Genomic DNA, 72089 nt, shown 5'->3' with positions numbered 1-72089 from the left:
ACCGAAGGCGGCAAGCAACGTGAGCGCTCCCCCCGGCTCCTGTAACTTGGCGCTTTCGGGATAACGCTAGGTCAGTGAGCGCAGGACAGGTTGTATTTTCGGGGAAACACGGTACCCAGGCATTTTTTGCATTGGGCGAGCCCGGGATCCTTGCAAGGGGAATGGGACCACGTGTGCAGGCGGCTCCTCAGCGCACAGCCTCAGATTAGCAGAGCCGCAATCCCCTTCCCCTGCACACGTGGTCCCATTCCCCTCCTTCCTGAGGCAAGATGAAGGGGACCGCGGCTGCGCTGATTGAGGCTGGAGCTGAAGAAATTTCTCCGTTTGGGCTGCACCCCTGTGATCGGAGCAACCACGTGGTTTGATGATGTCACCAGCCTCACCAGTCATAAACATCACCGCACGTCACTGGTATAAAGATAGATCTGCTAAATGCTGGAAGTATAATCAATCATCGGGTTCATACTATCATATGTGGTGGACATGCCCAAAAGCTAAAAAATACTGGACAAAAATACATATTTGGCTGAAAAATATGATAAAGCAACACATAGACTTGAAACCAGAGATATTCTTGTTGGGCATTATACCGGAAAAATATGATAAAATGACTATATATATGATTTTACATATACTAACCGCAACCAGAATTGTATTTGCACAGCAATGGAAAAATGATGAGATTCCGTCAGATCAGAGGTGGGATTCAGCAGGTTCTGATCAGTTCTGGAGAACCGGTAGTGGAAATTTTGAGTACTTCGGGGAACTGGTAACACCACCTCTGGCTGGCCCCGCCCCCATCTATTCTCTGCCTCCTGAGTCTCAGCTGATCGGGAGGGAAAGGGGATTTTGCAGTATCCCACTATGCCACGCCCACCAAGTCACACCACACCCACCAAGCCACGCCCACAGAACCGGTAGTAAAAAAAAAAATTGAATCCCACCACTGCATCAGATGAATATTAGAATGCGCAGAAATGGATAGATTAACACTCACTATTAAGGATAAAGAAGAAACTGAATATATTTTTTATATGGGATGCATTTTATCAATGGCTAGACAACAGAAACAGAAGTCAGAAAGGAGCAGATATAAAAAGAGGAAATATTAATGGGAGTTGTTAAAGAAGATGTCAAGTATTATTGTTATTATATTATTATATTTTTAATATAATTATGAAGAATTCAACAACAAATATGTGGATTATGATTGTTTAAAAAAACTGTACCCAGATCACACACAGTTCAATGGAATTTGGATGTTACATAGATAAAATAAATAAAACATGGGGAAAACAAAAACAAAATCTAGAAGTCTTTGTGGACCATCAGCTAAAATGAACAAGATTTGTTGTGCAGCAGCTGTTAAGGTCAATGAGATGTTGGGCTGCATTAACATCCAGATCATAGAAAGTAATATTTCCACTGTACCAGGGTGAAATTCAGCAGGTTCTGACAGGTTCTGGAGAACTGGTAGCGGAAATTTTGAGTAGTTCAGACATCCGGCAAATATCACCTCTGGCTGGCCCCAGAGTGGGGTGGGAATGGAGATTTTGCAATATCCTTCCCCTGAAGTGGGGTAGGAATGGGGATTTTGCAGTATCCTTCCCCTGGAGAGGGTGGGAATGGAGATTTTGCAGTATCCTTCCCCTGGAGTGGGGTGGGAATGGAGATTTTGCAGTATCCTTCCCCTGCCATGCCCACCAAGCCACGCCCACAGAACCAATAGTAAAAAAAATTGCATTTCACCACTGCACTGTACACTACATGTGGAGTACCTACATTTATTTCTAAGCACCGCCCTTTAAAAGGGCCATGGAGAAGATTACAGGCAAGTTATCAGAATTATGAGTTTTCTGGATATTAATCCCCATTAAGTTGTTTCAGGAGCTGGCTATTTTAGGACATACTATGGTTCTCCCCTCACTGGGTTTTTCCCCAAAACATTTTTGAGCTGTATGAAAACCATTCTGATTCACACATTTTACGATTCTATGGAAGGAAAAGTAGCAGCATTACAGAGTTGTAGATTGAAGAGATAGTTCATTTGTCTTAACAAACCGTTGCTGTTTTCTGACTGTCATTTATTTTTTGTCCAAATAAAATTTATTTCAATTAAAACGGCCATCTAGAAATCTTTCAAACCAGGCAATTAATAGTGTAAAATAGCTCAGACTTCAAGTACTGTAACAAGTTCTCTTTAAATATTTCTAATAATAATATCCAGTTGAAACGATGGAGTAAAATGCACGGTGATGTTTTGTTAAAACACATTCCGTTAAAAAAAAATGTTGGAATTGTTTCTAATTCCAGTAAGAGTTTATGGGCATCTGAAGTGAGGATTGAAAATTGGAAATGCATTTGGCTTTGAGCCCAGCCTAAATGTAACCTCTTCCAAACTATTTTCTTACCAGCTATATTTAAGGAGGGGACGAATGCTGATGAAAGTAAAGCACTATTCTACAGTACCAACCATCAAACATTCAATTGGATAAACATTCAGGACCATGTCTCTTAGAACCAGACAAAACAAGGGAGAGAAAGAACACCATGTGCCTTGCATTTTAATGCTCTGCAAAGATAGAATGAGAAGGAAAGAGCTTTGAGCAATTTATTCCATGTAGTGAGATAGCTTCCTCGAAAAACAACAACAACAATGAAGTACAGTGGTACTGTTCTGACCTGGGCTTCCCCAAAAAGCACGAGGCAGAGTCCTGGTCCCGAGAAAACCCGTTTATTAAACGAATGTGAATTCCTCTTATTCACATTCAACAAGGCCTGGCAAACAGTCTTTCAAAGGAATATTTATGACTACAGACCTTATCTATCTTGGAAAGCTGCCATGTAAATATTTTCCAAATGAGGCGCTGTGCAAGGAAAGGCTGGGCACAGAGTCTCTGAGATTCACAGACAGATCTTCACATTCCTGAAATGAATCTAATGATTGACCAAACAAATTGTTTCTTGCAAAAGCCCTGTCACTACGTTAATTTGTTTGTCAATTGAGCTTATATTCTGAGTTATACTGTAGAAAAGTTTTTCTTATCTGACAATGATTTACTGCGCATGCCTCCTAACACGTTTCATAATACGTCACACATTCTTGTACTTTCCTTCTGATCTTCGTTAGCCTGCCGGAGGAGGTGGGCGACAATTACTCTTGCCAGAATTTAACAAGTTTAGATAGTAAGGTTTTGTTTTATTTTCATATTAAAGTTGTTTTCATTAGAACATGTTCTCGAGTTTTATTTATTTTATTTCTTATTAAGAGATATGCTTCTTGGAAGGGTTGCAATCCGCACCTCGTTAATTGAAGGTGGGAGGGAAACTTCCCATTCCTTCACAAGCCCACTCTCCTTTCGCTCCTCTTTTATTTTCTATGGGAGGGGCCAATCACCTTCCACCTGTGACTTTATTCCCAAATCTACCCTGATTTCTGAGTTGTTCTTTTCTTCTGGCAGCTCTGTGCATGCGCACACTGGGAACAGGCTCTGGCTGTTCTTCTGCCTCACTGCTGCCTAGATCCGTAGGCACCTGATCACTGCTAGACGGCCTCTGCCTCGTCTCTGCCTCCGACACAGAGCCCTCGTCCACGCCTTCCCCAGCCTCCAGCACTGGCCCATGCTCCTCCCCAACCTCCTCACTGTCTGACTCTTCTGCCAGCTCAGCTGGTCACTGGCGGACCACAACAGGTATCTTGATACTCAACTTCTTTGAAACTCATAGAATGTTCAACATATTTGCACAAGAAAACTTTGTCCCACACTTGTCATTTGTTTGATACTCAACACAGGTTCGAACTTCTCAGTGTCGGTTGCCTCATGACTTGCTACCCTTTTCACCAGAAACAAAGGATGACAGATTAGTTATGCAGTAGCTCTGTCTACATCCCCTTGCAGTCTTACCTTAGCTTCTGTGGTCATTTTGTGTATTTTTGCGCTTTTTAAAAAAACCGCTACAGTTAAAAGTGAAGTTTTTATTTTAGTTAATCTAAGTATTCATTAATTTTTAAGTTTATTTCTCACATAAAGTAATGATATACAACCCTATTTTTTCACATGTTGCCTTAAAATGTGCATTGTCTTTGGTTGGGAATGCATTACACCCGTGATGGCGAACCTATGGCAGGCATGGTCAAAGTGGCACATGAAGCCATGTCGCCTGGCACATGCAGTCTTGCCTGTTTGTCTTCCAGGTTTCTGGGGTCCATGCATGTGTAATGATCAGCTGTCCTTTGTGTGCGCAACAGTGTTGAAAACCGGCATGCGCATGAGTGCCAGCCAGCTGATTGTCAGGCATGCATGCGTCCCAGAACTTAGAAGTTTGGCTTTTCCGGAACACAGTCCCTTCGCAAGCATGCCAGTGCCGAAAACCGGCAAGCGCATGCACACCGGCCAGTTGATTGTTGGGCGCGCATGCATGCTAGAACCTGGAAGTTTGGCTTTTCCGGATCGTGGCTGCGATGTGTGTGTATGATGTTTCCGTGCACCCTCTCCGGCATTCGGTGCCGTAAAGGTTCGCCATCACTGCATTACACCACTGCAGCATGCCTGTAGTCATGTGATCAAAATTCAGATGCTTGGCAACTAGTTCGTATTTATGGCCGTTGCTGTGTCCCCTAAGGTCATGTGATCCCCTTTTGCAAGTTTCTGACAAGCAAAGTCAATTGGGGGGGGGGGGGGAACCAGATCCATTTAACAGTTATTCCATTATTATTGGAATAATGGAAACATCAAAAACACAAACTCTTTGGGATGTATGGATCAGTGTATCTGAAAATACCACCCAGGATAAGCTTTGTGTAAAAGCAGAGTGTTTTCCTCCTTCAAGGGCAGTGGAAGTCTTGCAAAACCCTGTTATCAAACACCCCTATTTCCAGCAGAGAAGAAATGGAAGACAACCATGAATTTCCCGCCTGCTGAATGTCTTCTCATCGCTCTAGGCCAAATTCGACTCATCAGAAGCTACGAGGGAGGAAATGTTGCAGAGCCCGTTCTACACCTTTAAAGACGAGCCTCCTGGCATGAGTTATAATGCTGTGCAGTCAGTACATCTGAATCAATACTGTTCAGAAAAAGCAGAACGTTTTTAGAAAAAAAAAGTTTATAAAAGTGGTCTGAAAAACCCCAAAGCAAAAATAGCCTGGAGGTAAAAAAACAAAAAAACAAAACCCAGTAACGACACACTGCTTCATGCAATGCACAGCTGAGCCCAGGTGCGGCAATGAGAGTGAAATCCCTGTTGTGGAACTTATTTTGTGACCTTGACAAGTAACGCTATTTCAGCCAAACTTACCATGCTGTAGTGCCGTGATGGCGAACCTATGGCACGCGTGCCACAAGTGGCACACGGAGCCATTTGTCAGGGCACGTGAGGCGCTGCCCTGTCAGCTGGCCAGCTGAATTCACCTTTTTAAAAGCCATTTTTCGCCCTCCCCAGGCTCCATAGGAAAGAGCCCCCTGCCCCCCCGGAAGCCCTCCAGAGACTTCAGGGACTGTCCGGAGGCTTCCCTGAAACCTTCGGAACGCTTAAAACCACCCTCCGAGCAAACCGGAAGTGACTTCCCGGTTGCTCGGAGGGTCGTTTTAAGCGTTCTGAAGGCTTCAGGGACCGTCCGGAGGCTTCCCTGACACCTTTGGCGCGCTTAAAATGACCCTCTGAGCAACCCGGAAGTCACTTCCGGTTTGCTCAGAGGGTGGTTTTAAGCGTTCCGAAGGCTTCAAGGAAGCCTCCGGACAGTCCCTGAAGCCTCCGGAGGGCCTCCGGGGAGGCGGGGGAGGCTCTTTTCGCTCTCCCCAGGCTCCTATAAAGCCTCTGGACCCTGGGGAGGGCAAAAACAGCATGTAAAAATGGGGGGGGGTCACGCGTTGTGCGGGCATGCGCATGGGGGGGCTCGCACATTGCATTATGGGTGCGGCACACCCGCACACGACCCCCTGCGCTCCCCCCACTTGTGGCACGTGAGCCAAAAAATGTTCGCCATCGCTGCTGTAGTGAGATAAAATGAAAAGGGAAGGAGCATGCATGCAGCTCCTAAAAATGGGTGGCAAATATACATGTAATAAACAAATATAGAGCTATGGTCCGATGGTGGGATTCAATTTTTTTTACTACCGGTTCTGTGGGCGTGGCTTGGTGGGCGTGACATGGCTTGGTGGGCATGGCAGGGAAAGGTTACTGCAAAATCTTCATTCCCTCCTGATCTGCTGGGAATTGGGTGGCAGAGAATAGATGGGTGTGGGGCCAGTCAAAGGTGGCATTTACCGGTTCTCCAGAACTGGTCAGAACCTGCTAAATTGCTTTTGTACGTCGCCCCGAGTCCCTGTGGGGAGAGGGGGCAACTAACAAGTTCAAATAAATAATAAATAAATAAATAAATAAATCCCACCTCTGCTATGTTCCACATTTTCACTCGTAAGAGGTCATTTCACAGTGGGAACTGTGCATATTTCCAGCCATTTAAATCATGTTAGTGATAGTCATCTACTTACAACCTTTTGTTTAGGGGCCATTTGACGTTACAATGTCACTGAAAAAAGGTTACCCCCAACTGTTACAACATCCCCACGGTCACCTGATCAACAATTGGGTGCTTGGCAATTTGCATGTAATTATGATTGCAACCTCCCGGGGTCACGTGAATTTTCGACCTTCCTAGCCAGCTTCTGACAAGCAAAGTCAATGTGGGAAATGAATTTGCTTAACAATGACATGATTCTGTTAGTATCCGCCATGATTCACTTACCGTATTTTTCAAAGTATAAGACACACCATTCTCCCCCTAAAAAGAGGGTGAAAATCTGGGTGTCTTATACACTGAATACAGCATTTTTGGCTGCCCGAACCCCCTCCCCCTTTGCAAAAATGGACGTGCAGTTGGCTTGGGAGGCCTGCAAAGTGGTCCTGGGGACCCGTGAGGGCAGAAATGAGCAAAAAACGGGCTGTTTCGGCTTGTTTCCCCCCCCCCCAGCCCCCAGGAATACTTACAAGCCTCCTAAAGCCTCTGCATGCCCCCCCCCTTTGCAAAAAACTAGGCATGCAGAGGGTTTGGGAGGCCTGCAGAGTGCAAACACTTTTAAAAAAAATTTACTTCTTCAAAATCATGGTGCGTCTTATACTCCGGTGCGTATTAGTCTGAAAAATATGGTAATAACCAGGGCAAAAAAAGGTCATAAAATCAGGTGTGACTCCCTTAGCAATTCTGGTCCCAATTGTGGTTGTACATTGAGAATTATTGTATAGCAATTAAGTTTCTTTTCCCAATTGTGTGCACTTACAGCAGACTACGCTCACTCGGCTTTTCTTCCATTATAGCCTGCTCTCTGACCTTGTCTGCTACAGGATGTGCCACACTGATTCTACCATAAAGGGTGCTTCATAGATTGCAAGGAAAATAATGTTCTTGGGTTAAAACTAGTTGGAGAAATAAAACCGTCTGCAGTAAGTTTTCCAAAATATCACCAGCTGCTACATGGCATTGCAGTACAGGTAGTCCTCGCCTTAGGACCACAATTGGGCCCAAAATTTATCTTGCTACGTGAAACAATTGTTAAGTGGGTTTTGCCCCGTTTTACGACCTTTCTGGCCACAGTTGTTAAGTGAACCATTGCAGCTGTTAATTTAGTAACAAGCTTGTTAATTGAATCTGGTTTCCCCATTGACTTTTCTGGTCACAAACTTGCAAAGGGAAATCACATGACCCTAGGGGACACAGCAACGGCCATAAATATGAACCAGTTGCCAAGCATCTAAATTTTCATCATGTGACTACAGGGATGCTGTAATGTTGTAAGGGTGAAAAACAGTCATAAGTCCCTTTTTTCAGCATGACTGTTACTTTGAATGGTCACTAAATGAACTCTTGTAAGTTGAGGGCTACCTGTATACATACAAATATGTTTTAGATCACAGGTGTCCAACTCACCACCTCAGGTTACCATCACTTGATGTATAGCGGTGTTTTTTTCCCTTCAAGGACCTGGTGTGGGTGTGGCCTGCACGTGACGCATCCAGTCCACAGGCCGCCAGTTTGATATCACTATATTAGACTATTTGATTTGATACTTTTCTGTTTGCCATGGCTGTGTGGCCCAGGACAGCACTACGCCTGCCTCTGGTCCCTGTCACCCATTTAGCACTCAGGGAGCATGTGTAGCTTTTGGGATGCTACGGACACGAGCGACGTTTGCTCCCCAATGACTGCACATGACATGCGACTTTGGGTTCATCAGATGATCTTTATGGGTTAAAACAGCATCTCAAATGTGATCCAGAAGACCACAGGTAGTTCTCGACTTAAGACACCACGGAGCCCAAAATTTCTATTGCTAAGTAAGACTGTTGTTAAACGAATCGTGCCCCATTTAACGACCTTTTTGCCATCATTGTTAAGCAAATCACTGAAGATCTATAGAATAGAATAGAATAGATTTCTTTATTGGCCAAGTGTGATTGGACACACAAGGAATTTGTCTTTGGTGCATAAGCTCTCAGTGTACATAAAATATATAAGTGATAAATCATGTTCATAGTCATCATAAATACATTCATCATGAATCATAAGATACAACCCTTAGCGATAGTCATAGGATACTAAATAAGCAATCAAAATCATACTAGGAAACTAAATAAAATAATATAAATGGTAAGGATACAAGCAACAAGGTTATAGTCATAAGCAGAAAAGGAGATAGGTAATAGGAAGGATGAGAAGAAGAATAGTAATACAGTCTTAGTCAATATTTTGACTGTGTTGTGGAAATTAATTGTTTAGCAGAGTGATGGTATGTAAGCTTGTTAAATGAATCCACTGACTTTGTCAGAAACTCCCTAAGAAGGTCTCAAACAACAATCCCGGGATCACAGAGAGGCTGAAACCATCGTAACCATGCACCCAAAATTTGATTCCATGAAGTGGGACTAGAACTCAGAGACTCCTAGTTTCTAGGCTAGCACCTTAACTATCAGATTGGCTCTGTTTAAATTTTATCAAAAAACGGTCCAGTAATCAAGAATCATTTCACCAAATGAAAACTGTCCACAAGCTTGAACAGTTTATGTGAAAACAGTATATATACACTACTGGAAAAAGACTTGAGTGTCTAACTTTAAAACTTGGCTTAATGAAAGTTGTAAACCTCCAGACTTTGAGTTTGGCTTATGCTGGAGAAGAGGCAATGGAAGAATGAAGAAATTCTTGGAAAAAAGGTAAGAAATATAAAGCAGAACACAGCAGATGGCACCAGCTAGCCAACTTTGGCTGATGTTAGAAGAAACAAGCAAAGCTCAGACCTGTCTAGTATTTGCATTGACATTCACCCAGCTAGCTTGGAAAGTGAAAGGAATATTTTGTTTGATTTCCAAGAAAACCACATGTGGAGTCACCAGGAATCAATCTGAACTCCAAGTAGGCTTTATCTTTAAAATACAATGCATAGAATAATAAATAAGGCTTCCTAAATGTAGCTACCTAATTGTTGAAAAACTGCAGCCAGGTTTGGGGGCTCTGTTGCTTCTCCTCTATCCTTGTTCTGCCTTGAGGCAGAATTTTGGACAGCTGGAAAACTAGCATCTTCTTTCCTGCTATTTTACAAGCCTCTAGTAAAAATTCCCATGTAGGAATAACGATGATGGTTGACGAGCCAGCAAAGCTGCGATTGCTATTTTGTAGAAACAGAAGGAATGTGCATAATAATAACAGCAATAACAATAATAATAGACTGAGTTTCATGTTTAATGAATAAAGTATAATAATGATAATAAAAACCAAAGCTTTGCATGGACAGCACTTGAAAAACATGGAAGGGAAATGTGATAACAACTTGACATGGACATGGCTTAAAATGGGAACCATCAAGAAAGAAACCTCATTGCTCAAGAACAAGCACTACAAACAAAGCAAAGATATAAAAATCCAAACTGCCAACTTTGCATTAACAAAGTCGAAACTGTTTCACATTTAATATGTGAATGCAGCAAAATTGCACAAACTGATTACAAAGCTAGACACGACCAAATTGCTAAATTAATCCACTGGTTATTATGTAAAAAATACGACTTACCTATATCCAAAAAGTCATGGAAGCACAAAATTGAAAAGGTTACCGAAAATGAGAAGGTGAAGATCTTGTGGGACTTTCGAATACAGATGGACCGTCATTTGGAACACAACACCCCAGGTATTACGATTGTAGAGGGCCGAAACGTACAATTTATTGACATCGCAGTACCAGGAGATACCAGAGTTGAAGGAAAAGAACTGGAAAAAATTATGAAATACCGTGACTTGGCCATCGAAACTACCCGATTATGGATGAAACATGTAACAGTGATACCCATTGTCATTGGGGCACTTGGCACCCTGTCCAAGAATTTTATAAGATACATCAACAAATGATAGCTTCCTGTAATAACGCCAGCGGAACTGCAAAAAACTGCGCTACTCGGAACATCGTACATCTTCAGAAGGTACTTGGTTGATACCTAGGACGCTGGCAGAAAACAGTATCAACCATTAGCACCAGTCAATGGTATTGATGATGCATTTTTGAATGTTCAGTTGACTGAGTTTCATGTTTAATGAATAAAGTATATAATAAATAGGTTGATAATTAGGATGCTGGCAGCAATCAGTATCAACCATCAGTGCCAGTCAATAATATTTGTGATACATTTTTGAATGTTCAGTTGACTGAGTTTCATGTATAATGAATTATCATTATTATTAGGTTAATCTTTGATGTGATATTATTATTATACGATTGTATCACAGTGGCCAGTTGTTTCACTGGATTTGGCATTGATTACTAGTCGGGCTCCACCCAGGGGCCTAGGACGTCGTAACGTATTTTCGTAATATACGTGCAGATCCAAGCAGTGCAGCTTTTTGCATTTGACTGGTGGTGATTTTGTCAAGTTTTAACTGTTTTAAATGTAATTCCAGTGCTTTTGGAATAGCACCCAGTGTGCCGATTACCACTGGAATTACCACTGCTGGTTTGTGCCATAATCGTTGAATTTCAATTTTTAAGTCCTGGTATTTCGCGATTTTTTCATGTTCCTTCTCGTTGACCCTGCTATCACCTGGTATTGCGATGTCTATGATTGTAACCTTCTTTTTCTCAACCAGTGTGATGTCTGGTGTGTTATGCGCCAATATTTTGTCCGTTTGTATACGAAAATCCCATAGGATCTTGACCATCTGATTTTCGGTGACTTCTTCAGGCTTATGTTCCCACCAGTTTGTTGTTGTTTTAATATTATAATTTTTGCACAAATTCCAGTGGATCATTTGTGCTACTGAATTGTTCCGCAATTTATAATCAGTCTGCGTGATTTTTTTCCAGCAGCTGAGTATGTGGTCAACAGTTTCATCAACTTCTTTGCAGAGTCTGCATTTGGCATCATCAGAGGATTTTTCGATTTTGGCCTTAATTGCATTTGTTCGGATAGCTTGTTCTTGCACAGCCAGGATTAGTGACTCTGTTTCTTTCTTTAATGTACCTGTTGTTAACCATAACCAAGTTTTTTCACTGTCCACTTTATCTTTTATTTTTTCCAGAAATTGACCATGTAATGCTTTGTTCTGCCAACTCTCCATTCTTGATATCATCATCATCATCATCATCATCATCATCATCATCTACTTTATTCATTAAACATGAAACTCAGCCAACTGAACATTCAAAAATGCATTACAAATACCAGTGACTGGTGCTAATGGTTGATACGGTTTTCTGCCAGCGTCCTAGGTATCAACCAAGTAGCTTCTTAAAATATAAGATGTTCTGAGTCGCGCAGTTTTTTGCAGTTCTGCTGGTGTTATTCAGGAAGCTGCAATTTGTTGATGTATCTTGTAAAATTCTTGGACATGGTGCCAAGTGCCCCGATGACAATGGGTATCATTGTTACGTGCTTCATCCATAGCCGTGTAGTTTTGATGGCCAGGTCGTGATATTTCATTATTTTTTCTAGTTCTTTTTCTTTGACTCTGGCATCTCCAAGAACAGCAATATCAATAAACAGTACACTTCGGCCCTCTACAACCGTGATATCTTGCGTGTTGTGCTCCAAATGACAATCCATTTGTATTCGAAAGTCCCACAAGATTTATTATTATTATTATTATCATTATCATTATTATTATTATTATTGGGATAGAGGCGAGCCAGCTCCGCTAACCCAGGATAAAATCAAAGGATTTTTAAAGCCTGGATAAAAAAGATGCCCCGTTTTTATTCCCATGTTATTCTTGTTCTGCGAATTGGCCCGCAATAACCCGCGCAAACAAAGCACAGCAGACGGATTCGAAATACAGCCAGGCTGCCGATCGCTCGCCGGGACGCTCCCGCCAGCTTCCCCTCGGGCCTGCCTTGTGGGCGGGAGCCAGCCCGAAGCGGGCGCCAGGTTGTAGAACCGGAGCGGGCGGTGCGACAGTGGCCCCGCCCTTTCCCCCCCTCCTCCGGTGCGGCCCTTTCTGCGAGCATCCCGGAGCCGGGCTGGAAGTGAGAGCTCCTCGCAAGCTCGTCATGGAGAGCGTGCGCTGCGCTTCGGTGCTGGAAAACGGCCAGCCGGCCGCTCCGCCGCCGCCGCCAGCAGCAGCGGAGGCTTCCCTGCTGCGCTCCTCCTGCACCTCCAACCTCTGGGTCCGCCTGAAGGAGAAACTCTGTACGTGGTGAGTAGCCGAAAAGGCGCAAAGGGCGCTTCGCAAAGAACCGGGGAGGGCAACCCGCTTGCAAGCTGCGTGGGGAAGGGAGGGGGAGGAGAACCCCGCGGCTTTGAACCCCCCCCCCCCCCACGAGGCGATGGACATCCTCAACCCCCCCCCCCCATCCCACCCCAAGCCGCCTTCGGGTTAGCCCGGTTCTTCCAAGCGGAGGGCGAGGGCGCCTTGCGCAGCCGGCGGGACCAGGAGGTTCGTTTCCGAGTCGCTCGCACGTGTTTCTTCTGCCCCGGTTTCCTGCTGCCGCCGCCGCCGTGAACTTCAAGATTGGCAGCTGATTCGCGCTCCGGGCTAGAAATGTTTATTTATTGTTTTAAAAAAAGCGAAGCTGGAAACGGGAAGCGGGAAAGAGAGGGAGGTTCACACGAGCTGGATGGGTTTAAGGGAGAAGGAGCCTGGCTGGAGAAGGAGCCCGGGGAAGGGAGAAGGAGCCTCGCTGCCACCCTTCCTTGCACGTGGCTCAACTGGCTTTCCCTTATCCCAAAAGGTGATTTTGTTTGAATTCCACCCCACCGTCCAGTCAGAGCTGAAGAAGCTTCTTGGATGGGGAGCAAAAGGTCTTCAAAGAAAAACAAAAACAAGTCCAGTTGCATCTTGGGGGGGGGGGGGGGAAGCACCTTTGGGACAAGAATCTCTAAAGACATCCTGTTCCATTATTTGATAGATGCCCTGCGCTGAGTTTCAGTACAGGACATGTGTTTTTACTGTGAGGCTATGCCTGCCAGAGGACTCATTACAGATCATTGTCAAAAGCATTACAGTTAGTCCTCGACTTATAACAGTTTGTTTATAGTGACCGTTTGAAGTTGCAAGGCGCTGAAAAGAGTGACTTAGGATCATCTTTCTCACTTAATGACCGATGTAGCATTCCCGAGGTCCCATGTGATTTACATTTGGGTGCTTGACAACTGACTCATATTTATGACAGTTGCAGTGTCCCAGACTCATCTGATCCCTCTTTGCGAACTTCTGATAAGCAAAGTCAATGGGGAAGACAGATTTACCGAACCAGAACCACCATGTGGTTCTATTTTAACGATTGCAATTATTTACTTAACAAACACCGCAAGAAAAGTCGTAAAATGAGGCAAAACTCACGTAACAAATTCCTCCCTTAACAATGTAAATTTTGGGCTCAGTTGTGGCCGTAAGTTGAGCATTACCTGCACAGTATTTATTTATTTTTTTTGGAGGGAGAAGGACCCGCAGAATAGAGTACCCTCTAGGTTCACCTCTTCCTTTTTGCGTTAAAAAGTTCCCGGACCAGGTGAGAAATCTCTGGTGTTCCTAAGTGCAGAGATGCAGATATAAGTCTCCTTCACATACTTAACTTCTGTTGACTTTGAAGACACAACAATGTAGTGTTCTTGACAATAGTGTGGAAGTGGCTCAGTGTTGCCACTTATGTTGTTTTTAATAAACTTTTCCTATCTGGCATTGTAACCTTGGTCTTTGCTGATAGGATAAGCCTGGTCTGTGCTTTACCATTCAAGGCTACTCAATACCGACCACATGCAAGGGTGGGCTGCTACAGGTTCACCTGGGTTTGGGAGAACCCATAGCTATTGTTATGGCCGTTAACTCCCACCTCTGGCTGGCCCTCCCACCCCTCCCCTCCTAGGAGTCTCCTCACGGCCATTTTGGATGCAAGGTAAGTGCAGGGCCCGCCTGGTGGCTAGGGGAGGGGGGGAAATGGGCCTCTCGGAAGGCCTCCGGAGCCCGGGGGAGGCAGTTTTTGCCTTCCCAGAGGCTTGAGGAAAGCCTCCGGAGCTTGGGGAAGGCAAAAACGCTGCGGTGCAGGAGGCCAACTAGGCCACGCCCACTATGGCCACACCCACCCAACAACCTGGCAGAGAACCCATTGCTGAAATTTTTGAGCTAACCCCTGACCACATGCTATTGAATGTAGGAGATATGAGAGCTTTGGAAGAAAAGGCTGAGTAAACAGCTGCAGATAGATAGCTGTTGTGTGTCAGAATATCTGAAGGTGCCCCAAATGATTTGTGGGATGTTGTATGCCTTGTACTTTAGAAGAAAGGTGGGGAACCTGTGGCTGGATTTTTCAGATGTCTTTAACTACAATTCCCAGTAGCCCCAGTTAAGCAGCCAAATGGAAGAATATCCAGAGTTATAATTCAGTATTATCTGGAGGCTCACAAGTTTCCCATTCCTGTTTTGAAAGATGGTCTAAATATGATAATTCAGAGGCTCCAGAAAGCTTGTGAAAGAAGTTACCAATTTTTTATTTCGAGTTATTGCTATAAGGGAGACAGGTGGTTAAGAACTGCGAAATATAAATAAAACATGAATAATTGCTCCAATTGCTTAGCCATATCTGAACTGAGCCAGAGGGTTTCTATTTGGAAAACCGATATCCCTCCCTTTAAAATTACATTCCTCTCCACAAAGCAAAACTACTTTTCCAGGAAGCAATGGACTAATATTATTCCCTGGTAGAGAATAAAAAAGCAGACCGAACCTTCACTTATCTCTTCTTTTCTAACCCTGTAGCTGTAGTTGCATAGCATGTTTTGCTGGGTACTAAATCCATTAGAGGGAATTATACAATATGTAAGTAATATTGAAATAGTTTATTATTGAGTTTGCATATCAGTCTTCCCCTCCGTTGACTTGAGCTGTGGTGGCTCAGTGGTTAGAATGCAGCATTACAGGCTAACTCTATCCATAATCAGGAGTTCAATTGTGACATGCTCGAGGCTTATTCATCCTTCCATCCTTCCAAGATTGGTAAATGAGGACCTATATTGCTAGGGCAATATGCTGATGTGGAAAACTGCTCAGAGAATATGGTAAAGCAGAGGTCCTTAACCCTCGGTCCATGGACTGGCACTGATCTGCGACATGCCAGAAACCACTCCGCGCAAACAAGCAAAGCTCCATCCACAGGGTGCAGGCAGCACACGAAACCACGCCCCTTCCGGTCCATGTAAAAACATCTTTGCAAGTAACCGGTCCCTGATGCCCAAATGATTGAGGGCTGCTGCTGTAAAGCATTGTGGAGAGGTATATAAGTCTAAGTGCTTCGTGATGTTGAAAAAACTAGGATTATCATATTGATTTGTAACCGACCAGCTTAAGGTAATTTAATATAGCTACTATGTGTGGGTCCAGGAGGTAATCAACATACCTATCAGCTCTGCCTGAAATCTATACTAACATTACAGAAAGTACATAGATCAGGGGTGTCAAACTCAATTTCATTGATGGATGTATTAGGGCTGTGGTTGACCTCAGGCATGGCCGAATAGTGTGACCAACTGGGTGGGCCTGGCCAACTGGGTGAGTGTGGCCAGCTTGACCCCACTCCCCATTTGCTCCTTACATTTTCCGGAACGGTCCCACTGGCTGAATCCAATCACATCGCGGGCCACATCTGAGCTGCGGGTCTTGTGTTTGGCAGCCCTGGCATAGATTGATTCACAACAGAGATACACACAGGCAGGGTCTTTTGGACTCCTCGAATAATGTTCAAAAAGCATTAATGTCACTCTTTTTATGCTAGAGCTGTAATAAGTTTGAAGGGACTTGGGTATTTGTCTTACCAGCTTGTTCACTTGTAAATCCTAAGTGGGTAAATATTATTACAATGATTAACCAGGTTCTTCAAGACAGCATAGGTTACAGATTATTATATCCCAAGAATCTGGAATTCTTCCATCTCTGTAGAGCTTTGGATGTATCAAGTTTGTAGAAGTGGTAAAAATAGTGTTTATGCACTTCTATATGCCCAGTGATAAAAAGTGCCTTGCTAATAATAGTCAACTTTAAAAGTTTGAATTTGGTCTTTATCCACTTTTTTTAATGGACTTTTTTTAATGGACTCCTTAAAATGGACTTTTAATGGACTCTTCCATTCTTTTCTCTTTTTTGGGTCTTTTTTTTTGTATAATATAGGATTGTTCCTCCCCTTTTCTCTCTTAGTATATAGATTTTTATACAATGGGTTAGGTTCTCCTTTGAAATATGCACAGTCTTTTAGTTGTATCTCCGGTAGATTATGTATAATATTTGACATTAATAACTAATATTTTTAAACAAATGCTAATTGCAATGCTTTTAAAGTAGAATTAAATGGTCAGGGAGTTAGAAAAGGAAGGAGAAGAGGTTCTTGGAAAAAAGGCTAACATAAAATAAAATAAAAGAATCGCAGCAGATGGCATCATTAGAATGGCTGATGCCAAAAGAGTGAAGCAACATTTTTTTAATTTTCCTATGGATCCTACTATGATTTTTAAAAGACCACAGGAATTCATAGAAAAATCTCTCCCTTGAAGGTTTCAGCACAAATACTCAGGGACAGTTTGCTGGCTGGGGAATTCTCGGAGCTGAAGCCCACATATCTTAAAAGTTACCAAGGTTAAGGAACATTGCTGTTACTTAAGGCCTTGATTAATCTATCTCTTCTTGCCAGGCTAATAGTCTAAAATACCCTGTTCCCCTGAAAATAAGACCTAGCCTGAAAATAATTCATAGCATGTTTTTACATGTGCACCTCATATAAGCCCTACTCCCAAAATAAGCCCTACTTAAGACCCTCCGCATCCTGTCAGCTGCCCATTCCGTCTTGTTGCTTGTGGCGCCACGGCCATGAGGTGAGGCAGGATGGTGATGGAGTTGCCCCCCATGCGCCTCCAGCGGTTTACCTAAGGGCCCCCACAGCCAGATCATCTACACTCCGACTCCTGCCTCGTGGCAGCAGCACCAATATCCATGTACAGCAGGAATCCATGTGGCCACCGGCCACTTCTTCTGCTTGTTCACAGCCACAATGGAGCAGGAGGCTGGTGTTGGTGCCACAGTCCTGAGGTGAGGCATGTGTTGGGATGAAGATGGCCTGGTGGCAGGGGCCTTGAGGTAAGCCGCTGTGAGGCGCATTGGGAAGCTCCATCCTCCATGCCTCATGGCCGCGGCATCGGTCCATTGCTTGGCCTCCTGCTCTGTTGTGGCCTTGAGCAAGCAGAAGAAGTGGGCCGGAGGCCATACGGGGTCCTGCTAAGTAGGGCAGCTAGTGCCATGGCCATGAGGCAGGTATCGGGGCATGGGTGGCCTGGCTGCGAGGGCCCTGAGGTAAGCCGATATGGGGCACATGGGGCAGCTCCGTCCCCTCCTGCCTCATGGTGGCGCCGCTGACATGCCGCTTGGCCTCCTGCCCTGCCATGAGCAAGCAGAAGAAGTGGTCCTCCTGTACCAGGGAAGAGGGGGGGGGGAGACACCCGAAAATAATCCCTAGTGCTTGCTTTGGGACCCAAAAGAAAATAAGACCTGGTCTTATTTTGAGGAAAACATGGGCAGCTGGAGACTTCTTTGGCCTAAAGGGCATTGCGTCTGCAGTATAATTTTATTATTGTTGCATGATTGCCCTAAACAGTTTTTAAAATTGAAAGTAAATAAAATGCAAACTTTTTTTCAGAAGATAATTGCTGGCAATTCATCTCTCTCTCTTTTTTTTTTTGCATTCATGGGTTAAAGTGGCAAAATGGATTGTAAAGGAAAATCTTTTTCCCCTCTGGCAGCCAAGATCTTCCTGCTCCTTTTCTCCTTATGAAACTTGTTTTGAGACCTGAAAGACCAGATGGCATTACTGGGATTGATATAAGGGCAGAGTAAATGGTTTTAAAGGCCGGGGCTATTATTATGATTAAAGCGAGGCTCAAAAATGCAGAAGAGTTTGACACAATCCAGTGGTCATTGCCCAGATTCCCACAAAGAGTTTCAAATCACAAGGATTTGGTCACAATATAATCCTTTTGGTTCCCTGGTATAAAATCTCTCTATGTAATCCACTAGGCGTCAAAAATAACTTGATGGGACATAAGAAAAAAAAACATGTTTTTTTTTCAAATAAAAAAAGTTGGTATTTTACCCAAGTTATGTCATGGTGTTTAACATTAGCAGCTCACATGTTTTCTCTTAAAGGCTACATAGCAATTTTAAAAAAGCTTGTTTATATTCATTATGTTTGAATCCACCCAATTATGGCTTTTCAACAGATAATCAATACATAGTACACTATGCGAAATCAAGCTTTGCTATCCTGCTTTGGCTTCTTCTGGGACAATGCTAGATTCACACACCATGCAAAGCTATATTTTACTCAATAAGGGTTTTGTGAAGATATTAGAGTGCTGGATTTACATATAATATAAATCATCGGAAGCTTTTTTCCACTTTTTAAAGCATTTTTTCTCTGCCGGTTCGGGCGAACTGGCAGGGGAAAAATGCTTTAAAAAGCTTTTTAAAAAGCTTCCGACGATTGCACGGCGCACATATAAGCCGCACAATCGTTGGAAGGTTTTTTAAAATAGATTTTTAAAGCATTTTTTTCTTGCCAGTTCACCCAAATTGGCAGGGAAAAAATGCTTTAAAAAGCTAAAAAAAAAAAATAGCTGAAAGTAAAAAAAAAAGTTGGCCATGCCCACCCAGCCCCATGACCCCCCACGCCACGCTCACAGAAGTGGTGGTGGTGGTGAATTAGATTTCACCACTGGTAAACATGATTTACAAATCCATGAGTGAATTTACTCATCTGACAAATTCAAAACTAAATGGATTTTCTTCTTCTTACGATGCTTGACCCCAACTTAAAATAGCTTCTTGGCCTAATTCTCTTCTTTGTTTACCAGCTTGCTTAATGAAGAGTTATACAAAGGCAGTAAAGTGTTCCAGTAATATGGATTTTGGATTCTTTTTCTTTATAGACAAAATGGTTACTTTTTAAAGTCTGAAAAGGGAAGACCAAATTAAATTTCAATATTAGACAAAACTAATAGAGTTTGAATTATAGTGTAGGCACCAGCAAATTCAATGGAAGTTCATTCTGCCTGGTATTCCATCCAAAATTCGTATTTTCTTGATTGCAACAATATTATTTTTATATAATATACTTCTGGACATAAATCACTTTTGAGTTAATTTAGCCGCCTTGTCTTAATTTATAGGATAATCTATGATTTACAAGTAACCTAACTGTTAAAAATTTACCTCCAATCACACCTTTGTGTTTCACTTTGTCAGTTAAAAACTCATTTATGAACTCTTGTCAGTTATAAATGGGAACGGAATGCAATTTTGGAATGTTGTCAAAATGTTGAAAGTTATCCATTGTCACTTATTTCTACTTAAAAATGGTCAGATTAAGGAACCAGACATCAAAAGTCTTTAAAACAAAAGATGACTTCAGTCTTTCATTTAAAAATCAAAGCTCTTTCAAAATAGAAAATGTCTATAATCTTTCTAAAAGGGACGCGGTGGCTCAGTGGCTAAGACGCTGAGCTTGTCCATCAGAAAGGTTGGCAGTTCAAATCCCTAGCACCTCATAACGGAGTGAGCTCCCGTTACTTGTCCCAGCTTCTGCCAACCTAGCAGTTTGAAAGCATGTAAAAATGCAAGTAGAAAAATAGGAACTATCTTTGGTAGGAAGGTAACAGTGTTCCCTGCGCCTTCGGTGTTTAGTCATGCTGGCCACATGACCACAGAGATGTCTTCAGACAGCGCTGGCTCTTTGGCTTTGAAACAGATATGAGCACCGCTCCCTAGAGTCAGAAATAACTAGCACATATGTGCGAGGGGAACCTTTATCTTTACCTTATAATCTTTTTCCTTATAAACTTAAAGCCCAACTGGGATCAGTTTGATTCTTTTTTGTGTCTGGTCCCCTTGGAAGGGCACAGCCATGTGATTATGTCAAAATACTCTCTCCTTTTTTGTTGAAAATAAGTACTAGAATAAGTATGTTAAGCACCCGCTATAATTTAAATAAACTGGATTATCCACCCAAAAGACAACAAAGGTGGTGCAATCCTTGAAGAATAAAAGAATAGCTTGTCTCTTTCTGTTGCATGTTGTTATAAGTGCAGTGGCCAGATCTGGATATAGTGCAACAGATGAGTTGGATGACTGATTTTTGGAATAATGGTATTAGACTGAGTACATGGAGCTTGACCCATCATTATAAGCCAACTGCCTTTGAACCATCTACGTATAGATTCTGACTGCAGCCAAGAAATTAGAAGACGCATGCTCCTGGGGAGGAAAGCTATGGCAAATCTAGGCAGCATACTAAAAAGCAGAGACATCACCCTGTCAACAAAAGTGTGCATAGTCAAGGCCATAGTTTTTCCAGTTGCAATGTATGGCTGTGAAAGTTGGCCCCTAAGGAAGGCTGAGCGTCAAAGAATTGAAGCCTTTGAACTCTGGTGCTGGAGAAGACACCTGCAAGTTCCTTGGACTGCAAGGCGATCAAACTGGTCAGTCCTAAAGGAGATCACCCCTGACTGCTGTTTAGAAGGCCAGATCCTGAAGATGAAACTCAAATACTTTGGCTACCTAATGAGAAGGAAGGACTCACTGGAGAAGAGCCTCATGCTGGGAAAGATTGAGGGCAAAAGAAGAAGGGGATGACAGAGAATGAGGTGGCTGGATAGAGTCACTGAAGCAGTAGGTGTGAGCTTGAATGGACTCCAGAGGATGGAGAGGACAGGAAGGCCTGGAGGAACGTTGTCCATGGGGTCGCAATGGGTCAGACAGGACTTTACAACTAACAACAACAATAGATTCTGATGATCCTTGAGGGAAGTCCTACATAGAATTAATTAAACTAATTTAATTAAGAAATGACAATCGCAGGAATAGTCTTTGTTAAAATTTCTTGTTCAAGGAGAAATTTTCAAGGCTGCACCAGTCATCCAGACCCTGACAGCCTCCATGTACTGGAAAAAGACTTTGATTAGGTCTACTGTTCTGTTGGGAGTGGAGATATGCAACAAACTATCATCAACATACTGATGGTAATTGATTTATCCAGCAACTCCCAGATGGTCCAAAGATACTACAATCAATGGTATTGATTGTTGCTGAGAGATCCATCAGAACCAAGAGAATCTCCTGCTGTTGTGGTCATTTTGATCTCTGGCAGTAACATCCCCAACCACTTCTCCCTGGGTACCATCTTCCACCATTGCTTTCCCACAACATTTTAATTCCTCCCCCCGTGCCCCTTCCTTCTTCTCACTGCATTTGCTCATATTCATTATCCTCCCATATCTCACTAAGAAAAGACTCAGTTACATCAGGAAGAAAAAACAAAAAACATCAATCCACTTATCTCTCCTTGTCACATGAAATACTTTAGCTGTTTGTGTCTTCTTATAAAACAACAATAAAATATAAAACCATTTGCTATTCTTTTTGTATGTGTCCCCCTACACAATTACTTGGTGGTCAGATCATAGTTAATGCTAGTTCTGGTTTATTCTACACTGGCCAGGCCACATTTTGAATGAAGTTTAGTTCATAGAATGAACTAGAGCAGGGGTGTCAAACTCAAGGCCTGCGGGCCAGATTTGGCCTGCGGGGTGCTTAGATCTGGCTTGTGCGGCCACCCTAGAAACAGCGAAGGACAGGCCTGTGGTGTCTGCCAGCAAAAATTGTGCTCAGGAGGGCCACGTGTGGCTCTCCCAAGGGCCCTGGCAGAGGGCTGCAGGATGCCATCGTGGCCAAAATGGAGCCTGGGAGGACCGCATCCCTCCCGAGCTCCGTTTTTGCTGGCAGATGGTTGCAGGAGGCTGTCGCAGCCTAAAACAGAGCTCAGGAGCCTGTTTTCGCTGGCAGACCACTTGGGCCACCACAGGCACCCACGATACAAGTGACATCAAGCTGGCTATACCCAGCTCGCCCCCCCCGCCCCAAGATCAAATATAATCCTGATGCGGCCCTCAATGAAATCGAGTTTGACACCCCTGAATTATAGTATAATACCGAAATGGATGATCTAGAGGCTAGATATGTTTAGTCCTCTGATTAATTGTTGAAAATGTAGGTACGTTCAGGTGAAGGAAAAGATGATTAAAACAAATTATGAAGGCATTCGCTAACCATCTGGAAGATTGCTGTGCAGGTCCAGTTTTCTCTTGCTCCATACAGCAAAGTAGAATATGGTGGGTGGAAACCTCAGAAAAACACATTTTGGCTAAAATTAGTGGTGAAAATTCTTCAACAATGGAAAGGCTCACTTTGTGGGCAAAGTGAGGATTAGATTCTCCTTGTTTGGTGATACGTTTAAACAGAGATTGAATGGCTTCTAATTTAGGATGCTCTCTGCCATCCTTCAGTGCAGTCTACACTGACCAGGATATCAAGATAGATGATCTCCAAGCTCTTACAAGCTCTTTGAATCTCTGCAGGCATTGACCATTTAAACCTCTTACCTCCAGAATAAGTCAAAGAGTAGCAATCTCACTACAGAGTCTTATTTCCATCCATTGTGTGTGCACTATCTATTAAGTCCTTGTCCTTTGTAGGTTACTGATTAAAATGCTACATTTATTCAAGAACCTTTAGTGAGAAAGATCTTCAACAAGTCAATACTTTAAATTTGTTTTTAAAAATCCTAAGCAATCTGTATCTATTGCAGCCTTCCCAGATGGAAGGTTGGACTAAAACTCCTACTATTTCTAACTAGGAAGGAAATACTTTACTACTGTGTTTCCCCCCAAAATAAGACAGGGTCTTATTTTCTTTTGACCCCCGAAATAAGCACTTGACCTTATTTTCAGGGAGGTCTTATTATTTTTGAGGTGCAGGAGGCGGCAAGCGTGGTCAGCTCATGGCTGCTGCTGTGTTGCAATATTTTCAGGGAGTGCTTATTTTTTGGGGAGGGCTTATTTTAGTGCATGTGCTTAAAAGCCCACTTGGACTTATTATACAGGGAGATCTTAAACAGGGTATTGAGAGGTATAATTGATACATTTGGAAAGCTGAATATTTTTTTGGGGGGGGATCACTGCTATTCCCGTGCATATTGAGACTCTTAACACATCCTAACAGGTTAATGAGACAGGACTTAACCTTTGCAGATCCCCTTTGTAATAGTGTGTGGGAATGGCCCTGGAAGACAGAACGAGAGTTGCAGACTGGAGAATTGGCATGTAAAAGCTGTCTCAGCCCACAGAAAGGGCCCCCGCAGTAAGGAAATGTTTCAGAATGGATTGTATTGGTAGGTAGGAAAGACCTTGGGATATGGGGTGGAGAGCCTAGGCTCTGGAGGCAACCCATGGCTCTGGAGCCGCATGTGGCTCTTTCAGCCCTCTGCTGTGGCTCCCTGTCGCCGGTTGGCTCCACAATTGATAGGATTTTCAGTTAGGACAGGTAGAGGAAAAAGGACACAGTGCTAGGAGGAAACTCTATATGGGGGAACTGGACTTTTGGTTGGCAGAGGAAAAAGGAGGCTCTGCTCGGAGGAGACTCTATGACGGGGGAACTAGACTTCTGGTCGGCTCCAGAATTGAATAGGGGGCTTCCGGTTAGGACCTTTGTGGCTCTTTGGGTGTTTAAGGTTGCCGACCCCTGGCCTAGGGAATGGTCAGATATGTAATAGTAAATGGAAATGACAGTGGGAGATTTGTACTTTAAGGCTTGCAAGAGTCTGTTAGTGTAGGGTTACAATAGATTAGAATTAGTTTATCGGATTGTGATTCCTATCTGGCCTACCTGGTAAGGCCCACACCAGTCATGTAAGTCTGAAAGCATAATTTTCCTTTGCAGCCCAAGATCTTAGAGAGGATCCCTCCTGAATCTCTTCCTCCACCCACTCTGCAGCTGTGGGCTGCAATGTCTCTTATCTGACCATTCTTCAGTCAGCATCTCTTCATCCATCTCCCAAGGTCTTTCTCACACACCATTACAGAGACCTTCTTTAGTTTTCCAGAGAGTAAGGGGAGAAGAGAAATACTTTCAATTGTATAAGATTTCATTATTGTGTAATAAAGACAGAGCTAGTACTTCTGAGTGTGCTTTTCATCTAGATTAGCCCATAAGGCTGCTGCTGCTGCTGCTTCTTCTTCTTCTTCTTCTTCTTCTTCTTCTTCTTCTTCTTCTTCTTCTTCTTCTTCTTCTTCTTCTTCTTCTTCTTCTTCTTCTTCTTCTTCTTCTTCTCCTTCTCCTTCTCCTCCTCCTCCTCCTCCTCCTCCTCCTCCTCCCCCTTCCCCTTCCTCTTCCTCCTCCTTTTCCTCCTCTTCTATTTCTTCTTCCTCCTCCTCCTTCTATTTCTTTTTCTTCTTCCTCCTCCTCCATGTTCGGATCAAACTTTTTTTAAAAAATAATTTTATTTTCAAACAAACACAAACAAACAAAACATATAACATAAAAACCTCTTCAACTGCATACAGTGTGTCGATTGGTTACAAGGTCTTTCTGTGTCCTTTCCATAGTCATCACTTGAGCTTTATCAAAATTCACATATTGTCAATCAAATATCTTTGTATACATTATTATTATACTTCATTTGTTTGATTATCACTATTGTTTCTCCATTTTAAACAAGGTATTCTAAATATGTATCCATTTATATTATAATGATTCATTATATCATCTTCAATATATCCAATAGTAAAGATTTTTTTATATCCTATTCTAAATCATTCTATTATTTTAGCATTGATAACATTCTCTAATAATTTTTAATTCCATGTTTTTTTCATTATTAGCATCATCAATCTAATATACATGTATACAAATTGTTATAATTGTTAAACATCCATTAAGCATAGCTATTATTACATCCTTTTTATATGAAACATACTAAATTTAAAGTAAATTTATATTATGGCATTTCATTACATCATCCTGAAATCATCCAATGATATTACATTTTTATATTCTATTCTATATAGAATTGTTTATCTTTTATAAAAAGGTTTTTCAACATCATCTCCATCATCCTCACTTACAGTTTGTATAAAATTTCATATTATCAATCTAGTATATACAAATGCTATATTATCATTATTAATCATTTATTTGGCTATAGCTATTATTACTTTGTCTTATACGTAGTACTCAAAATTTAATTACGTTTAACTAAATTTTATAGTGACATTTCATTTCATCATCCTGTATCCTTCCAGAAACAGTGCAGTCCAATATGTCTTGCCATTTGTAGAATCTGTATTCTAAGTGTTTTCTTGATAAGTCTTATGTGGACTTCTCTTGACAACCTATTCATTGCATATCTTATAAAGATTCGAAACCCTCTATCTGTTCCTTTCATCAGCTTGACTTTTGTTATCGCTGGTGCTTCTGCCGAAATTACTCTCATGTTTCTGCCAAATTTTCTCCCCTTTCTTCATCTATATTTTGGCATCTGAGATAGAGTTCCAGTTCATCGATCTTTCCTTTCCGTATTTTGCACTTATCATTTCCCTCCACTCTCGATTTGCTGTCAGTGCCAACAATTTTCTTATCACTTTCATATGTGTCTGTGGTTTTTTGAACTGTCCTCAAATTTCATCGTTGTTTTATAAGTATTCTCAACTCTTCCCTCTGTATTTCTGTATTTTGATCTATAATTTCAAGTCTCTTTTCAATTCTCTCTGTGATTATTAAGGCTTTTTGAATTTCTAGCATAATTCTTTGCAATGTTAGTCACTTTTCTTCTTCATATTGGGCCATTTTTCCAGGTTATAAACACTGCCACTAAAACATCCAAGGCTTTTGCTAGGTTTCAAACAAATTCAGTAAAGTTTTTCAGGTGAAAGCTTTTTCTTTCCTTCAAAGAAACACCTGTATAAACAAGACGTTTTCCACTGACCCTTTCAGTAAACAAAGCCAATAGCTTTGTATTACCAGATGTTGCCAAGCCTCTAGATGGCAATGTTACATCCTTTCCCTCTGTTTTTGCCTCTCTTTCTAAGCTCTGAACTCCGGAAGAGAAGAAAAAAAAATGTTTAAAGATTACGATCCGGTCGAGCCTTTCGAGGAAAGAAACTTTTAATCCACAAATACAAAAAATGGAAAAAGTGTAGAGGAAGAAGGGGGGAAAAAGACCAGTCCAGTTTAAAAGTAAGAGGCATTTGTAAAAAGGCCATCCATAGAAAACAAACAAAATTAAAGTGGAAAAGATAACACGATAGTTTTAAACCAGGGTTAATTTGCCACTTATTTCCTTCTGTCTTCAATTTTATTTTAACTAAATCTTTTGTGTTTTCTCTTCTCTAATAATAAGGATTTTTCTCACCATTTTGACACACTGTCTCTCCTGTTCTGCTTCCATTTCAGGGGACTGTCCCAATCTTCTGCAGCCATTTTGACTGCTTCTCTTGTAGTCGGCAAAAAGAGCTTTCTCCTAGATCGATCAGGGACTTTGTGATGTCCCTGAGATCAGCAAGACATGCTCTTCTCTATCACCGTTACTTCAGAACGGTTTAGATCCAAAAAGGACCGTCCAGCAACAGAGATATCGACAGCAATCCTGGAGCCCCAAGATTGCATGTTGTGTCGTTGTGACGTCAAGCCTCGCCTCCGGATCAAACTTTAAAGTACCGGAATGAAGTCACCTCTTTGGCTTTGTCATTGGCTAAAAATAAGTCATCACTGGTACTTGTTTCTGGTAGTAGCCAACATGCCAACAGATGGGCCGAGTTCTGCATCTCTCTACATTCACACACTGTGTTGTTATCTGCTAAGAGCTTCCACTTGAGATATGGGGTTACACTTAGGCACTCTAACCCTCAACCATTCAGGGTCCTTCAAATAGAATCAGGAACATCAGTTCCTTCAGCCACGTCCTCCTTTAATGTTATTCCTTGCACAATGGTCTCCTTCCTCCATCTTTTAATTCGATTTTTTTAACCCATAGGGCTAACACCCTTGCAGCGAATGTGCAAATGGTCAAGGATACTGTATATTCACAGGCGAACAACCCTTATTGTGGTTTTGGGTCAGCAGAATAAATCAGGACCTTATTCTACATAACTAAAAGTCTGTCTGAGATCATTCCGATTACTTCATCCAAGAAGAAGCTATTAATCTTTTCTGTCATTGTAAAGTGGGGTAGGGAAAGGCAGCCAAAAGATAATTCTTCTTTTATTTATGGGATGATAAATAATTGATAAGAAGTGGTAATCAATAGCTATCCCAGTAGCACAATTAGGAAAATTAGCAGAGAAGAACATGCTTATTATGCAAGCATGCCTGCAGTCCTTTCTTTATGGAAAATAGATTTCCAGAGCTGACATTACTGGTATTTTCGCCCATTGTTCCAATATTATAATGTTAAACCCCTCTCCTTTGTCTTCCTTCGCTACTACAGCATTTGTGAACCCACTGCCTCTTTAATTTCCATCGTTCTGGCAGCACTTCTATTTGGCACATCTTTTTATGTACTATTAATCTCCAATATTGATTGTGTTCCATGGGGCAAAAGTTAGGTGTTATGACGCATTGAGCTGTTCATATAACAAAATGCCTCTAGGCAATTTAATGCTAGAACTTGTATGTAATATTGCACTGGGGAGAAGTATAGAAAAAAAATTGTTGTAAATAATAATACATTAAATTAATAGGTTTGCATTTGAAGGACAAGCCTCTGAGACCAATGAGGGAAAGTAAGATGTGGTAGGATTCTTAAAGTAAATAAGCAAAAGAAGTTATGAGCAATGTTTGAGGACAGTTAAAATTATAACAGCACATATGGGCATTGTTCCCGGCATAAAATTCATACAAAAATTGCTGTGGATGGATAGCACCAGGGGTGGGATTCAGCGGGTTTGGACCAGTTTGAGCGAACGGGTAGTTCCGGTGAGCATCCCCTCCCCCCCCCCCCCCGTGCTTTCCCTGTTTTTTAGCTCAGCTCAGGGGTGAAATTCAGCAGTTCTGATAGGTTCTGGAGAAGCAGTAGTGGAAATTTTGAGTAGTTTGGAGAACCGGCAAATACCTCCTCTGGCTGGCCAGAGAGTGGGGTGGGATTGGGGATTTTGCAGTATCCTTCCCCTGGAGTGAGGTGGGAATGGAGATTTTGCAGCATCCTTCCCCTGCCACGCCCACTAAGCCATGCCCACAGAACCGGTAGTAAAAAAAAATGAATCCCACTACTGGCTCAGCTAATTCGCGCAGCACAGCGGATTGCCGCGTGTTAGCTGTTTTACTCACAGGCGCTGACATCGAAGGTACGTTTTGAAGCTTAAAAAGGTATTGAAGCGCACACTCACCGAACTGGTTGTTAAACCGGTTGCATCCCACCACTGGATAGCACCATTCACCAGAAAACAAACTGGTGATCATCACTCGCTCTTAGTCTTCTAGGAATGTCTGTCAATTTACTTTATGGCTGATATGGTTCATCAAACCAACTGTGACTCCTGGGTAATTTCAAGAACAAGTCCATGCAGGATTCTTGCCAATGTTTCTGTTGCCATTACCTTCTTAGCAATAGCACTTAGATTTATATACCGCTTTATAATGCTTTATACCCCTAAGCAATTTACAGAGTCAGCATATTGTCCCCAACAATCTGGGTCCCCATTTTACTGACCTCAGAAGAATGGATGGTTTAGTCAGAAGTATGGATGGCCAGGATTGAACTCCTGGCTGTGGGCAGAGTTAGCCTGCAATACTGCATTCTAACCACTGCATCATCCTGACTTGTCACTTCCTTTTCCTAGGGCTGAGAGAGAAGGACTGGGACACCCAGTTGACTTTTATGCCTAGGCAGGACTAAAACATAACACTTTAGATTCTAATCTAGTGCCTTTAGTCATATCCCAAACATGGCTAGTTTAATTTTATTTTTTTTCTGGATAGAACAGGACTTTTCCAAACAAGGATGTGCAACAATTATTAGGTTCTAAGAACATTGGTGTTTAGTGATGCCGGCCACATGACCATGGAGACGTCTTCGGACAGTGCTGGCTCTTCGGCTTTGAAATGGAGATGAGCACTAGAGTCAGAAATGACTAGCACATAAGTGCGAGGACAGGGGTGAAATGCTACCAGTTCGGATTGGTTTGCTCGAACCGGTAGCAAAAATGCCAGCTGTTCGCCCGAACCGGTAGCAAAAAAAAATGCTACTAGTTCAGGTGTGCTCACATTGTTACCGAACCCGTATCAAAGGTAAGTGGATTTCACCCCTGTGCGAGGGGAACCTTTACTTTTACCTAAGAACAGGGGTGTCCAAACTTGGGAACTTTAAGACTTGTGGACTTCAACTCCTAGAATTCCCCAGCCAGCTGGCTGGGGAATTCTGGGAGTTGAAGTCCACAAGTCTTAAAGTTCCCAAGTTTGGACACCCCTGCCTAAGAACAACTAAAATCCTTATAGAGCCTGGAGGCATTCATGTGAATACAAGCTATGCTTTACTTTTCATATGGCACAATTTTTGAAATGAAAAAAATATATAATAGAAGTGCATATCCCACTGCAAAACATTTTCTCCTTCATCCTTAGAAATTGTTGTTGCTAGTCTAACTTCTGCAGTTTAAATATTCCCCGGTGAGAATGGTAGAAAATTTTCTCCACTTGAAATACTATTACCTAACAGTGAGAGCTGGATAGCAGTAGAAGTTGGTTCAGTAGGATCAGACCTTCTCTTCACCCAAGTAACCGAATGCCCCTTGATTGTTGCTTTTCCCCCAGCATCTGGGTCAACTGATAAATGCTTTGCTGATTAAATTCTTCTTACTAACAGAGATACAAGTGCATTTGCAAGGCCATTGCCATGTATTATGAATTGCCCTGTTCTGTAAATAGATAAATAAAGTCTTTTTCAGCCACTCTCCTTTTCCATTTACAGGCATATTGTGAAAACACTTCTCCTGGGTCAAATACTCTCCTTGCTGATTTGCGGGACTGCGGTCACAAGCCAGTTTCTTGCCGAGGAATACAGAGTCAACACTCCAATGTTGCAGAGTTTCATAAACTATTGTTTGCTTTTCCTAGTGTACACAACAACTCTTGCATTTAGGAAAGGTAAAATGGAACACATTTGAGTTCAAAGAGTTTCTGTATTACTCTCCAACCATGTCCTCCTTCAGAATAGTCCATTCCATCCCCTAACTTAATTCTTCTTAAATTTTACTCCTCCCTCCCTCCCTCCCTCCCTTCCTTCCTTCCTTCCTTCCTTCCTTCCTTCCTTCCTTCCTCCCTCCCTCCCTCGCTCCCTCCCTCCCTCCCTCCCTCCCTCGCTCCTATACGTCCATACATCAAATTTATATGGCTCACCAACTCATCAAGGCAGTTCTTGGTGACTAGCATAAAATTAAAATAATAAGAAATAGTTATAGCACTTAGATAGCACTTATGGGACATGGTGGCTCAGTGGCTAAGACACTGAGCTTGTCGATCAGAAAGCTCAGCAGTTCGGTGGTTCGAATCCCTAACGCCACATAACGGAGTGAGCTCCCATTACTTGTCCCAGCTTCTGTCAACCTAGCAGTTCGAAAGCATGTAAAAATGCAAGTAGAAAAATAGGAATCACCTTTGGTGGGAAGGTAACAGCGTTCTGTGCACCTTTGACATTTAGTCATGCCGGTCATATGACCACAGAGAAGTCTTTAGATAGCACTGGCTCTTCGGCTTTGAAACAGAGATGAGCACCCTCCCTAGAGTCGGGAATGACTAGCACATATGTGCGAGGGGAAGCTTTACCTATATAGCCCTCTGTAAGCAGTTTACAGAGTCAGCATATTGCTCCCAACAATTTGGGTCCTCATTGCCCCCAACAATTTGGGTTCTCATTTTACCCACCTCGGAAGGATGAGTCAACCTTGAGCCTGGTGAGATTTGAACTGCCAAACTGCTTGCAGTCGGCAGTCAGCAGAAATAGCCTGCAGTACTGCACTCTAACCACTGCACCGCTGCACTCATATAGATTCAGAGCCATCAAATCCAACATATACCTCTTATGATGTGGACATCCAACTATCTTAACCTCCGCTTCAAAGTGTGCCTTTTTCTTACGTTCCATTTAAGTTCCCATGTTGGTAGAACAGAAAAAGGGAGCATCTGTAGAATAGTAGACAGACTGACATGTTTGCTTTTTCTTCAGATGGTGATGGACTCTTGCAGATCCTAAAGAAGAAATGGTGGAAGTACATTTTGCTTGGATTGGCTGATGTTGAAGCTAACTACACCATTGTAAAAGCCTATCAATATACAACTATAACAAGTGTCCAGGTAAAAACAATAGTGAATATTTTGGCATGTGAAGCATTATTATTTCCACTGCGACAAGAGTTTGTCTAGGCAACTGCTATTTACAATCTAATATAGTAGGATGATCCAAATTAGATCCTAACTTCAGTCATGAGATTCATTGGTGATCTTGAGAGGATCTCTGTGTTTCATAGGGTTGGTGCGAGAATGCAGTAATGGTGGGAAAAATCAGTTATGCCAACTTGAGTTCATCAGTCACTCATGCGCTGGTGACGTCTCGCCTGGACTACTGCAATGCTCTCTACATGGGGCTCCCCTTGAGATGCACCCGAAGACTACAGCTAGTTCAGAATGCGGCCGCGCGGGTTATCATGGGAGGAACAAGATACTCTCACATAACACCATTCCTGCGCGAGCTGCACTGGCTGCCTGTGGTCTTTCGGGTGCGTTTCAAGGTGTTGGTTACTATCTTTAAAGCGCTCCATGGCATGGGACCTAGTTACCTGCGGGACCGCATCTCGCCTCACACATCTCTACGACCTATCCGCTCTCACAGGGAGGGACTCCTCCAGGTGCCATCCGCCAAGCAGTGCCAGCGGGTGACGCCTAGGAATAGAGCCTTCTCTGTGATGGGCCCGACCCTCTGGAATGACCTCCCCCCCGACATTAGAACTGCTAACGACCTCCGCTCCTTCCGACAGAAGCTCAAGACCCACCTGTTCCAATTAGCTGGCTTAGCCGATTGATAGCTCCATCTTCCACCTCCTGGCAAACATTTTATTGGGAATTTTTTAAGGGAATTTTAATTTTATTTGTATTTTACTAAATATTGTACAGTATATTCTCTACCTCCTCTGTCTACGTCTATGTCTATGTCCATGTATTTGTATATGGTTTTAATAATGACTGTACACCGCCCCGAGTCCTGCTTAGGAAAGGGTGCGGTCTAGAAATAAAAGCTTATTATTATTATTATTATTATTATTATTATTATTATTATTATTATTATTATTGAAATATACCCTATTTTTCGGAGTATAAGACGCACCTTTTCCCCTCAAAAATAGGCTGAAAATCTGGGTGCCTCTTATACACTGAATGCAGCATTTTTTTTGCCTCCTGAAACCACGCCCCTTCACCAAAATGGCCATGCATAACTTGTAGGAGGCTTTCAGAGAGCTCCTGGGGGCTGGGGAGGGAAGAAATGAGCAAAAAATGGCCCATTTTTTGCTCAATTTTGCTCTTCCCCACAGCAGCACTCTATAAGCTTCCTAATGCCCTTTTTTGACAAAAAATGGGCCCGTTTTTGCGAAAAACAGGCAGTTTTTGCTCATTTTGCCCCCCCTCCCCCGGAACACTCTACAAGCCTCCTAAGGGCTATTCATGCTTTTTTTTTAAAAAAAAAAACACCAGCCAGTTTTTGCGAAAAACGGGCTGTTTTGGGGAGATCTGCAGAGTGCAAAAACTTCTTTTTTAAAATTTGCCTCTTCAAAACCTTGGTGTGTCTTATACTCCGAAAAATACAATAATTTCAATATTGTACAATAAATTAGAATAGCATTAGCAATAGCATTTTTACTTATATACTGCTTCATATATACCACACTCTCTAAGGCAGGGGTGGAGAACTATGGCCCCTTTATGACTTGTGGACTTTAACTCCCAGAATTCCTGAGCCAGCTGGCTCAGGAATTCTGGGAGTTGAAGTCCACAAGTCATAAAGGGGCCATAGTATCCCACCTTTGTTTTAATTAGTTTACAGAGTTAGCATATTGCCCCCAGCAATCTGGGTCCTCATTTTTCTGACCTCGGAAGGATTGAAGGCAGAGTCAACCTTGAACTGGTCAGGATCGAACTGCTGGCAAGCGGCAGAGTTAACCTGCAGTACTGCATTCGAACCACTGCAACCACCACAGCTCTTATCAGAATGCCGATTCCATCTGTTTTAAGATAGAAATGGCTGTTAAAATACAGCACTGGTCCTCTCCGTCTAGCTCCTGAATTCAGATGGAAAAGTTATCCCACATTGCTGTACCGAAACTTACAATGACCTCATTTTATACACTCCCTAAAATGTGTTTTAATTATCACATTGACCCCTGATTTTTAAGCTGTTAAAAGCCTTCAGGCAAAGAAAAGCCATTAATGGAAGATCACAGCATGCACTCTGAGAGTTCCTTCACATAGCCTTGAATGATTATATCAGCTTCTTTGCAAAGTAAAAACATTGCACTTTTGTGCCCTTTGTTATGTCTGAGACCTGAGCATCCTTTGGCACGGCTGCTGAGATGGATTGTGCAATTGAACTCACAGTTTAACAGTGAATGGATTCTCAACTTTGTGAATAAATGCAAACAGGGTTTTAGTCTGCAGCCTACTAGATGCAATCATTTCCTTGCTGACAGGATACTGTTGATGTTTCATCAGTGGCTTTTTCTTTACGAGGAGATCTTTTTGATAATACATATATTTGTATTGATGCTACTGAAGCAGGGAAATTTCTATGGGTCTAAAATTAGGACTGAATTGAAAAAGAAGCATTATAGCAATAGCGCTTAGACTTATATGCCGCATCACAGTGCTTTTACAGCCCTCTATAAGCAGTTTACAGAATCAGCATATTGCCCCCAACAATCTAGGTCCTCATTTTACCCACCTTGGTAAGGATGGAAGACTGAGTCAACCTTGAGCCTGGTGAGATTCGATCTGCCAAATTGCAAGCAGGCAGCAGGCAGCAGAAGTAGCCTGCAGTACTGCACTCTAACCACTGTGCCACCACGGCTCAATTGTTGTTGTTGTGGTTGTTGTTATTATTATTATTATTAAATTATTTTTATTCAGTTGTGAATTCCTAGAAAAGTAGGGAAGTTTTGGTGGAAGGAACTCTCTTCCCTGCCTGACAATCCAACGTTGTGCTCTATAATGTTAAGAAATCAGAGATAGTTATTTGTAGTGGTTAAAGGTAATGGGCTAGAACAACGATGACGAATCTTTTTGACACCGAGTGCCCAAACTGTTACATGTGTGCTCACCAGAGCCCTGGAAACTGAAAGACTAGCTGGCTGGTGCGCATATGTGCACTGGTCACCTTATCTTCTGGTTTCCAGCGCGTGCATGCACACCAGCCAGCTGGTCTTTGTGTGCACCAGAGCCCTGGAAACTCAAAGACCAGGAGCTCTGGCACACACAAAGATGAGCTGGGTGACGTGCATGCGCACACCGGAAACCAGAAGAGCAGCTGGCGATCGCACTCGTGCCCACAGAGAGAGCTCCGCGTGCCACCTCTGGCACACATGCCATAGATTCGCCGTCATGGGACTAGAAGCTTGGAGATTGTTGTTTGAATTATGTCTCTCTTAGGCATAAAAGTTGGCTAGGTGACTTTGGATCAGTCTGTCTCAGCCCTAAACTGGGAAATCAAAGATATCTGTCTACCAACCTGCATTAGATCAAAGTGGAAGTTTACAGTCCATAATCTCATAGCAAAGAGGGCTTCATCCTGCAGTGCATTGATTCAGGATGTCGTTGTTGGGTAATAAACATTAAATATACCCCAATCTCAAATTTAGACTATTGATTAACATGCTTAACTATTCTTTTTCTAAGCACCTGGGGACATATCAATGTTATAATTCAGTTGGTGTTTGGGGAGCAATATTTCGATCCATAAATCAAGAGAAACTCTCAAGGTCTCCTTAACCTAGTGACCCATAGATACTTCTTTGGAAATCACTTTGGCAAAGTTGCAGGTTTTTTTTTTTTTTTAGAAAGTGAGAGTGATCCAGCTGCTTCTTTGCTTTCAGACTGATTTTAATTTGAAGAACTGTTTTGCAGATATATATTTTTCTTTTGAGGTTGCTAGCAGTAGGAGCCCAGTTGCTGTTTACCAGCTGCTAAGACACAAGTGTGATGATATTGGCACTGAGCTCCCTTGCATCAAGTGGGGCCTCCTTATGAGGAATTCTGGATAAAATCCTAGAATTCTAGTACGAAGTTCTTCTGTGGGCTTTATTTAAAGTTCAAAAGATTACCGTATTTTTAGGAGTATAAGATGCACCTTCCCCCCCCCCTAAAAGATTGTGGAAATGTTGGTGTGTCTTATAGACCGAATATAGCTATTTTTGGCATCCCGAAGCCCTGCCCCCGCATCCCATTTTTGTGAAAAATGGGGCATTTCTGCCTCCCCCCCCCCTGAATCACTCTGCATGTTTCAGCAGGGCTGGGGGAAGGGAAAAATGCCCCCGTTTTGGCAAAAAATGGGTGCATTTTTGCCTTCCCCGAGCTCTGCTTAAGCCTGCGAAGTGCTCCTGGGAGCCAGGGAAGACAAAACATTTTTTTCCTGACTTACCTCTTTGAAATCCTGGTGCGTCTTATACACCGGTGTGTTTTGTAGTCCAAAAAATAAGGTAGTTTAAAAAAAAATATCTTAGCCTTACCTTAACATTGGAGTAAATGATCTAGTGTTAGCTAGAAGGCAACTATAGCAAATTTAAGATATGTGAACTTTCAACTCCCAGAATTCTCCAACCAGAATGAAGTTTTCCAACCAGCATGAAGTCCAAATATCTTAAACTTGCTACAGTTGAGAAACAATGATCTACAATACTTATTTGTTAAATTTATATCTTGCTTGAGCTTCCCTCCAGAGCTCAGAATTTCCCTTTTTTAACTGTGCTGAATAGAGAGTTGTTGGTTCAAAGTTACCCAATGAATTTCCATGGCTGAAGATAATCTGGAATTTGGGATTTACTAGTCCTAATCTAACACTTGAACCACGACATCACACTATTTCTCATGGTATGGACATTTGGGGATAAATCAGGAGGAAATGGGTGCTAAATTACAAAGATCAGAGGAAGAATCTCTGATTCCTGCTGTGCGGTGGCCAAATTTTTATTTCAAAATATACTCAAGATCACCTCATGAATTAGCATACTTTGGTTGCTCTTATTCATATGTTGTTAAAGTTTTGTCAAAAAGTTTGACTAGGGCACTAAACCTTGGCCAGGACAAAGATATAGTTGGCATGAGGGGAAAAACCTCCCAAAACAAAGCATAACTTTGGTTTAATTTAAATTTAGAGTAAGGAAAATATATTTCATTAATTTAAAGCTAATAACATGACTATGTATAAAGTAACTGTCTTTAATTTTTCACCTTATCAGCAGCTTTGGAAGGACTTTTAGAATTAGTTTATGTAGCCCTGTGTTCCATTGAAGACAATTTAAAAAAAATCTCTTTGAGTTAAGTTCAGCCATTAAGCTTTCTCTGCAACAGTTTGGAAAGACTGCCTTCTAGAATTTTTTCCCTAGTGTAGACTTCAGTCCTTAGACTTCCTCATGGTCTCTCATTGATATATTTACTAGGTGTCATTCTGCTTGGCTGTGGTTGATCTACCCAAGATCAACCAGTTTCCGTGGTAGCGCTGTGGTTAGAGTGCAGTACTGCAGTCTACTTCTGCTGACTGCCAGGCTGACCACAATCTAGCAGTTCAAATCTCAACAGGCTGACTCAGCCTTCCATCCTTCCGAGGTGGGTAAAATGAGGACCAGATTGTTGGGGGCAGTATGCTGACTCTTTAAACCGCTTAGAGAGGGTTCTAAAGCGGTATATAAGTCTAAGTGCTATTGCTATTGCTGCTTGTAACTGTGTAAAAGCCATTTAGGCCAGGGTTTGTCAAACTTGATTTTATTGAGGGCCACATCAGGGTTGTATTTGACCGTGTGTGTGTGTGTGTGTGTGTGTGTGTGTATGGTCAGGGTCGGCATGGCCAGCTTGATGTCACTCATATCCGGGGGGGGGGGGGGGGCTCTCTAGTAGCCCAAGTGCTCTGCCAGCAAAAATGAGCTCCCGAGCTCTGTTTTCGGCTGCAACCCTCTGCCAGCGAAAATGGAGCCTCAGGAGGGCTACACTTGGTCTTTTTTCACTGGCAGAGGCACTGCGAGCTTGTCCTTTTCTGTTTCCAGGGTGGCTTGCAGATCTTGCAGGCCAGATCCAAGCCCTGGGCCTTGAGTTTGACACACCTGCAGGCCAGATCCAAGCCCTGGGCCTTGAGTTTGACACCTTCGATTTAGGCTGTTTACACGGTCAGATACCTGAACATCTCTTACCTGGATGCGAAAATACCACTTCCTGTTCTTTTTTATGATGGAGATCTCTTTCTTTTTGCATATGGCAGCTCCTGGACTGTTTTGGGATTCCTGTGCTGATGGCTTTATCATGGTTCATCCTCCGTGCAAGATATAAATTAATCCATTTCATTGCTGTTGCTGTTTGCCTATTGGGCGTAGGGACCATGGTTGGTGCGGATATATTAGCTGGAAGGCAAGATGGTGAAGGTAAGATTTGGGCAAAATAACTTGCTAAGTATGCCAAAACTCTAACCATGATAGCAGCAAGGGGCTTATTCAATATTTTAAATCCATTGCTGAGACTCAGGTTTGTGCCTAGTAGTGAAGAAAGTTCTCCGGAAAAATCTGGCTAGACAAAATAATAGTTTTTTTTGTTTGGATAGAAAAGAAATTTATACTCTGCTAAGTTCAGAAGCCAGTGTGCTTCATTAGTAACCTAGATATTTTAGCCTAAAAAAAGTTAGCTAGCTAAATTAAATGATAAATATGTATGTGTATGTATATATACATAGGAACACATAGAGTATTTTTCGGAGTATAAGACGCACCTTCCCCCCCCCCCCCCCCAAAAAAGAGGATAAAAATCTCGGTGCGTCTTATACACTGAATACAGCATTTTTGGCCTCCCAAAACCACATCCCCTTTGCAAAAATGGACATGCAGAGGGTTTGGGAGGCCTGCAAAGTGCTCCTGGGGGCTGGGGAGGGCAAAAACGAGCAAAAAACGGGTTGTTTTTTGCTCGTTTTTGCCCCCCAACCCCCAGGAGCACTCTACAAGCCTCCCAAAGCCTATGCATGTCCCATATTTTATTAAAAAAATGAGGCGTGCAGAGGGTTTGGGAGGTCTGCAGAATGCAACAACTTTTTTTTTATGTGCCTCTTCAAAATCTTGGTGCTTCTTTTACTCCGGTACGTCTTATAGTCTGAAAAATATGGTACTTTTACCTAGCAAAATCAATTTAGAAAAAAATATTTGGCAAGAAAACAGCCTGTTCTCTCTGTTTTATCCAAAAACAAACGGGGGGGGGGGGAATCTACCCCCAAATATTTAGAATTACTATTGCCAAGTGCTGACTGTACTGTACAGTACAGGTTGTACTTCAACTTACAGCAGTTCATTTAGTGACCGTTCAAATTACAACAGCACTGAAAAGAGACTTTTCACCGTTTTCCCTGTTTTGACCATTGAAGCATCCCCATGGTCATGTGATCAAAATTCAGATGCTTAGCGATTGACTTGTGTTTATGACAGTTGCAGTGACCTGAGGCCATGTGATCATCTGTTGTAACCTTGTGACAAGCAAAGTCAACGGGGAAGCCAGATTCTCTTAACAACTGTGTTACTAACATAGCAGCGGCAGGGGATTCACTTAACAACTGTGGCAAGAAAAATTGTAAAATGTGGCGACACTCACTTCATTGTCTCGCTTAGCAACAGAAATGTTGGGCTCAACTGTGGTCATGAGGACTAAGTGTATTGAGAAAACATAACCAATTGTTTTGTTGTGAGTGGATTTATTTTAAAAGAAAAAAAATGCGCCTTACGCCATTGCAAGACTTAAGTCAATCCGTTTTGCCCCTTTAAAATCCCTCCAATTCCACATATGGGCCAAAAAGATGAGCTACTTGAGGATGTGCAGGGAGCTGGGTATGTGGCAAACATCAGTGGGATGTAAGTAGCCGATTGCCCATCCATGTGTTAACTGCTTAGTAGATCAATGACTTGACTGAGTGTAGAGAGCGTCATGGCAAGGATACCTAACCCCCAATCCGTGGACCGGCACTGGGCCGCAGCATGCCAGAAATTGGGCCATGCAAACATGGGAAGCCCCAGCGATGGGGTGTAGGCAGCAGGCAAAACCATGCCCCTTCCGGTCAGCAGAAAAACGTTTCTCCGCAGAACTGGTCCCTGGTGCCCAAACAATTGGAGGCTGCTGACTTATAGCAATACTCTGTTTTTATTGCTTATTTATCCTGGCACACTGAGTGAGTTTCTCTTTGGATGAAAATGTCACAAACTGTTCTTACGAGGAAATCTGATAGCAGATGTACAATTACTGCTTTCTTTAGATAGTAGAAGGGGGGGGGGTAGCTTAGAGAAACATCCTTGATTCATATTTTGCTATTCAAGGTACTTGCAGTCTCACTGTACTTCAGGTTTTTCACCTTAGCTGCGAAATAGCTTACTGTTTTTTGCTTCCCCTGCTGCATATCCTATGCTTGTGATGGCGAACCTATGGCATGCATGCCACAGGTGGCACATGGAGCTCTCTCTGTGGGCACGCGAGCTGTCACCCAGCTCAGCTTTACCATGCATGCGCATATGCCTCCCGCCAACTAACTGATTTTTAGGTCTCTGCCGCACATGCGGGAGACACATGTACATGCACGGGGGCGGGGGGAACCACGGGCATGGCACACCCTCTCATCACATTTTTGCTTTCAGAAGGCTTCAGGGAGGCCTGCTAAGCCCAAAATGGGACATGGGGGGGCATGCGCATGCACGGGGAAAGCGGTGGGGGGGTGTCACATGCATGCACAGGGGGAGCGGGGGGGAGTCTGTGCGCTCCCACGCCTGGCTTTTGGTCCCAGGAGGCTGCTAGGCCAAAAATGGGGCACGGGGGGCATGCGCATGCGCAAGGGTCAGGGCGCATTGCATTATGGGTGTGAGCACATGCGCTGTCACGTGTATGTGCATGATTTCAGCACATGAGAAAAAGGTTAGCTATCACTCTACCATGCCAGTGATGGACTGAGTGCCTAAAGCTCACACGTGCCCGAGAATTTGTCCGAACCACCAAAATGCAATGCGTGGGCTGGCCCAGTGCATATTCCTCACCATCCCACATATGCTCATGTGGCCCCCACATGACCCCTCCCCCATGGTTGTGCAAAGCCACTTGCATGCCCCCGACCCCGCACTTGCCTTGTTCCTTGCACGCGCCTTGCTCCCCGCATGCGTGCACCCCCCCCGTACATGCCCCACTCCCATGCATGTGCCTGTGGGCCCCCCAGACATTTACCAACCCCCGCGCAGGTGCAACAGAAACCCGAAGACCAAGGTGGCATGCACGTAGGCGCGGCAGATCAGAAATGAGGTGACAGCTCGCATGCCCACAGAGAGGGCACCGTGTGCCACCTGTGGCACGCATGCCATTGGTTCGCCCTCACAGTCCTTTGCTCTTCTCCAAAACATAGGGAGCAATTGCCTTCCTCCAAGGTTTGACATTTGTGGTGAGGAAAGTATACGAGACCCCTCCCTCCCTACCACCGTATTCCATCCGTTATTCCATGCAGTTCTTGGGGAATGGGAAGGAAAATCCAGCCCTTTGCATGGCTTCACTGCCAACCCCTCTATTCAGACGGTTCTTAACTCGGCCACACAATTCTTCAAAGCTTTAACAGGCCTCTTACGTCAATGGAAAAAATATCTATGTAGGTCTCTTGCTTTGCTACTTGTTTATCTGTTATAATTAAGACATCAGCCAGTTTCTTTTAATATATCTTGTGTAGCATCTTTTTCCATACCATTCTTGAAGCCTGTTATTTTTTAATCCTTTCAGATTGGCCGCACGCTTGTCCAGTAACTTATCCCTCTGGCATAACATCTTTTAAATACAGTCTGCCTATAGAGGAAGATATTCTAAATATTAACTTTTGGGTCCATTGTTCAAAAATATCCTTTGATATGTCCAGCGTTAAAATATTTTGCTTCATTGTATATTATTAAGTGAAATTTAAGTGTTCTTCTCCTTGTAATCTTTGTTCCCTCAGCTTCCCTCCGGTGTTCAATCTTCAAAGGCTTCTCCTATCATGTTTTTTTTTTTTAAAGAATTCAAAACAAAAGAATTTTTTATGTGAAGGACTCCAAAATCCATCTGGGCCCTTAGTCCATTTCTAATCAAATTTCTAATTACTCTTTTGTTGTTCATTCAAAAAAACAAATTGTTTGAAGTCCTTAAACATGTATTTGGAACATCTTTCACTAAAGATTAAAGGAATCTTCAACAAGTTTTTCAGACTTGCCAATCCAAAGATTCTTAATAGCTGAAAAGCAATTAAAAGCAATTTCCCGAAGTGATTAGAAAATAAAGTTCAGATAGTCCTCAACTCATGACCACAGCTGAGCCCAAAATTTATGTCGCTAAGAAGGACTAGGGCAGATATGATGGCACTGTTCCAGGTCAAGCAGGGTTTGGACTAGATGACCTCCAAGGTCTTTTCCAACTCTGTTATTCTATGTTCTAAATGTTCTAAAAGTAGTTTTGCTCTATTTTATGACCTTTCTTGCTTGTTGTTAAGTGAATCACTGCAGTTGTTAAGTGAGTAACATGGTTGTTTTGTGAATTGGACTCGCCCATTGATTTTGCTTGTCAGAAGGTTGCAAAAGGTGATCCCACGACTCTGGGATTCTGCAACCGTCATAAATATGAGTCAGTTGCCAAGCGTCTGAATTTTGATCATGCAACTGTGGAGATGATGAAATGGTTGTAAGTGTAAAAAACGGTCAAAAGTCACTTTTTTCAATGTTGATGTAATTTGAAATCGTCACTAAATGAATGGTTGTAAGTCAGGGACTACCTGAGTATGAACTCTGTGTCCTTTAGAATATGCTGACCCTCCCCCCTCCCAGTTTGAGCAAAAGATGGCTATTTCCTTGTTTCTCATAGCTGCCAGAAAACGCTCTTTTGCAGTCTCCTTGTGAGGAGCAACTGTTTGGAGCACTTGTCGTTGATCTTACGTCCTCTTCTTATCTGGAGAGGAATTATGAAGAACCAGTCTTCTGGCTGACTTTTCACTGTGGTGCAAATCTTTGAATCTGCTTTTAGCAGAACCATCTTCGGGTGACAATTTCTTCCCTGGAAACTGCACCTACCTTTTAAGTTTCATAAGTTTTTTTTTAAAGAACGAGATTCATATTCTAGATAAAATCATAAGTTCAATAAAGGACCCACATGTTGAAGTCTCTGGCTGCCCTAATGATAGGCAGAAGTCCAATAGCTCTTACCTTCTTACAATAGCAACGTAGTCCTCAGAAACTTTTCATTTGTTTAATATCACTTATTCAAAAGACTGTTGCTCTGCCTGGAAAAATATCCCCCGCCCATAGAAAAAATGTGCATAGAACAATTTGGACATTGAGTAAGCTTCTTAATAGGATCATGTTGCAGCAAGGCTTAGTAAAACAAGGACTAAAAGTCTTGGCTTGAAAATAAAATAAAATAACATCCATTTGGAACCTTTCTGAAATGCAGAACTTTGGTCTAGCTCTTAAGGAGATTGATCTATTGATTTTCATGGAAAGTTAAATTAAGCCATTAATGCAAAATACAGAGAGAGATGTGGGGAGGAAATCTAAGATTCTGGACAAGATAATCATTGGCGTTAACAGAATGTGCGGTTTCTGCTGGAGTTCTTAAAATATCCAAGATCAGGTAATATGTTTGTTTTGTACAGAAATATCTATCAAATAAAATTCGTTGCTCACAATAGTTTTTACATGGATTGAATTAAAAGGTTCTTCAGTTGCTAAGTTGTGTCCGACTCTTTGCCACCCCATGGACCACAGCACCCAGGCTCCCCTCATTTATATTTGTTTACAAAACACCAAGATGCTTCCATTCGAAAGGAATAGCCCAGCGGTGTCAAACTCTGGGCTGTACCGTAGAAGCTACTTTACGGCAGTACGGTAGAAGCCATTTTAAGGCACGGCTGTATCTTAACAGAACAAACACCCCCCCCCCAAGGAATGTTAGGGATGGCTAAGACGCTGAGCTTGTCGATCAGAAAGGTCAGCAGTTTGGTGGTTCAAATCCCTAGCGCCACGTAATGGAATGAGCTCCCGTTATTTGTCCCAGCTTCTGCCAACCTAGCAGTTTGAAAGCACATTAAAAAAAGGCAAGTAGAAAAATAGGAACCATCTTTGGTGGGAAGGTAACAGCATTCCGTGCACCTTCGGCATTTAGTCATGCCAGCCACATGACCACGGAGATGTCTTCGGACAGCGCTGGCTCTTTGGCTTTGAAACAGAGATGACCACTGCCCCCTAGAGTCAGGAACGACTAGCACATATGCGCGACGGGAACCTTTACCTTTACCCCCACAATATTTGTTTCCAGAGAGTAAGTCATCTGTGTATCAAGTTTGGTTGAGATTGCTAGAAGAAGAAGAAGGAGAAAGGAGACTCCTCATAAAGACTTCAATATTGGAAATATTAATCACCCTTTTTAATTTTACCATTCAAATTCCCTCTGTTGTTATTGTCTCTGTTTTCTGTGCAGGAAGTGACGTAGTGGTTGGAGATGTCTTAGTCCTCCTTGGCGCTTCATTATATGCCATTTCGAATGTGAGTGAGGAATACATTGTGAAAAATCTGAGCAGAATGGAGTTTCTAGGAATGGTGGGCTTGTTTGGGACTGTTCTCAGCGGTCTGCAGCTGTAAGGATCTACTATTAAGTATTGTAATTGTAATTAAGAAAACCATTCACAGCACAGAATGGTTTCTCTTTTATGTATTGGTGGGTGTAATTATTAATCCCTTGTTAACATCGCAATTAACCTTTGTGGGTGTTTGAGCATCTGTAGGCTTGCAAGGGTGTAACCAGGCGAAATCTTCACATTTCTTGACTTGGGCCATCATCAAGCTTTCTTATATTTATTGCTTCTCAACTTTTTGTGTCTTTTCCTATGTGTACCTCTTACCTTCCATAGTAAACAGGACACAAGGTTACAGGGGAAGCTCTCAGATTGCACCTTAACAACTGAAGATAAATACGTTTTGATTTGCTGGCCTGATCTAATGTGCACATTTCATAGCCTGAATTCAGTATTCATCCGTTTATGAGCTGATTGTGCAGTTGGATGGATTATCAAGTCCAGGCAATGGTTATTCATGCAAATAATCGCTTTGACTTTCATAGAATTAGTCATGGAATTAAAGATTCTGTGAGGTTAACCATTAGTAAGTTCAGATCCTGACTTTCTGCAATCATTGCTACAGACTGTTTATCTTTTACACTTTCAGTAAGCTGAAATTCAACTGTTCGTCTCATTGTTTCATTTCTAGGTTTGCTTATTTACTTTAGAATTTGTAAGACATCTATATTGGTCCTTCGAATTGCAAACTCTTATTTGTAATTACATAGTTAGAATTAGAATTGAATACAATAGAGCTGGACGGGACCTTGGAGGTTTTCTAGTCCAGCCCCCTGCTCAAGCAGGAGAACCTGTACTATCTCAAACAAGTGACTGTCCAGTCTCTTCTTAAAAATCTCCAGTGATGAAGGCAAGCTGTTCCACTGATTGATTGTCTTCCCTGTTAGGAAGTTTCTCCTTAATTCCAGGTTACTTCTCTCTTTGTTTAGTTTCCAACCGTTATTTCTTGGCTTGCCCTCTGGTGCTTTGAAGAATAAGTTGACCTCCTCTTCTTTGTGGCAGCTTCTCAGATACTGAAATTCTGCTATCATGTCACCCCTAATTCTTCTTTTCTTTAGATTAGCCAGACCCAAAAACCTACAGCCGTTCTTCATATGGTTTAGTCTCCAGGCCTTTGATCATCTTAGTTGCTCTTCTCTGAACTTTTTCCAAAGTCTCAGCATCTTTTAAGTAGTACGGTGACCAAAATTAAAGTTAAAACAGAATCTCTTTGAATGATTTGAAACAGTTCTTCTCGTGTTTCTTGTCATATGGACTGACTTACTGTTTATAAAAGGATTCACATTCTCCATACTGACTTATTTGATTGTAATAACTAAACTAATAAAGCCTGAAGCTGGGAATTAGCTGCTAGCGCAGTGTTCTTCGTACCGTTTCTTAAGTAATACTTAATGTTAATAGCAAGCTGAATTTCTGGGTGTGGTTCCTTATATAACTGAAATAGTTCAAGGGAGGTCAGAGAACAAACCTGCATATTATTAGTAAGATCACACTCTTACATATCAAAGGCCATTTAGAAGAGAATGGAATATTTACCTCAGGGCTTAACTGTAGGGGTGATGACATATTATGAACTATTGTTTTCTTTGCATCTACTTGTATATTTGGACCAGTTTTATACTTTTGATATGGTCAAATGGCTAAATCAATTGTTATTCCATTCTAATCTCAATCTCTCTCTCTCTCTCTCTCTCTCTCACACACACACACACACACACACACACACACACACTTGGATTTAGAACAGATTTCTGGTAAAAAGAAGAAGTGAGAAAAAATTGTTAAAGAATAAATATACTTCTTTAGCTTCTTTATAAATGCCGATTAACTTTGAGAAAAGGATGTGGAAGGAATATTAAACAAGTAGGCTTTTAATTTCCATTTTAATCCTCTCGTCCTGTCTGTCCTGATTGAATTCTTGATTGATTTAACAAGTAAATATGTTTCAGTTAGTAAACCTCTGGTCTGTTATAATGTACTATGAATATCTGTTTTTTGATAGGCCAAATGTTGAGATATGGACTTGTGTACTTGAATGCAATAAAACCATTTTATAGATTTTTTAGTTGAGTTTTGGAAAGTTCTGAGTCCTTTTTTAAAAAACAACAACAACAACAACTCTTAACTTGTGTGTTACGGTTTTCAATCCATCAAAAACTTATTACATATTTAATATATCACCATCATCTGAATCCTACCTCCCAACACTTTGTAGCACAATGTTTTATTTTAAGAGAATTTATTTGACAAATTGGACTCCTTTCTCTAAAGGTTTATGCGGTTATAAATCTGTTCTTTAAGGAGCAAGAAAATGTGTCTCAAAGCTGTAATTCTATACACTCTGACCATTGAGATGTGGAACTAACTTTTAAGTAAAGGTTAATTTGTTATAAACTGATTTGTCTATTAATTTAATCTATTACTTGTTATTTTATTCTAGACTCTGAAAACAATAGCCTCACATTTTAATGAGCATTTCTTTCCTGTTTTTATTCTTCCTCCTCTTTTTCCCCTGCCATTTTTAGAGCTATTGTGGAACACAGAGACATAGCTAATATTCCGTGGAACTGGAAAATTGGTATGTATGAGTGTTGGAACAGGAACAAATAAACTGAATTGCTTTGCAAATCAGGCCTACTTTCATTATGTTACCTAGTGAATTAAAATAAATAACAAAGTGGGGCTAGAGAGGATTGGTTTTTGTTTTGCAATGCTATGTAGTTACCAATTTGAAAAAAAATGTGTAAAATCCAGATATTCTGCTTGCATCAAATATAAAGGATCAGTACAATTAAACTCAATCTTCCCTGCATAATAAATGCAAAATGAAGTCACTGTGTATATGTCTTCATTTTGAGGTCATCTCCATTTGCTATAGAAGTCTGTGGATACGACATTAATCGTCAATAAGTGTTTAATTTAGCAGTCTTGAATTCCCTTCTGTTGTTTGGCTACTGTTCATTGCCAGCCAGCAAGACCAGCAGTTAGGGATTGGGGATATTGTTGTCTCACCTGTTTTGGGACAATATGCACATAGATCAGGGGTGTCAAACTTGATTTGATTGAGGGCCACATCAGGATTGTTTTTGACCTCAGGGGCAGAGGTAGGTTCCTACCGGTTTGGACCAGTTCGGCCAAGTAGGTTTACATTTTTTTTTAGTACTGCACATATACGTCCCTGAGAAACCAGCAGTAGCAGCAGCCGGAACCCAACCCTGCTCAGGGGACCGAGGTGGGTGTGACCAGGATCAGCATGGCCAGCTCAACGTCATTCATGTTGGGGGCACCTTTACTGGCCTGAGCTCTTTGCCAGTGAAAACGGGCTCCTGAGCTCCGTTTTTGGCAGCGACGACCCTCTGCCAGTGGAAACGGAGCTCCGTTTTTGCTGACAATGGCACAGCGGGCCGGTCCTTCACTGTTTCCAGAGTGGCTCCACGGGCCAGATCTAAGCACCCCATGGGCCAGATCTGGCCCCTGGGCCTTGACTTTGACACTCCTGACATAGATTATGACAGTTTTACAAAAGTATTGGTGATGGGGGAGAGCAATTTCTCAGTATTGGTGTTTCACCTTGCCCCACCTTTTATCTTCTTGAGATTCAATCTCTGAGCTGACAAGTCGTTGATTTCTTCTCCAGCCCTGCTCTTCGTGGCTTTTGCCTTGTGCATGTTTGGGCTGTACAGCTTCATGCCGATTGTGATTAGAGTGACCAGTGCCACCTCCGTCAATTTGGGCATCCTGACAGCTGATCTCTACAGTCTTTTCTTTGGACTTTTCCTGTTTGGCTACAAGGTAAGTGAAACCTGGATCCCGATAACTGAGGACGTTCAAGTATGATTGGAATAAGGTTTTAAAGCATCAGCAGTTTTGCAACCCTTTAATAACTAACTGATTTATTGTAGTGTTAATGTTCGTTGATTAGAATTTCACATTTACTACAGCAGAGTTTTTTGTAGACTACGTCAGATGCACAAAGAATAAAAGAGTATCTGCAGATACCTTATTTTTGGGTGGAATAAAAGGATGTTAGCCACCTTCCCTGGTAATGCAACTCTGACTGTCAAGTGTCTGATCATGCAGCAGACAACAAATGAGGTGGGCAGTTAGTCACATTAGCTTAAATTAGGACAGCTAGTGGCTACATGGAACCTCCAGTCCCTTTTTATGGCCCCAAGAGCCCTCATAAGTCACCTCCCCAAAATTCAGTAGTAAAATATAGAAGTGTACAGCTTTGCTGGATTTATTAAGCGTCTCTTTAATATCCCAATTTTCCTCTTCTTTTTCCAATGGAAAATCGTTTCTGTTCCTTGTCTATAGCTGCTGAAATTCTTGGAATAAAAAAAGGTTCCCTATCATTTTAACTCTTGACTTGTTGACTTATTGTCATTTTGATTTTATTTTTCACTGAGTCAAAACCACAATTCCGAAACCACGCTTGCTGGGAACACATGTCCTACTCCGCTAAAAGCAAACTAAGCATTTTTGTGAATTAGTTCAAAAGTATGAACGCAAGCGGTGTTGCGTTTCTCTAAAACTTGGGATCCTGAAAGTGCCATGAATTTTGAGATCTGTGGTGCCACTGTGTTGAGAGAATAGCAATTTGGAGAAGTCAGAGCACATATTACCATGAAAAGAGGCTAGCTCTCTGTAAGCTCCCCAGAGATAATAACCCTATGGTCTGAATAAGATCTTGAAAGTTTAAGGTAAAGGTAGCATATATGTGCTAGTTGTTCCTGACTCTAGGGGGCGGTGCTGTTTCAAAGCCAAAGAGCCAGCGCTGTCCAAAGACATCTCCATGGTCATGTGGATGGCATGACTAAATGCTTAAAGCGCATGGAATGCTGTTACTTTCCCAGCAAAGGTGGTTCCTATTTTTCTACTTGCATTTTTACATGCTTTCGAACTGCTAGGTTGGCAGAAGCTGGGACAAGTAATAGGAGCTCACTCCATTACGCAGCACTAGGGATTCAAACAAACAAACAAACCATAAATGTTTACTCTGGTTTATTTGGTGAACTCTGCGGGCTTTGCAAGTCTCCAACACAGAATGTTTTAGAGTGATAAATCAGCATTATCTACTTCATTTGGATAACTGATTTGCTAAAATGTCTGTGTGGGGATGAGATTAAACTTCTTTTAAGAAGCTTAGATTTATGATTCCAAAAGGTCATTTTCCTAGCAAAACTGCTGTCTCAGATTCTTGGCCTACAGCTAATTTCAGATCCAAAAGAACAATTTCTTTTGGTTTTAAAGCTCTTTGTTCTCCATATAGACCACCTTTGTACTTGGGATTGGATTGTGTCAGTGGTGGAATTCATTTTTTTTACTACCAGTTCTGTGGGCGTGGCTTGGTGGGCATGGCAGGGGAAGGTTACTGTAAAATCCCCATTCCCTCCTGATCAGCTGGGACTCGGGAGGCAGAGAATAAATGGGGACAGGGCCAGTCAGAGGTGGTATTTACCGGTTCTCCAAACTACTCAAAATTTCCTCTACCGGTTCTCCAGAACTGGTCAGAACCTGCTGAATACCACCTCTGGATTGTGTGTATCTGACAAGAACATCTTTATACCATAACATTGACTTGCTGTGTGTTTTATAATATTGACGGTTGAATTAGGCAAGGTTAGGAAGCGGCTCACAAACAGCTTTTGTTTTCATTCATAAGGTCCATAGTTCAGTCACACCTATCTGAGCTTCAACAGAAGGATAGGAAATAAGCATACTTGGCAGTTTTGGAGAAGCAACTTTGAGTTCAGAATATTTAATACAGAGCTGGAATGATATGAAGCTACCTTCAAAAGCAAACCTTTATTGCACTAACTCTTGTTGATTAAAGATTATTGAAGCTTTTCAGCTTACTCAGAATTCTTAATAGGGTCTTTTCTCAGAAGAAGAATTATATTTAACCAACTAATTACATTTTTCTTACCACGGCAGAGCTTTCCACACCTCAGAGCAATTCATTCAAATATGCGCAGTAAAGTACGCTGGCTAAAGAGAGCAAAAAAGTGATGTGAGATTGGCTCAAGGCCTAGAATTAACTCTCCCTCTCCCATTTTCTTAATCTGTCCATCAAATAGCACAGGTCTTGAGTTAACCCAGTAATTTATGTAATTCAATGTAATTGAAAGAATTTGATTCAGTGAATCCTCTGTCGTTTCAGTAAAGCCTTTGCTGTTAAAAAGAACCCACAAAATGCTTAGCCATCTAGTATAAACCATGTTGATGTCAACTGTATCATGTTATCATATACTACATGACACAAATTGAGGGTTATTTGTATCATCATATAATTGATGCACAGGGATGCAGTGGCTCAGTGGCTAAGACGCTGAGCTTGTCAATCAGAAAGGTCGGCAATTCAGTGGTTTGAATCCCTAGTGCCGCGTAACGGATTGAGCTACCATTACTCGTCCCAGCTTCTGCAAACCTAGCAGTTCAAAAGCATGTAAAAATGCAAGTAAAATAGGAATCACCTTTGGTGGGAAGGTAACAGTGTTCCGTGCGCCTTTGGCATTTAGTCATGCCAGCCACATGACCACGGAGACGATTTTGGACAGCGCTGGCTCTTCAGCTTTGAAATGGTGATGAGCACTGCCCCCTAGAGTCGGTAACGACTAGCACATGGGGAACCTTTACCTTTACCTTATAATTGGTGCAAATGATATCATTTACATCGTTTATGCAGTGTTGTCTTAACACATGTAATATCCCTCACTCCTCTGGATGCCGATGTTTAGGCATAATTAATGTATTTATTTATTTTGTTACATTTATGTAGCGTATATTGCAGATGGTGACCCTTTGAGAATTGCATGCAATGAAATTTCACTTTAATGTATGCTGATTTAGTGTACATTCAAAGTGACAATAAAGTTATTGTTCTATTCTGTTAGGGTAGATGGATTTTATGGTTACCCATGTTTGTTGTATGGAAAAGACTATTCATCTCTGTACTTCTCTCTCTCTCTCTCTCTTTATGTTGGACAGTTTTCCGTGCTGTATCTCTTAGCCTTTGTGGTCATCATGATTGGCTTTATCATGTATTGCTCCACCCCAACCCGTACTGCAGAGGTTCCCTCAACCACCTTGCCAATGGCAGATAGTACTGGATTTGACAACCTTGCTTTAAAAATTGAGGAGAACCACCTGGAATCCACTGACACTCTGACAACGCAGAGCTACAAAGACGACAGCCAGGCAGAAGACACAACTACAAAATTAACAGCCTTGTGAAATATGAAATTTTAGCTGCTGGAGTTGCTCTGGAGAAATCAGAAACCATCACCAGATGGCACTACGTTATGGTGGACAAGCCGGAGAAATATCAATGATGGAATCTGTGTTCATGACAAAGACTAGAAACATATCACCAAAACAAGGAGGGCTGAGATCCTTACTTGGAACACCAGTATTAATTCTTGTTCACTGAAGATTATTCTTAGAGCTGACAGGTGAATAGAGAAGTAGAGACTACTAGACTGTCTTTCTATCAAAGAAAGCCAGATTATACTCAGAATAAACGTGTGTCTTATTTTGAGTAGTTTCTTATGTTCTAAAACTTATACACGGTCAATGAGGTTAGCAAATAAGAAAATGGAAAGACGGAAAACAAGAAAGAAAAACACAAAACCTAAAATCAGATGGCAGCTAAGATCAGAGAGGCTGGGAACAGAGATCAAGGTTAGTGAAGCATCCTTACTTCCCAGGCTGCTAAACCATGAGGATGGGAAATCTTGCATTTTGGAAGTGTGAATCCTGTAATTGACACTGATCTTTATCCAATTAACATGCAGAGACAATGTATATTGTTCACGTGAATTTAATCGCAACACAATTCTTGAAGACTATTATACTTAGGTTCAGTTGCATTGACTGCTGATGCTAATCAATGAAGAAAAAGCATGACTAATTTTATGACGCGAAAAGATGCATCAAGCCCTTATTCCAGTTGTGTGTGCGTATGCACGCACATATTTGAATTGTACCTGTTCTGTTGGCATAGTGTGCAGCAACCAAACAAGATATTTTTTTTTTTTTTGCAGGAGATAAACTATTTCCTAGATCAATTTCTTTGACAATCTAAAGATACTGTTAACAAGTGGTTTTCCAAATTGTACGAATGTCAGTGTTCCTGAAAACCCCAACTCCAGTGAGGAAGCGTGGAAGCATCCGGTGTTAATATGGCTTCCAAAGCTGACAATGGATGCATGTGTATATATAAACAGAAGGGAGATATTCGTCACCTTGCTAAAGTCTAGTTGCTGAACTATACCTCCCACCATCTCCTACCTTTGACCACACTGGTTGGAGTTGCTGACAGTTGTAGCTCAGCAACGTTTGGAGGGCCCTAAGTTCTCCCACTCCTGATATAAGCAGAATAAAATGGGAACACTGGCCACCATTCCAAATTCATCTCACCAGCAACTCCAGTGAGATAATTTGAGTGCACTCGGTGAAGTAGAAGTAGTACCTTCTACTTCCCTTGAAAAGAGCGATAAGAAACATAAGAAACCTGCTTTTTTTATGGCATTTAAAAAATAATGTGGTGACTCTTAAAAGAATTATTGTCCCACCTCTGGGAAAAGAAAACAAGGAGTCAGGTCCTATTTCAAAGTGGCTTGGGAGAAAACCACAAGGACTTAAGTTCTCTCATTGTCCTCTGTGCATTTTTGTCTTTTTGGAATACAAGCTACTTGAAAAATTCTAGGCAACTGTTCAGAGCAACTGTTCAGATACTTCTTAAAGGTAAAGGTTTCCCCTCTCCACCCATGTCTGACTCTAGACATGCTCATCTCCGTTTCTTGCTCAAGGAAGTCAACGTCTGAATACCATTTCCATGGTCATGTGGCCAGTATCACTATATGCCAAGGAATGCAGAGAACGTTTTCCTCCCCACCGATCTGGTATCTATTTATCTACTCACATTTGCATGCTTTTGAATTGCTAGGTGGGCAGAAGTTGGAGCAAGAACGGGAGCTCACCCCATCGCACAGCACTTGGGTCTCGAACACAGACTGTCAGCATTCTAGCTGATAAACTCAGTGTCTTTAACCTCTGAGCCATTATGTCCCCTTGGTACTTCTTTACCTTATTTATTTGACATCTACCCTATATATCCTTGTGGGAAAAGTAGGTAGCTGGAGCTTTCTACTACCACATTGGGATAGTAAGACCTATCGTATCTCTAATGGAAGACAGAATTAACTTGACTTCTAGGATCATAGGGAAACAATATAGCAATAGCACTTAGACTTATATACCGCTTCACAGTGCTTTACAGCCCTCTAAGTGGTTTACAGTGTCAGCATATTTGACCCCAACAATTTGGGTCCTCATTTTACCCACCTTGGAAAGATGGAAGGCTGAGTCAACCTTGAGCCTGCTGAGATTGGAGCTGCCAAATTGCAGGCAGTCAGTAGAAGTAGCCTGCAGTGCTGCTTTCTAACCCCTGCGCCCCCAAGACTCATAATATGCTGCTTTTGTTTTATTTTGTTTTCTATTTTGGCAACTTTTCTCTAGATTTATATTACTGGCTCAATTTAAAGTTACAGTTTATCAAATATAGTCATTCTGCCCATGAATAAATAGCAAAATTATTTGAGGCTTTTCATCAGCTGTTCACAAAGGAAATGAAATGTATAACTTAGTTTTGCTTAATAGCCACACAATAAAACATTATTCTGAGTTTTCACTCATTTGATTTCATTATTTTACGCTGCCCTTCTTCAGAAGACCACCAATTGATGCCTATGGGGCTCCCTTGTTGCTGCATTTTTTGAGATAAATAAGGTGCAAACTTGGGTTTCCTGCTCTTTTCTGTGCTTGCTACAGCCCTCTTGAATTATATTGAAAAGTATCAGACTCTTGTATTTGAGGAAGCATAAATGCTACAGACCCAACTTTTCTATATTCCCCTTGTGGTCTTCCAAGTAGAGAATGGTTTACATCAAAGGTTAGGCCTGGTAAAAGCTTCTAATTTTCCTGGTAATATTTTGGAAGACATTTTTCATTGTCTTTTTCCAAGATCTTTTCAGTCAAGCCAATAATTTTGGAATTCCAACATGCACCCCATTCATGTATTAACCAGAGCTGATTCTACTTAGCTTCTGAGATCCATTCAGGTCACTATGGCCCAACTATCTGTTGAAGCAAGGGGGGGCAGGGCGCATGCGGGAGATGCATGCACATGTTTGAGGGTGCGGGGATGCCCCCCGGCAGCCTGTTTTTGGTCCAAGGAGGGTGCAGGGAGGCCTACTAGGCCCAAAACAGAGCGCTGGGGTCACATGCGCAGGTGGTGGAGTGGAGCGTGGGGAGAGTATGCACAGATGTGGGGGGCAGAGGGAGCATGGGGGTCACGCGCACATGCACAGGTGGGAGGGGCGCGGGGTGGTGTTGCACGCTTTCGGCACGCGGCAACAAAAAGTTAGCCAACACTGGCCTAGGAAGTAAAAAAGGAAAACCAGGAGTCCGACAGCAATTTACAATACAATAACACAATACAATAGAGTTGGAAGGGACCTTGGAGGTCGTCTAGTCCAACCCCCTGCCTAGGCAGGAAACCCTATACCCTTCCAGACAAATGGCTATCCAACATCTTCTTAAAGACTTCCAGTGTTGGGGCATTCACAACTTCTGGAAGCAAGCTGTTCCACTGATTAATTGTTCTGTCAGGAAAATTCTCCTCAGTTCTAAGTTGCTTCTCTCCTTGATTAGTTTCCTCCCATTGCTTCTTGTTCTACCCTCAGGTGCCTTGGAGAATAGTTTGACTCCCTCTTCTTTGTGGCAACCTCTGAGATATTGGAACACAGCTATCACGTCTCCCCTAGTCCTTCTTTTCATCAAACTAGACATACCCAGTTCTTGCAACCGTTCTTCATATATTTTAGTCTCCAGTCCCCTAATCATCTTTGTTGCTCTTCTCTGCACTCTTTCTAGAGTCTCCACATCTTTTCTACATCGTGGTGACCAAAACTGGATGCAGTATTCCCAGTGTGGCCTTACCAAGGCATTATAAAGCGGTATTAACACTTCACATGATCTTGATTCTATTCCTCTGTTGATGCAGCCTAGAACTATGTTGGCTTTTTGGGCAGCTGCTGCACACTGCTGGCTCATATTTAAATGGTTGTCCACTAGGACTCCAAGATCCCTTTCACAGTTACTACTATTGAGCAAGGTACCACCTATACTGTACCTGTGCATTTCATTTTTTGTTGACTAAATGTAGAACCTTACTCTTTTCACCATTAAATTTCATTTTATTAGATAGTGCCAATGTTCAAGTTTGTCAAGATCCTTCTATATCTTTAGCCTATCTTCTTAACACATTTTGTTAAAAGACATAACGTTTTGGTGAACTGCAGCATGCTTCACCAGAGGCACAGAATGGCTAGATTGATGTAGAATTTGTGGACTTCAGCTTGTCTAGGGAATTCTGGGGGTTGAAGCCCTTAAAGTTGCAGAAGTTGAGAAACATTGTGTTACATTAACATGATCATATATAATTTAGGCCAGGGGTGTCCAACGTTGGCAACTTTAAGGCTTGTGGACGTCAACTCGCATGCTGGCTAAGGAATTCTGGGAGTTGAAGTCGACAAGCCTTGAAGTTGCCAAACCTGGACACCTGGTTAAGTGTTTTCACAAGATAAACATTCATGAGAGTTTTGAGAACCATGTGGTACAATGGTTGAGATATTGGACAAGATCAGGGATGCCCATCTAAGCCCCAGAAGCTCACTGTGTGATTATGAGTCTGTTGCTTGCTCTCAACCCAATCTACTGTACATCATATGATTGCTGTTATGAAGGAAAAATAAGCGAAAGTAAAACGCATATCACCTTTGAGTTCCCGTACAATACAGGATAAAAACAAAGTAGTCCAGGCAGTGAATAAGTTGAAAACCAAGTAAACCTTTAGTCAGAAAATTCTGTCCTTGTAAAAAAAAAAAAAAAATTAGAGACTCGGGGAATCTAATCACATGGAAACTGTTTCATAGAGCAGGGATTGTTAGCACAGAACATTTGTAGACACCCAAATAAAATTCAAATTGGCTTCATCTTGCAAGATTTCATATGAGAAAATAAGAATAGCACCAGGTGAATGAGAAAGTTTGCTAGTGGTATGGCTGAAATCCCAGCCAATTTTGCACTTTGTATTCTATGCTAAGTTCAGAAATTTTTCAAATGTGATGGGGCTGGAAGAAAAGGCACTCGTTGGATAGGTACTAAACATTTTATATTTGCATCTCAAGCCACTAGATGGCATCCAAATAACTTTTTTTTTCAGGCATAGGAAGAATTAGGTTCTCTAGAGTAGGAAAGGCTGCAGAATTTTGAAAGAAAAAAAAGAGATTTTAGCTTAAAATGTAAATATAAGCCCGCAGTCTTGTTTGCACAACACATTTAATCAGGATGGTGAATTGGCCGCGTTTGTACAACATGAGGAAGCTATTTAATTTTAAGTGTGGTTCACAAAAAACCTGGGGGTAACTTTATCATGTATAGACCAATGAAGGCTTAAACTGCTGACTAGGAAAATGATTTTGGCGGCCACAGTTGATTCCGTGAAGCTGTTGACCTATATGTAAAAAAGGCAAATTCTATTGTAATGGTCAGTAGGAAAGGAGGAGAAAAATGATTACCATCAGCTGTTTGAATGAGACATAATATTATCATTGCATTGGAATGCAGTGTTCTTCTAAATACTAGTTTCAGAAGATCCATGAAAGGGAGACTATGTCTCAATGTTCCCTTCTCTAGCACCTGTGAAAAACAAAATTCTGGATTAAGGTTGATCTCCACCACCTGGGCTATCCTATTTTTTTAAGGATTGACTGAAGAAGAATCTCGTTGGACCAAATCAAATGCATATCAAGTACAGCATTTTGTTTCCAAAAACTGCTTATGGAATTTATTTTATTTGTTTCTGGCTTTTGGGTTAAGATCAAGGGATGAGTAGAAGATACATTTATTAAGCAATTATTGTTCTTTTCCTACCAAAGCACTTCCTTTTCCATGTCTTTCCTATATCAACCAAGTTTCCATGGTTATGGATGGATGGACTTGAGCCTAGATCAGGGATGTCCAAACTTGGGAACTTTAAGATTTGTGGTCTTCAACTCCCAGAATTCCCCAGCTGGCTTGGGGAAGTCTACAAGTCTTAAAAGTTCCCAAGTTTGGACACCTCTGGCCTAGATGATCTCAGTCATAATCTGAATCCTTAATTTGGTGTTCTCAACTTTGGCGACTGAAAAATGTGTGGACTTCAACTCCCAGAATTCCCCAGTCAGCATGCTGCAGCTTCATTCATCATGCCACACACTGGTTTTCAGTGAAGATACAAATAGGGTACAGATGTCCTTTTTTCTTTATCTCTGATGATCTTGTCTCTGAGCTTGGAAATTGTATGTGAAACCTTGATAAAAGCATTCTCCTTTAATGAGTTAATTCCCGCTACCTCAAACAGTAGTTATTCCTGGTAGTATATGTCATATATTCAACCATGTCTTCAGAGGGCTATATAGGGGGTGGGATTAAGTCGGTTCGGACTGGTTCAGGTGAACCTGTGGCTATTGACAATCAGCTGGGAGCAAACCAGTTCGCTCCGCTGATCAGGTGGGCCCACCCGCCCCTGCACTATACTTACCTATATCCTCTTAGCTGATTCACGCGACAGAGCAAATTGCCGCGCCTCAGCTGTGTTACTCCCCAGAAGTAACATGGAAGGTAAGTTTTGTTAAAACTGCACATGTACGTGGCGTTCGATCGGGGATCAAAACACGCAATCAGCGAACCAGTTGTTAAATACGGCAGGATCCCACCAGTGGGGCTATAAGAAGTAAAGGTACTGTACACAATAAAAAGAGATGGAACTTCATTCACACGATTGTGTCACCATCTTAACTAATCTGCACCTAACACTATCGTTATATTCTGAGGATTATCAGGGAGAAACTTTCTTTCTCCTGACCAAACAATCTAAGCTTTGCTGTCTCTTTGTCCTCTGGAAAGCAGCCTGTCCCTACTAGGAATCAAGACTACGTTCCACTACAGTGTGCCTCTGATATATGACACCCCCCCCCCCAACATCAATGCAGAATCAAACAAGTTGTTCACAATGTGGAGTTGCTCCTTAAAGGAGGATGGATGGCGCAGTGGTTAAAATGCAGTATTGCAGCCAAATTTTGCCCTCAGCTTGGAGTTTGATCTGATGGGGCTCAAGGTTGATTCAGCCTTCCAAGGTGAGGAAAATGAGGACTGTTTCTGGGGCAATATACAAATAATGCTTATATTGTAAACCATCCAGAGAGTGCTGTAAAGTGCTATGGGGTTGAATATAAATGTTTATATGAAGATAAATGCAACCCGAAGAACTTCAGAAAGCTATTAAAATGAGGCATTATAAATTTCCATCTTCTATAAACAGCAATTTCATGTCTATTCACTTACCCTTGACATGAAATTGTTTGTATCTTGGAATCCAAGCTTCCCAACAAATATTGGAGAAGTCTGCCACTCAAAATATATGTTTCAAAGATGCCTTAGCAATTTATGGGTCAGTTAATGAAAAAGAGCTGCATTTTACACTACAATTTATAACAGTTTACAGTTCTGTTATTGTGCCATACAGAGCTGAAACCATTACGATGATTATAGCCATCTTTAGCAAAAATATAGTTGCATTAAGTTTAATTGAATGTGACACTCTCTGGGATGGATCTTTGACATGAACCTTGACAAACTCCTGAAGTAAAATAATAGTGCTACAATTATGACTGAATATGATGCTATCTGAATATCCACCAGTGATGTTATTGTACTCTTTTTACTGTCAATTTACTTTTTGAAGGAGTGGCTCTCTTAATAGGCTACGTAACTCTACAGTTCAATCCTTGTTAGCTTTTTGAAGCAAACATTATCCTATACAAACTAATTTTGTGTCATATTGCTTGAATTATCCCTTCAAAAAATTAAATTAGTGTTCCTTACTCTCAACAACTTTAAGATGCGTGGACTCCCAGAATTCCTCAGTTGCTTAGTTTGAGAAACTCTGGTATATATCAGAATTCCCCATGTTGTCCTAATTTCCAGGCATATATTATATGTTCACCAACAAATTTATGTCATTCTTAACAAATTAGAACATCCTGTTGGCCACGCGAGCCACCAAAGGGCTCCAAATGGGAGAAGTAGAGGAGTACGAAGATGACACTGAAGAAGAAATTCAATGATTGTTATGTATTCAGCAGCTTAGCCCCGGGAGAAATTAAAAATATGACTTTAGTATCTCTGTAAATTAAAAAGAATACTTTTCAGGTGGGTGCTGATCCACCTGAAGGATCTATACACATATCCTGGATGAGGATAGTAACAACTTGCAAGAACTTCATAAATTGTGGGCTATGTAATGTTGGGGAGAAGAACTGAGAATAGATCAGAGGGTAAGGTGATAACTGTATGGTCTTTTTATGCCACTTTTCTCCTCCATGTCTACTCTTTAATAAATTATTCTTCTAGATCCCCATAGTTCTCACACAGGTAAGTACAATGTTATCAGAGGTGGGTTCCTACCGGTTCAGACTGGTTCGGCTGAACCGATAGTAACTTGGCGGACTGGTTTGCTGGAACCCACAGCAACCCAGGCCTGCCATTCCCCCAAACTGGTTTTGCCGGCGGTGCCGTAAGTGAGGCCATCTTGTTTTTTGCTTCTGCGCATGCGCAGAGCAAGTTTAGGGGTACTGCACCCCTGAGTGAACTGGCAGTAGTGGCTGCCGGAACCCACCCCTGAATGTTATGTATCGACATGTTCAAGTTTTCATCTTGTCAGAGGTCGAAACTGGTACGAAAGGAAAGAACGAGTGTTGTTTTAGTCTTAAAATGAACTAAGATGGTTTTCTGTGGAGGTATGATGTTTGCAGGAACTTCTGTAACTTGACCGACTTATGTTTTCCTCAGCTAAGAATAGGCCATTCTAGGCATCTTGCCACATGCCAGGATTGGCCACCATTTAAGAGAATAAAATCCTACGCATTCTGCAGGAGGGAGGAGATGGGGTATTACTTAAACAGTTCTGTAAGCAATCTCCCTTACTCCTGTTTTAGGTTTCAGATATTGACAAGAAAAATAATTAATTAAAACGCCAGTCTAAAGATAGCCCTGCAAAAGTCCCGGGTTGGGTCTGTCTCCCCTGATGTGACTCCCATATGGCTGTGAGCTATATGTGAATTATGCAACTGCAGATCATGTGAACATGTCGCCTTCTCTGGCATCCGTCTTCTGATTGAATGGTAAAGTTTGGTCGATCTTTTCGATCCTTGGCCTGCGGTAGCACATTTCCACATTGGTGACATGCACGTCGTAGTTCCTGCCTTGCGGTGCTTCTAAAACATTGGAAACTATAGGGCTGTGATGGCAAACCTATGACACGCGTGCCAGAGGTGGCACACAGAGCACTCTCTGTGGGCATGCGCACAGTCTCCAGCTGCTCTTCTGGTTTCTGGCACACACATCCATTTTCCGGCCTACTTTTCAGTCTGTTTTTTGGGGCATTTGTGACCGCTTTTCAGGGGCATTTTAGGCCATTTTTGGGCATGGTTTCAGGCCATTTTTGACTCCAGAAATGGCCAAAAACAGCCTGAAAACAGCCCGCAAAATGGCCCAAAACAGGCTATTTTTCAGGCCATTTTCCAGCTATTTTGGGGCTAAAAACACCCCGAAAAATGACATGAAAACAGCCTGAAAAATGACCAAAAAAACAGACATGCACACCAGCCAGCTGGTGTGCATGGCTGTTCAGATTTCTGGCGCTCCGGCCACACACGCATGGACACACATTCCAGTTTGGGCACTCGGTGCCAAAAAGCATAGCTGCTATAGGTGATATAAAAAGAGGTGGTATTAAAAATCCCTGTCCTAAGGATCTTTTTACTGAATGTTTTGGAAATTGAAAAGTGCTGGGGTGTGAATAATCAGGGAAAGGATTGCAATGCAGGCACTTCCTGTGTTGGCCTACATCTTCTGAGATTACACAAGATGATGGGAGCTTCAAATGTTCCATCTGTGATAGTTACTTGAGAAAGGAACCAAAGCTGTTTTTATAGACGCTTGCCATTAAGTAGTTGTGCAGCCACTTTGCATTATCCATTAGTTTTAGCTTCAATGGTATAAAATGGCATTGTGTGACACTGGGCAGCCTTGCCGTTTACTCAACAGGAAATAAGAAACAATAATATTGTAGTCCAAATAAAGGGCCTGCAGAGGGCTAGCGGCTGTCAAACAATGAAAGGAACAACTTTGTAGGGCAAACAGGTTTTCCACATCTCTCTCAGATGGCAACCATAGAGGGATACCACTGCACTAGCGCTCTCCTTGTTAGGTTTAAAAAAACACAACTGGATTATATTTAATACTAGCTGGATACCCATGCTTCGCTACGAAACTATTTGATTGAGCTTGATAAATTGACATTTAAAGCTTGAAAATTAATGAGTAGTTAAGGTTGAGGATGCTGTACATTACCCTGTGGAGTTCTTGCACACTCTCCACCCACCAGGATTACCACCTCATGTCCTCTACCTCACGGCTGGTGCTTCAATCATGCTGTTACGCAATCTAAGCCCTCCGAAACTCTGCAATGGCACCAGGCTTCAGGTGAAGACTCTGTACAAACACGTAATCGAAGCCACAATTTTCACAGGCATCAATCAGGGAGAAACTGTTTTCATCCCCTGAATTCCTTTGATCCCATCAGACTACCACTTCGAGTTCAAACATCTACAATTTCTTGTTAAGGTGTGCTACGCTATCACCATCAATAAGGCACAGGGACAGACTTTGAAAGTGGCTGGTGTGCATCTAAGGAGTGACTGTTTCTCCCATGGCCAGTTGTATGGGGCATGCTCCAGAGTCAGTTCACCTGACAGCCTGGTCATCCTCCAGTCAGAGAGCAAAACCAGCAATATTGTTTAGAGGGTAGTCCTGAGCAATTCATCTGAGGGAGGAATTGAATATGCAAGTCATTAGCCTGGTTACGTAGACCAAAAAGCTAGGGGTGCTGGTGGCATTTCCCCCTCTTTTCCACAGTAGAAGGAACAGATTCACCTGAACTGAGGAGGTTGGTGTAAGAAGCCAGTTGGGGCTGGGACACTATGCAGGAGAAATTAGGTTCACATCCCGTTGGCTCAGTGGTGGTCGGTGAGTGAAACTCATAAGGGAATATCTCTCCTGTTGGATCGGGTAATGGAAAGGCACACTCAGGCTAAAGGCAGCAACAGCTCTTTATTGTAACAGAACAAGTATGTACAATCCAGCGAAGGTTCAGTCTGACAGCAACCCTTTTATAGGGAGCTGTCAGACCTTTCGACCAATGAGATTAAACCTCTGTTCCTGCCGGAACAGAGGACCTTGGTGGAAACCATTATAACAGTTGCTAGTATCTAACATATCCTGTCGCCTCGAGTTCTAACACAGTTCCATAGATGGAAGGCATAGACATTTTGGTGAGGAACCCCAGACTACTCCTGAGTGAAGGAGTGGAACGTCTTCCAGTTTGAATTGAGGTAACGGAATGTGAGGCAATTGGCAGTTGGAACAGAGTTCTTTTCAGGTGGGGAGGGGGAGTAGAATGTCTAATTACTTAGCATCAGAGTGTGTTCATATATAAAAATACTGTATAAGAAATACTAATGATCTAATGGTCATTTTGAAAATTCCTTTCTTAGCGAGCATCTAGAAGCCAAGAGGAACGTACGTGCCAAATTTCAAGTTTGTAGGCTTTACAGTTCTGGAGATTTCATGATGAGTGAGTGGATTTGGCTTTTATATAGAGAGAGATTAACTGAGAGAGTCCAAAGACAGCCAGTCTACTCTAAGCTATGGTTCTGGTAGAGAACAGATGCTCACCTGTCGCCTCTCTAGAGCCTCCCTTTATCCTCCATCAACTGCTTGAACAAGCCCTTGTAGTTTTCTTGTCAAGATTTCAGAAGTGGCTTGCCATTGCCGCCTTCTTCCTAGGGCTGAGAGGAAGTTACTCACCCATCAACTGACTTTGTGCCTAAGACAGGACTAGAACGTTCTAGCCATTTCTAGCCTGTCCCTTTAACCACTACACCAAATGGCTCTCTACCAAACATTCTAGGTAGCAATTTTTAATCCTTTTATTATTTTATTAGAAGTTTGTGAATATCATATTAGGAATGATTTAAGCGACTCAGGAATATAATATTGGCTGCTTTTCAGGAGTTTCTGTTGACTTCATCTGTGCTTGGGATGGGGGGAGTAATCAGCTGGTCCAGAATGCGGCCGCGCGGGTTGTCATGGGGGTACCTAGGTGCTCCGATGTTACACCCCTTTTAGGCGGCCTGCACTGGTTGCCGGTTGTTTTCCGGGTGCGATTCAAGGTATTAATTATGACCTTTAAAGCGCTCCATAGCTTAGGCCCAGGGTACCTGCGAGACCACCTACTGCCACCAGTAGCCTCCCACCGTCCAGTACGATCCCACAGAGTTGGCCTCTTCAGGATGCCGTCGGCCAGACAGTGTCAGCTGGTGACCCCGAGGGGGAGAGCCTTCTCTGTGGGAGCGCCTTCCCTCTGGAATGAGCTGTCCCTGGAGCTTCACATAATCCCTGACCTCCGGTCCTTCCGACGCGCCCTAAAAAGTTGGCTTTTCCAGCAAGCCGGCCTGGCCTGTTAATTTAACTTATTTTAAATGTATTGTCTTTTAAATTCGGTTTGTTTTTTTGGATATGTATTTAATTTTTTTTTAACTTTTGGGATGTGTGTTTTTTTAATCTTGTACGCCACCCTGAATCCTTTTGGAGAAGGGCGGCATATAAATCCAAATAAATAAATAAATAAACAAACAATTTGAACCCCACCCCAAAAACTCCTCTCTTCCTGAAACTTCACCCCACTCAGTTCCCTCTCTAATGAAGAACAGGAAGAACTTCTCTAAAGTTAGTACAAGGTGTTGTGTTGCCTTTTTATACTCAGAGATTGCCTGGCTAACATTTTGCTAGCATGTTTGCAACAGAAACAGTTGTAATGGCTGGGTTTCCATGACTTTATTTAGCTCAGCACCTAAAACCCCAGGAACCCAATTATTTCTGGATTGCCAGCTAAGGCTGGGAGCCTAACAAGTTTATACTTGTTGACTTGTCTTTTATTCAAATATTTATACCTCCACATCTTTTAAAAACGTCAAAGTGGTTTACAATAAAATTCAACAGAAAATTAAAACAATTAGAGTCGTTGCTTGTTGTCCTATTGCACTCATCTCTAGTTCTTAAATGGATTGAACAAGAGATCCCACGAGCGTACATGTTTAGCCTGGAGTCATAAACCAGGTCAAATATTTAAGTCTTAGCTAGACTTTCATGCAACAACACCTGTTGAGCAGGATTAATGATGTTTCAGATGTTTAGCATAGCTGCTTGATCTTCACTCAAGGTTCTCCTTGTGTTAAATTGACATTAACAGAACAGAGGCATACAACTCTTATCTGTGACTCAAACTTTTGTTACTTTGTTCATCTCAAGTTACAATGCTTGCTTTCGTGAACTGGAACAAAAGATTAACTCGGGAGCATTGTTAAACATAGCTTAATTTTTTGTCCCTTTTATCATGCCCTGGTAATTTGCAATTGTTCTGCCCCCCTCTCCCTCCCCCGCCCCAATTTTGGCTTATTTCAAAATTTATTTTACTGTCAGTAAATGAGGAGAACTGGGAGCTGACTATGACAACTCCATAGAAGGATTAGCTTTCAATTTTTTCATGGTCATGTTGAAAGAAATATCCATCTGGGTCAGTGGTGGGTTGCTGCGGGTATGGCCCAGTACGGCCGTACCGGTAGTGGCAAGGAGCAGCTGAGAGTGTATCGGTATGGTGGCTCGTTGGCCCGCCCACCCGCCCATGCTCTATAGGCTGTTTTTATGACACACTGCATGCACGCACAGCGCACAATGCCTGCACACGCCCCGACAAGCAGTTGGGTGTCACAGGGGTGGTGGATTGCACATGCATGTGCAGTGCATGTCACGCATCTGCACAGTGCACGTCATGCTTGTGCACAGACAGACCACGATCAGCATACCGGTAGTGACGGTAAGAGCAGCCCACCACTGATCTGGGTTCGGTTCCAAGTGGGATAAAAGATACTGGAAACATGGAGACTCCTTGGGAAGATGGTTTCATGGTGGACAGGATCACACAATTTTTTTGGCCTTGGCCAAAAAAGGGAAGAGATGCGACAAGTGCCTGGGTTTTGTGCCCTCTCTGGGCTTTTGAATTTGAGCTTGAATTCTGATTGGTTGTCAGACTCCCATGGGGCCATGCAGGGGTAATTTTGTCTGTTTCCCAGGCTTGGTTGAGCCTTGCTGGGTGATGATGTAATGAAGTAGCTTTGGGCAATTCCTCCTATGGCTTTGCCTGAAGGTGGTAAATCTTTATTATGTAGAATAGACTGGCTCAGGCCTTAATGGCCCATTGACAAAAGGGGCAGGGGTTGCCTCTCTTTTAGGGGAAATATTCTGCCCTTTTAATATTTCCTAAAATATTTCATTTTTCTAGGAGAGGGGTAGGTCTAACTTCCCACAGTCAAATTTATATTCTTAAATGTTGCATAAAGGGGAAAATTTAGAACTGGACATATGGAAAAAAAACACAGTACTACACGCTGAGCCATGGTAAACGTTCTCCAGAGAAGTTGCTAACACAAACATGAACGGATCATGGAGCAACCAAGACTGGCATTGGTGAGTGGAATTTCAGGGACAGATTACTGCAGTATTTTCCACCCTTAGCTACTTGAAAATGCGTGGACTTCAAGTTCCAGAATTCCCCAGTAAGCCTAGCTTGCTAGGGAATTTTGGGAGTTGAAGTCCACACATCTTCAAGTGACTAAGTTTGTAAAACACTGCTTTACTGACTACATTGCCTCTGTACATTATATGTACATTACATGACATTATATTTATCCGTATATCCGTTTAGGCAACAAAAACGGAATGCACAGGTACAGTATAGGTGATACCTTACTCAGTAGTAGTAACTGTGAAAGGGATCTTGGAGTCCTAGTGGACAACCATTTAAATATGAGCCAGCAGTGTGCAGCAGCTGCCAAAAAAGCCAACACAGTTCTAGGCTGCATCAACAGAGGGATAGAATCAAGATCACGTGAAGTGTTAATACCACTTTATAATGCCTTGGTAAGGCCACACTTGGAATACTGCATTCAGTTTTGGTCTCCACGATGTAAAAAAGATGTGGAGACTCTAGAAAGAGTGCAGAGAAGAGCAACAAAGATGATTAGGGGACTGGAGACTAAAACATATGAAGAACGGTTGCAGGAACTGGGTATGTTTAGCTTAAGAGAAAGAAGGACTAGGGGAGACATGATAGCATTATTCCAATATCTCAGAGGTTGCCACAAAGAAGAGGGAGTCAAACTATTCTCCAAAGCACCTGAGGGTAGAACAAGAAGCAATGGGTGGAAACTGATCAAGGAGAGAAGCAACTTAGAACTGAGGAGAAATTTCCTGACAGTTAGAACAATTAATCAGTGGAACAGCTTGCCTCCAGAAGTTGTGAATGCCCCAACACTGGAAGTCTTTAAGAAGATGTTGGATAGCTATTTGTCTGAAACGGTATAGGGTTTCCTGCCTAGGCAGGGGGTTGGACTAGAAGACCTCCAAGGTCCCTTCCAACTCTACTATTGTATTGTATTGTATTATTGTATATGGCTTGTAGCTTGGCAATGCCAGAGGTGGAGATAGTGACTCTTTTCACTTTTGCTGTTCCTACCTGTATGTTTGTCTTCTTCAGATATGTTTAAGATTGAGAGGAAAGCCAAGAGAGTTAAGAGATAAGGACCTGAATTCTAAAGGAACTTAAGCATGTTTACAAAAGTCTCCTATACTGTTATAGTCACCTGAATATCCAAAATAAGCTCTCTTTGTGGCTTTGGAGAAGACCTGAGAAGAGACAATATGAAAGCTTTCTTCTTTAAACAACCATGAAACATTTGTGATATGAATTTCTCATTTATTGTCTTCTTGAAATGAATTTTCAGATTGAAATCCAAGCGCATGTGATCCAGGTTTAACGTACCATTTATTCTCTCTATTAGAGAACCATGGGGATTTTAATTCTATGACAAGTATGCTATAACTAACAAATCATGATTATTTCATGAAGTTACAGTTTCCAAGATCTTTAGAAGTTAGAACAGCTGATAACACTTGATTGCTCAAACTATTCTCCAAAGCACCTGAGGGTAGGACAAGAAGCAATGGGTGGAAACTAATCAAGGAGAGAAGCAAATAGAACTAAGGAGACATTTCCTGACAGAACAATTAATCGGTGGAACAATTTGCCTTCAGAAGTTGTGAATGCTCCAACACTGAAAGTTTTAAAGAAAATGTTGGATAACCATTTGTCTGAAGTGGTGTAGGTTCTTCTGCCTAAGCAGGGGGTTGACAAGAAGACCTCCAAGGTCCCTTCCAACTCTGTTATTCTATTCTAATACACATTTTAGGTGTACATTTTAATTCGGATATATATATTCTTTGATCACATAACACTAGCAGATTCATAAACAATTACTAAAGAGTTACCTACTAAATGTAATGGGAATTACTTCCAAATATAGATGTAAAACCCTGAAATAAAAATAATTCTTGAATCTCTTGCATGCATTCTTCCACCCATATTTAGAATTAATTCATTATTAGTGTGTATATTTCCAGAGAATATAGTATTAGCATATTATTGATGCTTGGAATTAGAGTATAAGAAGGGATGCTGAGACCTTATGGACTATAGTGTTCTTCACAATGCATGAGATAAGGAAAGAGAGAAAGGATAAATGACGACAGAAATCAGAAAGTAGGGTTGGGCATAGGAAATATGGAAGGACACAGTGGCGGGAAGAGATTAGGGCACAGAATGGTTGCATAATAGACTAACCAGATATTGTTATTTCAGTTAATACTGGGATATAGCTGCTGAGAAGTTCCTTAAACAAATAGGCATTGAATATGTTCAGCCATTGGTATCCTACTCTAGGTATGAATACCTCTCACACCACATGCTGGTTTGAAACATTTGAGGAGAAAAAGCCTACTGCTCTACAGCTTAAGAGTGGTGGCAGCTGATTATTCCAGGGAGATCTGCAAGAAGTTTGATGGACAGCTTAATAGAGTGGAAATAATGTTTGGAGAGAGCAACTTCAAGTTGAAAGCTTTCACTTTTGTAAGAAAGTGATCTTGCGTGAAAGAAAGCTATTTAACCATTCCTCATTCTAGCACTACATGTAAAAATCAGGAAAAAATGATGTTACAGGGAAATTGCATCCTGCCATCATCTATTTCTTTATTCAGACAATGTTGTTGTCATTGTAGGTCATGTTAATACGTTGGGGAAAAAAATATACCAACAGTCTTCTCGGAGTCTGATGATATAGGCTTTAATGTTAATCAATTTACCTACCTGATAAGGAATGGTGATATGGAAGAACGTAATATATATATATATGGACCTGTAGTTGTCTTTTGGAAATAGAGAACATAATGTCTGATTATGAACTGAAACAGATGCCTGATTCATGCTATAAATACCTACTGCTGTCTTCACCCTGAAAAGATGTCACATTAATGGCCATTTGGCTATGTTAGAAAAGTTTGGAAAGTTTAGGATATTTGTTGGAATCCAAGCTTAGCCAAGCTCTCCTCATGTGGAGTCAATTATATTATAGGCAAGAATTAGGATGTCTGCATTGATGTGAATACAATGTATGGTAGTTATACTTGAACAAACAATCCCCACAAAGTTACTATGATTGGAGTGCATAGGTAGTTGCCTAGTATACCTATTTCAGTATTATTGACCGAATGCTGAAAATGCTACACTATTGACACCCCCCCCCCCCCGAGATTCTGTGCTTGGAGAACCTGAGAGCTGAGAGATTGGAGGTTGAACCCAAGAGGATGGAGTTGGGAAGAAGAGAACATTTTATGCTCGTTACGTATTAGGATACTTCTAGCAAGGATGGGAGAAAGATGCTTTGATGTCCTATTTGTGGCCTTACTAGATGCATTGGGTGGGCCTCTGGGTGAGAAGAAATGCTGGTAGGTGGGTTAGGCCTACCCAGACAGGTAGGTAATCCCCATGTTGTTAGGACAGGTGTTACTCTGAGCACATTTAGCAAAGAGAAAGACAGTTGGACTGTTTATGTGCTGGCTTTGAAGAGATTTCTTACTATAGTCTGTTTTGTGAAGAAGTGGATGTACTGGAAGAGTCATCCACTGAGGTGAAAAAAATTGTTTGATGCAGGGGTGGTATACACTTACCTTTCCTACCAGTTCGCAAATGTGAGAGCATGGAAATATGAGATTCTTCTGCGCATGCACTTTAGGTGAAAAGCGCATGCACAGCAAACCAGCAGCAACGCTGGTAGCAACCCACCTTTGGTTCTGACCGAGGCTTCCTGAGACCATGAAGCAAACTCCTGGTCCCGACAAAAACCCCTTTTATTAATTGACTGTGAATTCTGCTCATTCACATCCAGCAAAGTCTTTCAAGGGAGGATTTACAGTCATGGACCTTATCTGGGTTGGAGAGCTGACAGTCCGATATCTGCAAAACTTGGCAAGGAGTCTCGGAGAGTCACAAACCAATTAAGCAAACCGATTGTCTCCTGCAAACTCCACTCCCCTTTCGCTCCTCTTTTATTTCCTCTGGGAGGGGCCATTCATCGTCCACCTGTGGCCTTAATCCCAAGTCGACCCCTGCTCTTTAGCTGTTCCCTTCGTCTGGCAACTCTGTGCATGCACACACTGGGAACAGGCTCCAGCTGTTCATCTGCCTCACTGATGTCTGACTCTGAAGGCAGCTGCCCTCTTTGCCTCCAACACAGAGCCCTCATCAGAGCCTTCCCCAGACTCCAGGACTGGCCCATGTTCCTCCCCAACCTCCTCATTGTCTGAATCTGCTGCCAGCTCTACTGACCGCTGGAAAGCCACAGCAATGAGAATTCCAGTTTTAACGCATGTGAGATTCTATACAAATTAATAAATGGATGACCTCAAATGACAAAGCTTAAGATATCATGCATATTTTCATGTAACTGACAAATGTTGTTTGCTAATAGGCAGCTAGTGGCCCAAATAAAACAATATTACGATGCAGAAAAGCTACTGCAGGAGAACTGATTTCCTCTCCCCTCTCCTATGCCCCAAATATGTCTTGTCTGAATTTGAAATCTCAGTTCTTTTCCCTGTTTATCCCCTGAAAGTTCACTGTTGACACTATTTCCAGGTATTTTAAAAGCTGTAGCAGAACTGCCCTGCAGTAGCTTAGCAACTACAATATTTCTGCAAATGCCTTGGGTATATACTGAAAGAAAAATATGCCATCTGCTCACAGGGCTTTCGTCTTGGCTCTGGCAACATGATCTGACAAATAGTAATCAGTGGTGAAGAAGTGGGAAACACAGCTGTGACTTCTGACACGGGGTTGTTGGAATTTCTCTGCTTGTACCCTACAAGGCAGAGGATTAGGAAAAATTGCAGCTCTTGATTGCACATTGGCTAATATAAAGCAGTGCCCCTTAGCAGGTAAATAAGACTCAGTGCTATCTTTGACATCACCAACAAGATATCGTACCGAAAATAAACCTAACACAATGGCAGTCACACCCTTTTCTCCATTGGACATGGCCAGGGTTAAACCCAGCGCTTCTCTTTGCCTAACCCACCAAACCCAAATTGACCCTTCCTGCCCAAACAACCCCTTGCAATCCCATCAAACCAAAGAACAGAAACTTCCTACAAGCTCACAGCCCAGTCCAAACTCTGTCCTAACAAAATGGCAACCTGAAAAAAATCCCAGCTGTTCCATCTTCCATCATTTGATGATTTCAAAGCTCTATCTCCTTCATAACTTCCTTAGCTCTGTTGACTTCCTGAAAGGGTCGTTTTGCCTAATAATTAGATAAGGCAGGGGTCCCCAACAGAGGTGGTATTCAGCAGGTTCTGACCAGTTCTGGAGAACCGGTAGTGGAAATTTTGAGTAGTTTGGAGAACTGGTAAATACCTCCTCTGAATGCCCCTGCCCCCATCTATTCTCTGCCTCCTGAGTCCCAGCTGATTGTGAGGAAATGGGGATTTTGCAGTAACCTTCCCCTGGAGTGGGGAGGGAATGGAGATTTTACAGTATCCTTCCCCTGCCATGCCCACAGAACTGGTAGTAAAAAATTTTTAATCCATCACTGGTTCCCAACTTGCCTTAGGAACCAAGCCACAGAACTGGAAGTGAATGCCGTGCGAGCAAGCAAAACTCAATTTATGTATTTGCAGCAGCTTCCCAGTGTTATTATCATCGTCTCAGCTCCACCTCAGATATTCAGGAATTAGATTCTCATAGAAGTGCGAATTCCACTGTAAACTCCACATGTGAGGGTTTTTAGATTGCCCGCTGCACCCCGCCCCAGTCTGTGGAAAAATTGTCTTCCATGAAATCGGTCTCTGATGCAGAGGTGGGTTTCAAAATTTGTTACTACTGGTTCAGTGGGCGTGGCTAGGTTGATGTCACTCATGCCCACGCCCACTCAGTCACAGCCCCCACCTAGCCACACCCACCGAACCCGCTAAAATTTCTGTTTTGCCATCTGGGAGGCTGGCAAAGAAGTCTCGCTTTCCCTGCCGCCATGGCTGCTTCTACCTCAACACTGAATGGTCCATGCCCTCCCCCTAAAGGCTGACACCACAGGAGGGCAGGAAAGAAGCTGGTCTTGGGAGAGACCTTCCCTCCCCCTCCAGAGAGCCCATGCAGGGAAAGAGGAGGTGGGCTGGATTGAATGC

General features: G+C 42.1%; 1 protein-coding gene across 1 annotated transcript; it reads left to right on the top strand.

The window, feature by feature from the left end:
* Positions 1 to 12476: 12476 nt before the first annotated feature.
* On the top strand, positions 12477 to 53925 carry SLC35F2 (solute carrier family 35 member F2). Its single transcript, XM_081952913.1, has 8 exons — positions 12477 to 12673; positions 30306 to 30481; positions 31560 to 31687; positions 37845 to 38004; positions 44078 to 44234; positions 46757 to 46809; positions 47869 to 48023; positions 51222 to 53925. Exons 1-8 carry the CDS (start codon positions 12528 to 12530, stop codon positions 51465 to 51467), a joined length of 1221 nt encoding a protein of 406 aa, XP_081809039.1. The 5' UTR covers positions 12477 to 12527; the 3' UTR covers positions 51468 to 53925.
* Positions 53926 to 72089: the final 18164 nt, after the last annotated feature.

The sequence above is a fragment of the Natrix helvetica genome (assembly GCF_964273705.1).
Source record: "Natrix helvetica genome assembly, chromosome: 4".
Lineage (NCBI taxonomy): Eukaryota > Metazoa > Chordata > Lepidosauria > Squamata > Natricidae > Natrix > Natrix helvetica.
This window is presented reverse-complemented; position numbering and strand designations above follow the sequence as displayed.

Bases quoted from the DNA above. Each gene is read 5' to 3' on its own strand.
- SLC35F2 (XM_081952913.1), top strand. From the start codon at position 12,528: ATGGAGAGCGTGCGCTGCGCTTCGGTGCTGGAAAACGGCCAGCCGGCC. The intron at 31,688-37,844 runs GTAAAAACAATA...TGCATATGGCAG, and splicing joins CAACTATAACAAGTGTCCAG to CTCCTGGACTGTTTTGGGAT. The intron at 38,005-44,077 runs GTAAGATTTGGG...TTTTCTGTGCAG, and splicing joins TGGAAGGCAAGATGGTGAAG to GAAGTGACGTAGTGGTTGGA.